The sequence below is a fragment of the Pocillopora damicornis genome, chromosome 6 (genome assembly GCF_964200805.1).
Source record: "Pocillopora damicornis chromosome 6, jaPocDami1.2, whole genome shotgun sequence".
Classification (NCBI taxonomy): Eukaryota; Metazoa; Cnidaria; class Anthozoa; order Scleractinia; family Pocilloporidae; genus Pocillopora; species Pocillopora damicornis.
In genome coordinates, this window is record NC_142675.1 from 14,057,501 (window position 1) to 14,120,000 (window position 62,500).

General features: G+C 39.3%; 4 protein-coding genes and 5 pseudogenes across 5 annotated transcripts in view; 8 read left to right on the forward strand and 1 right to left on the reverse strand.

The window, feature by feature from the left end:
* Positions 1 to 57, forward strand: part of LOC149044095 (uncharacterized) — a 1,030-nt pseudogene extending 973 nt beyond the window's left edge.
* A 5,917-nt stretch (positions 58 to 5,974) lies between these two features.
* Positions 5,975 to 7,754, forward strand: LOC149044096 (uncharacterized). The gene is made up of 3 exons (XM_089210832.1): positions 5,975 to 6,271; positions 6,406 to 7,058; positions 7,199 to 7,754. Exons 1-3 carry the CDS (start codon positions 5,975 to 5,977, stop codon positions 7,752 to 7,754), a joined length of 1,506 nt encoding a protein of 501 aa, XP_089066958.1.
* A 5,095-nt stretch (positions 7,755 to 12,849) lies between these two features.
* Positions 12,850 to 19,162, forward strand: LOC149044097 (uncharacterized; annotated as a pseudogene).
* Positions 19,163 to 27,977: 8,815 nt separating this feature from the next.
* On the forward strand, positions 27,978 to 28,895 carry LOC149044098 (uncharacterized). The gene has a single exon (XM_089210834.1). The coding sequence runs from the start codon at positions 27,978 to 27,980 to the stop codon at positions 28,893 to 28,895; it is 918 nt and encodes a 305-aa protein (XP_089066960.1).
* Positions 28,896 to 44,279: 15,384 nt separating this feature from the next.
* LOC149044099 (uncharacterized) lies at positions 44,280 to 46,327 on the forward strand (annotated as a pseudogene).
* LOC149044100 (uncharacterized) lies at positions 46,310 to 47,901 on the forward strand. Its single transcript, XM_089208641.1, has 3 exons — positions 46,310 to 46,470; positions 46,768 to 46,866; positions 47,380 to 47,901. The coding sequence occupies exons 1-3, from the start codon at positions 46,363 to 46,365 to the stop codon at positions 47,668 to 47,670; spliced, it is 498 nt and encodes a 165-aa protein (XP_089064767.1). The 5' UTR covers positions 46,310 to 46,362; the 3' UTR covers positions 47,671 to 47,901.
* Positions 47,902 to 50,574: 2,673 nt separating this feature from the next.
* LOC149044101 (uncharacterized) lies at positions 50,575 to 51,310 on the forward strand. The gene has a single exon (XM_089209998.1). It carries the CDS (start codon positions 50,575 to 50,577, stop codon positions 51,196 to 51,198), a length of 624 nt encoding a protein of 207 aa, XP_089066124.1. The 3' UTR covers positions 51,199 to 51,310.
* Positions 51,311 to 58,415: 7,105 nt separating this feature from the next.
* Positions 58,416 to 59,707, forward strand: LOC149044102 (uncharacterized; annotated as a pseudogene).
* Positions 59,708 to 59,780: 73 nt separating this feature from the next.
* The window catches only part of LOC149044103 (uncharacterized), a 3,368-nt pseudogene continuing 648 nt past the window's right edge, over positions 59,781 to 62,500 (reverse strand). The window contains exon 2 of the transcript XR_016188023.1: positions 59,781 to 62,500. This exon is cut by the window's right edge and continues 363 nt beyond it. The product of XR_016188023.1 is annotated as an uncharacterized LOC149044103 (transcript).

Sequence of the window (62,500 nt, forward strand, 5' to 3'; positions counted from 1 at the left end):
TTTATGTTGCGAATCGATCAAACGAAATTATGGAAACAAATAAATGTACTGCTTGAACTGATTTCTTGTTGTAAATGCAAAAATTATCTTTATCACACACTTCTCTTTAAAAATCTGAACAATAAATGTCTGTAAAATTGCAGGAAAATTCAATACGGTGATGGAAATCGTTTCTTATGATTCAACAATCGCATGTTGAGGACAAATTACATTGCAATATTTTTATAGTATTTTCTGGTTGATTTTCTTCTATTTTCTTTGTAAAATATCAAATACAGTATAAGTTTAAGTTCGAAGAATTAAATAATTAAAAAAAGGATTTGAAGAATCATAGACTGTTTTTTAGCAACTCTCTTATATCTTCCCCGTCCTGCATTAAGTCATTGTTCTGTTCGTTTCCGCGGTCATCATCGTCATCGTAAAAATCATCCTCCCATTCGTCCCCAATTTTAATGCAAAAGTTATGCAGCACTGCACAAGCAATGGCAATCTTCACAGAAAAAGTTATTCTGCTATCCAACCGCTTTTGTAGAATTCGCCAACGACTTTTGAGGCAGCCAAAAGCGCACTCGATGGTTACTCGTGCAGACGACAGTTCCTTGTTAAATGTTATCTCGCCAGGGTCACGCGTCACTTCAGGATAAGGCTTCATAAGCCAGGGGGAAATAGAGTATGCGCTGTCTCCTACCAGGTAAGGCTGAATATCTGTGATGCCGATTCTTTCAACGGGTTCCTTGAGTATATTTCCGTTGCTTGCTCTTACATAAAGCGAGCTGTTTCGATATACCCTAGCGTCGTGGATACTTCCCGGATAACCCGTTGCAAAGTCAAGAAATAATCCTTTACCGTCAGCAACGGCCTGAATAATGAAATCATGTTGCTGATTTCGACTAAAATAATCAACAGCACTGTCTCTAGGAGCAACTATTTTGATATGAGTGCCATCTATGGCCCCAACAATATTTGGAAGTCGTGATTTGTCCGTAAATGTCTCTATACACCTCATTGTCTCTGCCACTGTTGTTGGGAATTCGATGTACTCTTTCCTTAAGTCATAAAGAGCCTCAACCACGTCTTGACAAGCCTCTATTGCTGCAAGGCGAAGCAAACCACAAGCAAGGACCTTTTCAGGAGTGAGGCAATTTCGCAGAACTGTATTCTGTCTCGTCAGCCAGTTACGAATTACGTTGAGCAACAAATCAAAGCTTTCTCTGTTCATTCGTAAGAGCCATCAAAAGTAGTCCCCAGGTATTGTTCGATCAGTATAATGGATCTCGAACCACGATTCGACTGGACGAGGAAGAGTCCAATAGTATGGTGCTCGTCTTCGATAACGATTTCGTTGTCGGCGAATACATCGTGTCACTAGAATGTTTTGTGCACGTAAATTCTGCATTAATAACAGACAACATATCATTAAATTGATATTGATATTTGCTTGCTGATGAAGAACCAGAAAATAGAAGAAAGATATTATTGCTAGAATTCTTTGTGGAAACATTTTGAGATCCCTCGTGTCGCGGTTTGTGGATTGAAACAGTGGGTAAAGGCTGCTTCGCGGGAAATTGCGTGACGCTCACAGCATGGTGTGATGTTTTGTTCACAGATTTTGTTCTCAAGTGCCACTGTAGCTTTCTGGACAAATTTTTTGTCACTGGCCGATTTCAAGTAAGATTTGTCCTGGACAAATCTGAAATTGTCCTCTAGTGCGACTTGGCCCTTACTAAATTTGCTACCCTTCTACCCTTCTTGATGAACTCGAGTAACAAGTCGAGAGACTTCTCAAATTAAAACTTTTACCTTTAGAATATAGAAGGGAGATATTAGATCTTTGTTTTTTCTTTAAGTGATTGAAAGGTTATATTGATTTCAATGTTTTGTCATTTGCAAATTTTAAGACAACCAAATATAACATCGGAAATAGTGAAGCTACACTGGTGAAAGGCCTTTTTAAAACTGATGTCTGTAAGTTTTCTTTCTTCAATTGTATTGTAGACTTGTGGAATTGGCTACGACTAGATTTCAGAACATTTGAACATTTCTCATCATTTAAGCACACTATTGATAAATTTTATCTTGATAAATTTAACGTAAATAAGAATGGATCTTTAAAATTGATTAATAATATAGTGTCATATTTCACACTACTTGACCAAACGTATAATTTTTTATGTACATATAAAATATATCTGTCTGAACTCACATATGCAGAGCACTCTCTCCTTAAGAAAGGACCAGCATTTTGTCCTGTGCCCAAGGACGTTAACTGGCAAAAGGTGACTGATGACTTAGAAAAATTTGAAAGGAGAATCCATCTTGCCATTTACTTCCACAGAAGAAATGCTGAAGACAACCCGCATACAGTAGATTATCAATTTCCAGCCATTCCATCAGCTTCCCAATGGTTCCCTCCAAAATCCGTTTTTCCAGAAGTAGAAGTATTCCTGAACAATGTGAAGATTGACATCTTCAAGCCTGCCAATTTTAGAACTTCCAAAGACAAACCTACGAGAGAAGAAAGGTTAGCTTTAAGGTCTCTTAAATCTAGTAAAATATTATTAGAATTCAAGATAAAGGTTCTAGGTTCATTGTCCTCAGTCAACAAGAGTATCAAAATAAGAATACTAAGGCAGCTTAATAATGATTTGCATTATGATAGCTTAGACTCTGACCCAACACTCGACCATTTTGAAGTGGTCAAGGAATGGAGTTGTAAGTGGTTCTCTGAGGGGCAGATTAGCCAGGAGATTGCCAAGTGGGTTGTAAATCTAAACCGAGAGTCCCTTTTGGGAATGTCACAGGGATTGTCTGTCTATGACCACATTACAGAAACCTATGCGTTGGTGGAGATACAGGGAAGATATTTTTGACATTTGGACTCAAGGTTTACCTAAATTATTGGAATTTACGGTTTGTATCCTACTACCAAATTTGAATTGGTTTACTCTGACAGTCATTTGAATGTCCTTGATATCATGTTGCATTTTAACATGTCACCTATAGTTCTTTATCTGCCTTTCATTGTTTAACCCTTCTCAGTTTGTAATTTAGACCTTTGTTGTATTATGTAACTTGAATCTTAAAATTTCTGTTTTGTATATAAGTTGCAATTATTGTAAATAACTTTTGTTTTTAATTTTTAACCTAACGAAGGCCAAATGGCGGAAATGTCGTGCATTAAACTCGTCCAGAACAGTCAAGAGTTGGTCTCTTCATTGCGTCCTTATAATACACTTAACTAAAAATTTACGTCGAGACATTGCATCCTGTGGATCCTCTTACTTACTTTCCAGTCCTAAGCGAGGAAATACAGCCTTTGAGAGAGGCCTATCCTGAAGCTGTACCCGCGAATGTTAACACAGACGATGTAATCGGCATCAATGACGCCGTATCCACCTCGGAGTCGGGTTCGTTGACAGACAAAGAGATTCTGGCAGAATTCAGTAGTGATCAGGAGGCAATGGAAGAGGAAGAAGAAACAGATGAAGTTGAGGTCCTAGAAGAATGCCCCAAGAAACCTACGGCAAGCGAAGTCAGATCTGCAATTGATGTGCTGACTTCATACAGTCTGTTCGTGAACGGGGTTCTACTGCATATGTTTTTTTAATTGAGGCAGTTTCTTTTCATAAGGAATCATCGTATTCTGTATGTCACGTTACTGTACAAAGAATGCTTCAGAACATTATATGACCTTTTGTTTTCTTAAATTGTAGCTTTGTTTCGTTTTGTGTGATTATAAAATATCCTTTTCTGTGGCTAGCTGCACAAAGAGTTACTTCAGTTTAGTTTCCTTTCATTGAAGTATATTAGGCCCTTTTTCATGCTAACATTTTTTAGTTTTAAGGAGTTGTCCCTGAAGCAAAAAGGAGTTTTGTAGGAGTCTTTCAGAGTTTTTTTTTAACAACATTGGTAAGGATTTTTCTCATCTCCAGAGCCAAGATCAGACGTAAGTCACGATTGTTAGTTGTGTTTTCTGTCCTCAGATTTGTAGTTTAGCTCGTTTCCTTAGCTTAGACAGATCATGCATTCCTTTTTAGTTTTCACCACAAGTGCTGTAACAGGTCGGCTAGCCTGATTACGTGATTCAGTCGAATAAAAGTGTGTAAGAGTCTGCTGTCCATCCCGCACTTCACTGTGGTTGACCTGGCGGACCCAATTACGCTGCATCCTGGGTCTGCTGTGCTGGGCACGCAACACTGCATAAGCTGACCTTATTATTCAGATCTTGTGAGTTTTTAATTTTTTTTTTTTATCTATTTTGATTGTTAATTTATCTGCAATTTGTATATTAAGATCTATATAATTAAAGTTGATTAAAGTAAAGTAAAAATTTTTGAAGCTTTTTAACTCTCAAGCTCTTGTCTTTTATGGTAAGTAATACATGGTCATATCATACAGACACCTTGAAATTGAATTCTGCAAAATTGATGCAACCTTGTATTAGGCCAGCATTCTAAAGTAAAAATAATTAATTAAATCTATTCATATAATTTTCAATAAAAAAATGCAGCATGTTGTGTATTAGTATCTATCTGTAGCTCTTATAATAGAAAATTAATGAATTTTAAACTGTTTTCTTCCATGAAAGCAGTTTCAGATCTTCAATGCTCATCAGCACTTACACCTTCCAGAGGTTGTAAAAGACCTTGGCTCCTTGTGGTCAAACTCATGCTTTCCATTTGAGGACTACAGTGGGGATTAAAGAGAGTAATCAGATTATTATTATCATGGTCAACGAAGATCAGATGATGCTGAAATGTTTACATGTCCTGAAAATATGTAAAACTGTCAAAACGATATTTTGATGACATAAATTTCTTCCTTTTCACATAGCTATTGATACATTACTCAAGTGATGTTTGATACAATTTTGCAATGTTTCAGATTGTCACAGCAGTGTCAATAATCCAGAAGTTGCCTGAGATAGCCAGATCTACGACCCCAAGCATTTTATGAACAACTTACTAATACGTGCTACAATGCATGGTAATGACATTTGGTTAGTCATTGCTGTTTTATGTGTGTAGCAAATCTCTTTATTTTACACATTTGTTCTTGCTGTAGTTGTCCAATTTGTCTGTTAGAAATGAGTTCACAGACCCGCTTTTTAGGGCTTGCTCAGATTATGTTAGGATAAGAGAACACACTGCATTACTCAGCGATGTTCCTGATCCCCGTGGTCTTACATAATAGAGCGTTGTAGGTCATTTGAACGCAGAGATTGCAATGCCTGTTTTAGTATTTGAAGAGAAAACATTTGGTGGTCCGAAGGAAGAGGAAGAGAGACTTTTTACAACTCTAAGAACTTTTGATTCTCTCTATAACAATTGCCAGAATCATGTTACTTTGAATGGCCAAATTCTTTTATTTTCTTCTTTCCTTCTCATTTAAGCAGCATCATCAAGGTTATGGCATGACACACAATGCTATCTGCCAAGCAGGATACTACATTATCAATGGTCATTCTGCAGTTTCTCACTTCATCACCAAGTGCATAATGTGCTGTTGATTATGTGGTGTCACATCAGCTCCTCCATTCACCTACACTGGAATTGATTCTTTCATTGTGCTCAAGATTGATTACGAGCACCTGCCTGGCAGCACATGTTAATACTGATCTCCGGAAAATCTTGGATTTTACTCATTATTTCTACGCTAATGGCAACGCTTGACCTCCCTTGGTCTATCTAGAGTTAAGCCTACGCGTCGTGGCGTTCGTGGTGGTAACAGGAGGAGACAAGTCCTACCAAGACCCGGAACGGTGCTGGAATCTTCCACCTTACAGCGTGTTGGAATAAACAACGGTTCCATTCCGGTGATCAAGCCTCGAAATCGCCTGCAGGACTGGCCTTCTGGTCCGCAGTGCCACCCGGGCATGCACGGGTGAAACCTTTCACGTTTTGCCCCTACAATTCCATCGAATCAGGGGAAAGAAAACTCAGTGTTTGGCCTTAGTGCACTACTTGCTAACACCATGTCACTAGCACCCAAGATTGACGAGGTTCGTTCTCTTGTCCTGGACCTAAAACCTAATTTAGGGTTCTTTACCGAGACGTGGTTAAGAGAGACAATCTGTGACTCACTGCTGCAGATCCCAGGCTACTCATTTATCCATCGTGACCGCACCACAGACCATCACGGCAGTGTTGGCCTCTACATCGAGAATTCTATCAAATTCAAGCACCTAGAAAAACTGTCTGGTCCTGACATTGAGGCACTGTGGGCGTGGCTACGACCCAGCCGACTTCCACGCAGAGTTCCCTGTATCGTTGTGGGTGTCATATACCATCCACACTTCGCCTAAATACTCGCCGTTTGACCACCCAATTCAAGCTGAAGCAACTAGTAGATAAGCCCACAAGGGGTGACCAAATCTTGGACTTAGTGCTTACTAACCTTCCACAGCTCTACAACTCAAACGCTGTGCAAACCTTTCCCCCCTTTGGCACGTCTGACCACAATGTTGTCTTAGTGAGACCCAAAGCGAGACCCAAGGGCAACAGTTGCAGTATGAGAACCACGGCAAGGCGAGACACACGACCAAGTAGAAAGTTGGAACTCAGACGCTATCTCTCGTCGATTGACTGGTCTCCAGTTAATGGAGATCACTGCGAGGCTAGGTTAAGCATGTTCGTTGACATAATCCAGATTGGTATGGATCACATCATGCCGGTTAAGCACTTCAAGACACACGTTAATGATGCACCATGGATCACTGCAGAGTTTAAAAACCTTATCAAGCTGCGCCAGCAAGCGTTCAACAAGGGAGATAAGGACGCCTTCAGCCGCTACCGCAGCATTGCCAACCGCGAACGGAAATCTCTTTGCGGCAAGTACTTTGCTAGCAAAGTTGACCATCTCAAGTCCACCAAGCCCTCTCAGTGGTGGAATGCTGTCAAACGGGTCGCAGGAATGGTCCCCTGCTCCAGATCAGAGTCTTTTCTTTCCAGCTCACATTTGGATGGCGATTTGAGCGAACTTGAAATAGCCAACAAAATTAACTCAGCCTTTCTTGCTCCAATGGAAAACTTTCCTATGATGAACCCTATGTGTTGTCTGTATCCGAGTCTGGGGTCTTAGCTGCTTTGAAGCAATTACACCTGCGTAAAGCAGCCGGACCTGACTGTGTTCCTAATTGGCTCCTGCGAGAGTATGCAGAGGTTATTGTTGAACCTGTTACGGCTATACTCAACTCCAGCTATAAAGAGCAAAAGCTACCCTCGCCGTGGAAGCTAGCTGACGTTGTACTGCTACCCAAACAGAAGCCTGTTGAAGACCTAAGTAAGCATCTGCAGCCCATTTCCCTGACCCCCACCATCTCGAAACTCACGGAAGACTTCGTTGTAGCCACTCATGTTGATCCCACAGTACTCAAGAAGATCAATTATGATCAGTATGGCGGCATCCCCGAATCCTCCACCTCATTCACCCTGATCTCGATGTTTCACCACTGGTCACAGGCTACGGATGGGACAGGGGCAGCTGTCAGGGTTGTGCTATTTGACTATCGAAAGGCATTTGATCTTATTGATCATATGATCCTCGTTGCCAAGATCAATGGTCTTGACATGCCACGCAGCATCAAAGCTTGGGTGACCGACTTCCTGATAAACCGGCAACAACGGGTAAAACTGTCGGCAGACTGTTTCTCTCAGTGGGGCCCAGTCCCAGCTGGGGTCCCACAGGGAATCAAACTCGGACCATGGCTCTTTCTGCTCATGATAAACGATCTCAAAGTTGACGTCCCAATGTAGAAGTACGTAGATGATACTACCATCTCTCAAACCATACCCCGGGGCTCCCTAGGTGAAGTATAACGCGTTGTTACTGCGGTAGACTCCTGATCCCAATCCCAGCTGATGCAACTCAACGCTGACAAGTGCAAAGAGTTAATTATTGACTTTAAAGATAATCCTCATAACTTTTCTCCACTTGTAGTAGATAGCAAAGCCCTTCCCGTCATCGATTGTGCCAAAATCCTAGGTGTTACCATATCAAGTGATCTCAAATGGAACAATCACATCATAGATTGCATGAAGAAGGCAAACAAGCAGATATATTTCATTGTTCTCCTGAAAAGGGCTCGTGTACCTTGTAATGACATTGTTGATTTCTACTGTACAACAATCAGATCTGTTCTAGATTATTGCGCTCCCCTCTTCCATCACGCGCTTCCCTCTTACCTCAGTGAGGATATAGAGAGAATACAGAAAAGAGTTCTTTCCATAATTCTCCCAGATACGTCATATCAGGACTGCTTGGACAGACTAGGCCTGCCAACGCTAAAAGAGAGACGCAATGATCTATGTAAACGACTCTTTGATTCAATCGCCAACAACTCGGGGCATAAACTACATAACTTACTGCCTCCAAGAAATGAACAAAGTTACTGCCTGTGACATCAGAGAACATATAATCTACCACGCTCGCGCACAGACAGTCCTTTGTGTATGCAATGTCCAAAGATGCCTAGCAACAAACAATGCGTAGTACTTAGCTAGTAACTATATATATTTTAATCCCATTAGATACTTCTATTTTTATATCATGTACATATGTTTGTGATTAGTTTTAACATTTGCCTATTTATATATTTCTCTGTGAAATACGCAATTCAGTCTAATGACTGCGATGTATTTGTGAATAAACTGTCTATCTATCTATATATCTATCCATGTGTTTGGTCCATTCTACATCAAAGGACTAAAAGAGATGAAATGATGGGGCCAAATATTTACCTGCCTTTCTTCACGTGCGATACTCTTGGAAACTTTGAACTCCATGGCAACAGACTAGTTCTTGAATGCACTCAGACAATTTACCAGCTGTAGAGGAAAGTTTGTGAGCTTAGGTCCAGTCAAGGAACTAACTTTGTTGGTGCAAAGAATGAACTCTCCGCTGCACTAAAAGAACTGGACACTGTACCCCTAAAGGAATTCTTGTCTTCCCAAGACTGCTACTGGATTGACTTCAATCTTAACATGCCTCAAGCCTCACGTATGAGAGGTATTAGGGAACATCAAATATGCACTACACACTCACTCCTACCATCCCTGCTACTGGAACATGGTAGGCAGCTTGACAATGAAGCGCTACATACGCTCATGACTGAAGCTGAATGTATTGTCAACTCCTGTCCCCTAACAATAGAGAACCTGACAGATCCCTTAGCATCAAAACCACTGACCCCAAACCACCTGCTGATACTTAAGACCCAAGTTGTGTTGCCTTTGCCTGGCAAAGTTGATTCACCGGACCAGTATTCTTGCAAAAGGTGGCAAAGAGTCTAGTACCTTGTGAACCAGCTCTGGCTGTGTTGGCAGAAAGAATACTGCGCCCTCCTCCAAAAGCGTCAGAAATGGATCACACCCAAAAGCATGAAAGTGGGAGAGGTGGTACTAGTCTGCGACAATGAATCCCCAAGAAATCAATGGCCTTTATCCCTAGCCACCAATTGAAAGTATTACCCAGTGATGACCAACTTATCCAAAGGACAGAGCCAAGGACAGAGAACAAAAGTTCTTCAAGCGACCAGTGCACAAGCTTGTTCTACTCTTAGCAAAATAGGACAATGAGAACTGACTTATATCTAGTTATCTAGTTTTTATTAATACATATCATAATTCAATTTTATATCGCATTTGTTCACGTTATTAGTTTTATAGGTAAATGAAGAAACATTTAGGGAAGCAGTGTAACGACAACTGTGTCTTAATTAATGTATTTTTAGATGTTTTCCAGCTTTTACTGCATTTTACGTCACAATGACATTCCACTAATTTTTGCATGACCTTAGCTTGAATACTGCAAAACAATTGTGTAATTTTCCATAAGGCTCACAGAAATTTGACAGGTAACACTGGGTCCAACCAGAGAACCTCCAATGATTACTGCTTAACTCAGAACCTACTAGAGTGTTTGCCCAACACGTCCTAACAAACAGGATTGCTGTAACAGTTGACACAATAAATGTGAGCCTTTTAGTTCTTTAAGTTCACAAATCTCTCTACCATCAGAGCTGAGGCCACTACATAACAATCACTTTACATGTGCCATTGAAGTTTTGGCAAATGGACTTATTTTGATGACTTAGTGTTAATTTGCAAGAGTTTACAAGTCTCAAGTCACTACCACAGGTTTACCAAAATGGGTTTTTTTTTTTACAATTTATGAACTAAGAAAAAGAACAAGCCAGGAGGTTCAAACAAGGGATCACTTCATTAGTAATTCAACACCATCCCTCCATGAGACTTCGGATATTGACTCTGATTGGCAGGACACAAATGCAAGACAAGATGTTAGCCCCAACCATACAAAGGCAAGTATCAAACAGATCCAAATGTAAAAAGAAATTAGGTTTCAGAAATGAGGTTAAGACTTGCCAAGAAAGTAAACTTAGAAAAACATCTTTTACAGGCTCAAAGGTTCACAGACTACAGCCTAGGAGTGGCTCTCCTACAACCAAGCAAACACCACAAAAGCAGCACCCGTGACGAATCCTGTTTACAACCTGTGGCCTACAGCTCCAAAAGCTTAACCCCCACTGAACAGGGCTATGCGCAGATAGAAAAGGAATGCCTTGCAATTGTTGAGGCTTTCAACAAATTTGACCAATGGCTACTCGGGAAATCAGACATAACTGTCCATACTGACCATCAACCACTCCAATCCATCTTCCAGAAGGATCTCGCCTCAGCTCCTAAACGCTTGCAAAAGATGATGCTTTTCCTACAGCGGTACAACTTCACGGTAGCAAACAGAAAAGGATCCTCACTACACTTAGCAGATACCCTGTCTAGAGCTCCAAGCTGAGATGAAGCCACCATGCCATCCATACCTGACACCTTCCAAGTCTTCCGCATGCATCTCACACAATTGGATCCTACCTCACCATCCCTCACAGATGACACTTGCGAGCAACTCCGCTGAGCCACTGCCTTATGCCAAGAGATGCAGTCACTGGCGCACTATATATTCCATGACTGGCCTCCCACTAAAGACCATCTACCCCAGCAACTTCAAGCATTTTGGCACTTTCGAGAAGAGCTCAGTATCAGAGACGGCATACTTCTGAAAGCCACTCGGGCTATTGTCCCCCCTTTGCTATGCCCATCCATGCTGACCAAGATCCATCATTCACATCGGGGTCCTGAATACTGCCTTCGTTTTGCCAGAGATGCTGTATTCTGGCCCAACATGTCCAAGGACGTTGAAGAATTCTGCCACTCCTGCTCAACTTGCGCCCAATACGGAAAGCAGGCAGCTGCCAAGCCGATGTTATCACATCCCATTCCAACTCTTCCATGGCAATTTGTCTCCCAAGACATATTTGCATTCGGGCACAAACAGTACCTAATCACAGTGGACCACTACAGTGACTTCTACGAGTTGGACGAACTAGTCAACACCCTATCAACCACCATCATCAATCTTACTAAAGCCCACTTCGCACACCACGGGATTCCTCTTCACTGCCTTACAGACAACGGCCCACAGTTTGTGTCTTGCAAATACAAGAAGTTCGCCCAGACCTTCGGCTTCGAAGACATAACATCCTCATCCTACTGGTCTCACAGCAATGGCAAAGCTGAAGCAGCCGTCAATGATGCCAAGTCTATCCTAAAAAAATATCCAGACGTCTACTTGGCACTCCTTAACATTTGAAACACTCCACCACGTGGTCATTCTTTCTCCCCGGCTCAGCGACTAATGAGCAGATGCACCCGCTCCACAAGACCGCTCTCTGAAGAGCTGCTTCGACCTGAAATTCCAGATTCCCCTACAGTCTCTTCTGAAATTAATCACCGCAAGATATTCAATATTCAAAACAAAAGCAAAGTATCAAACAGGTCTAAAAGCAGCTGTAAAGAAAATTTACATTCATTTGTGGAATTAAAGATCAGAATATGAAAGAAAACTGGTTTGAAAACACTAAGTCTCTTTTTTAAATGAGATCATCATCGGACTCAAAATGTGATGATACTAATCTGAAAAAAAACAATGAATCAACTATATCATAAGATGAACTTGTATGTGGTAAGAAGAGAAAAATTCCTATGAATCATACAGTTAAACACTTGGCGAAGAAAGGCAAAGCAAATGGAAACATGCTTCAGATGAAACTGCTGCAACTTCAGATGTTCCTAATTCTGCCAAATATGTTGAATCTTCTGTAGATCCAAACAACAGTACCACTGCAAGAACTAGACAACACAATACTAAAGAATCATCTCATGAGGTTCCACAAAAAGGCAGTTATACACCTAGCATGAGAACAATGGTCCACATATTGTCAAAAAACATGTTAAAAAACTAGCCAGAGCATCTGCTGTTGAGAATGATTCTGTTTCTGATGGATTGACATGTAAAGAACAACTTCACCAACAAAAATCTTTCATTACAAATATGAAAACATTTCACAAAGCATTAAAATATAAGAAATATCAGTGCTATGTCCCTAGGAAGTCAGGACGATTTGAGAAGCATATTTGTGATCACTTGTATGACTTCCTTGAGGAAAATGCGTTACTCCATCACCTTTAGTCCCGATTCCACAAATTTCACTCCACCGAGACCGCCCTCATTTGACTAATAAACCAGCTGTTCCTTGACTTAGACAAAAACAGAGTATTGGGGCTTGTATTTGTTGACTACAAGAAAGCATTTGACCTCATAGACCATAATCTACCTCTAACAAAACTGAATGTCTCTGGGATATGTGGTCACGAACTAGACTTACTATGCAACTATCTGGGTGAATGCAAACAATACGTAGTCATTGACGGATGTCACTCCTCCCCAAGAAATGTGACGGCTGGAATACCACAAGGGAGCATACTGGGCCCCATTATGTTTCTCCTGTTCATCAACGACCTACCCTTGGCAGACCTACCCTTAGTTGACATCTACACAGATGACACCACTCTCAGTTTCTCATCTGACGTGACAGATGGACTTCTAGGCATCACATCAGCTCTTCAACAAGACCTAGATGACCTTTCGCAGAGGTTGGCCGCCAACAAGATGGTCACAAGTGCTGCCAAGAAGAAATGTCTCTTAGTGACCAGGAGACGCCTTACAAATAAGATTGTTGATAGTTCTTTAGATCCTCATCTTAGAAACTCAAATATAGAGCAGGTGGATAGTCAGAAACACTGGGTAAAATGCCAAATTTTAGTGTCATTTGAGTAAAATTAAACAACTATTAGATCCAAAGACAAATTTAAGCCATGTTTACTAAACTTAAACATGACTTTAAAATGTAGATTTGTTTCAGCAAGGTTTAAGCATTCTTAAATCACAGCATCAAATCTCAAATTTATGCATTCGTAAAGACACCATAAAGAAAGCCTAAAGATCTACTTTACGCTTCTTTATGAACTTTACAAATTCGTAAAGAACGAATTCTATACGCATTGTAAACGATCATGCGTAAAGAATCCGAAACGCTATCTTTACTTGCATTGTAAAAAGTCGTAAAGATGTCGTTTATGACATTTTACGACCAAATTGTAAAAAGTCGTAAAGAAGTTAAAGAGGTCGTTTGCGACATTTTACGACCACTGTAAAGCTAACCAAAAGGCAGTATGTACGTGCAAAGAATTGTTAACATTTCTTCGGCATTATTCATTGAATATTCCTTATTTGTGTAAATTTCCTTTCTGTTAACCGGGTATATGTGTAGAAAGATGAGTTTGTATAAAACTTCATCTTTACGTGCGTTTACGAAAATTTACGACTGCTGTAAAGTGAACAGAACGACGATCTTTATGCGTTATGAAACGTCATAAATTGGGCTAAAAAAACAATTTATATAACATGACCCTGGCCATGAATGACTGCCCCAAAGAAAACAATGTAACGCAATGTTATTTTCCAATTCACTTTGTGTTTTTCTCACATAAGATACATATATAAAATGAAGGGTTAGACGTTTCCTGATGCAGGATAAATACAGTAGCAATTTTGGGATAAGTTTTACTAATTTTTTAATATCCATCCCATGTAACATATTATTTTTACTGTTCACAGTTACCAGAAAGAGATGATGAAATGGATGAATCAAGTGATCAAGAAGAGCCTGAATTTTGGGAAGATGTCTTGATGGAAGATCTACTCTGTGATGTTGAAAGTAGAGCCCCATGTCCAGAGCCTTCTCGAAAGCAGACCAGAACCCAGAAGTTAACTGCATTAGTACAGTGGCTTGTTTATTTTATTCTGATGTAGCAGTCACTATGTAAACTCAGTGACAATGGGTTGGAATGGCTTCTACAGTTTCTTTTCCAGTTTTTTAAAGTGCTTTCTGATTTGTCTGGCTGTGAATACCTTGAAGGGCTGGTGACTATACTTCCCTCATCACTGTACCTTCTTCGCAAGTTTGCAAGTTTTGACCGTGACAACTTTGGCAAATATGCTGTTTGCTCCAAGTGCAGTAAACTTTATGACATGAAAGACTGTACAGAATTCGACCACTGAGGGAAAAGGGTTGGGAGGCATTGCAAACACAAGGCATACTCAAGAAGTGCCCCTTGCGAGGCACCTTCAGCCAGAAAGGTCTTTCTGAGCAATGGAGCTGAGGAATTTTATCCTCTGAAAGTTTACTGTTTCAACAATGTTAAAGAGAAGCTTCAAGAAATGGTAATGAGAGATAACTTCCCACAACTATGTGAGTCCTGGCGTGACAATCAAAGTCAAGAAGGTTACTTGGCTGAGATTGTTGATGGACAAGTTCGCCGAAAGAATTTCAATCTGTTGATGGCGAGCCATTCCTCAGTGCTCTCAGAAATTATATGTTCAATGATGCTGAACTTTGATTTTTTTCGGCCTGTTAAGCACAGGAATGATTATTCTGTTGGAGTGCTGTACCCAGCAAATCTTAACCTGCCAAGAAATATGCACTTTAAGTGGGAGAACATCATTGTAGTTGGCATAATCCCTGGATTGGATAAAGAACCGAGGAGCCTTAATGAGTTTCTAGCGCCACTTGTGAAGGAAATGAAAGTTCTTTGGAAAGGAGCCTTAAATACAGCATTAAATTTATCATAATATTTATGCTGTCTTTAAGGACCTTCAACACACACAAACCTTTTGGCTTACACTAAGTCTACTTTATCGACATAACCTTTCACCAGAACCAGGAACCATCAATGAATTAATCATAGATTAATATTATGCATTTAGTAAAGCCACAATATTTTACGCTATTGATTTTAGTGCTTTTTCAATTCTTTGGTTTATGAAATTGTGCTTGTTGATTTTTAACCTGAGACTTGATTTCTTGTGTTGGAAACCGTTTCACTTAAGAGAGGTGGTTGCACAGGAAAATTTGACTAACGTGAGCAAATAGGGTATGTTTATTCAAAACTATGTAATTTTGGTATATAACAAACCAGTGGATGGTGTTTTTCACATGCTCTGGTTGACTACTCAAACTCAGGATAGTAAATGCATGTGCTATCCACCTCCCAGCTCAAGCTGAATTGTGAAAAGCATTTTTTTGCAGTGTTCAGAGAGATGATAAGTTAATACTTCTTTTATCTAACTGGTTCTGTAGATACTTCACAGCTTATTAAATATCCACCACTAGCCACTGCTACTACAGGAAATAATATTTATTGTTAAATATATTAAAAACAACAACAACATGTGAATGTAGATTGATGTCATTACCTAAATAGTGACTGAATTGTTGCTTTTTGTTCCATTAGAAACTGGAAAGACGTCAGTCTTCCTATGAGATACTACAAGCTTCTATGACACCAAAAGAAAAACAGTGGTATAGTGAGATCTTTTACATTGATTACATGAGCAGTGAAGAATCAGATTACAAAGAGCAAGAAGATTTCATTACTGGTGAAAAAGAAAAGAAACTTGCAGGATATGTAACCAAGAGGCTATCGTGGGAAAGAATGAGCTTGACAAATGCAAAAGCTAGGCTTGGAGAATAGAATAATTTGACCTCCCATGCCAGGGCAATGCCTAAGCCAAGGAGTGTTGGTGGCATGTTGGAGAGGCCTGCACCTCTTTTTTACTTTTTACAGAACACATGTACAGGCCATTACTTTTTATCATATTTTAATTAACTTATTTATTTATTTATTTATTTATTATGTTTTTAATGGCAAACTGAAGTAATAGTTTCTTCCAATTATGGGTAAATTTATTGACTTATGATGAGGAAAATTTTTCCTGCTAAGCATAAATAAGCTAGGTATGTTTGATGTTTTAATTACAAGTAGGCAGTAACTTTAAGAATGTGTACCAATGAATTTAAAATAAAAGAAACTTAAAAAATATGTTGTTTAGCATGATACATGACCTGGTGGATGGCAGTTTAGTAAGGAAACAACAAAACAATAATATTTCACCAATTTCACAAATTTGATTCAAAACTAAAATAAAGCAAAAAATTTTGAGCACATTAATTTGCATTAAATGGTACTTTGACAACATTTAATGTTTACGTTCTGTTTACTTCAATTAAACGGTACTTAAACATACAGGAATGTTTTGGACACAGTTAATGTGAACTTAAACCTACATTATGTTTTAGCCTTAATATAGTATAAGCCAGGTTTAAGTCCAACTTACATCTAGGTATAATTGACTTAAACATCAACTCAAACTTATTAAACCTGAGTTTAAGAGAGGATTAATCCATGTTCAAGGACACTTAAGTATATCTTTTCTCCTTGTGAAACTCCTAGGACTCACCTTGCCCGACACCTAAGCTTTAATATTCATGTTGAAGAACTGTAAGAAACTATCCCAAAGAATAGCACTGCTTAGGAAGGTAACAAGATTTCTCCCTATTGCACAGCACCTATTTATACTATGATGCAATGCAATGATAAAACAAGTAATGTTATATGGATCAACTGTTTGGTCAAACTGTTCAAGTGATAACATAATGAGAGTCTTCAAGCTTCAAAACACGCTGCCCGAGTTAACTTGGAAGCTAAGACAAGGTCGAACAGCATGAACCTCTTTAAGAAATTAGAGTGGCTTCCTTTTTATGAGGAAGTCGAGTTAAATAAGAGCATTTTAGTTTTAAAGTGTTTACAGGGAAACTGTCGTGCAGGTATCCGGTTAGATTGCTCCATGGTTAGATCGCTCCAAGTCAGATTGCTCCATACCGAAGTCAGATCGCTCCCCTCGAAAGTTAGTTCGCTCCATCAAATAAGTTACTTCGCTCCATACATAAGTTACTTCGCTCCATGTAGAAACCTAATACACTAACTTACTTCTGATCTTTATAGTTTATAGTTGATGATGTGTATTGCGTCTTGCGATCGAGTTGCTGATCGACATATTTGCTAACTTGAGGCCACCAAAGCAAATTACCGGTGTTGGGACAAGTGTTTCAGTGTGTAATGAACGTAGAAAACTAATAAACTAACTTACTTAAAAACATAACCAAAGTTTTAATCATTTCGTCATCTGATAATTTTTCATTCTGTTTTATTGAAGGTGAACCCATGTAGAGCAGCTCTTATAGAGCGCGACGATGGCTCATTCCAGATCGGAGCACATGCACACAACCATCCCGCAGACGTCTGCGCAGCAGTCTCAGCCACTATCTCAGCCAAAGTCAAAGCGATCGCCGCCAAGAACATCTTCCAACCAGCGTCGAGTATCGTCGAGGAGATACTTCTACAAGAGCTGACTGATGCTCCCTGCCCAAGTCTACCCAAACCTGAATACATCGCCAGGACTGCCAACCAGTTCCGCCAACGCCTGAGGCCAAAACACCCAACAGACTTAGCCTTCGAGTTAGAGCACGACCACCCCCTGGCTGGCTTCTTCCGCGCCGATGTTCAAGTACATGGCCATCGCCACTTGATGTTTGCCACAGAACAGCAACTACAGTACCTCGCCCGAGCAAAGAACTGGTACGTGGACGGCACCTTCAAACTCTGCAGACCTCCCTTCACCCAGCTCCTCACGGTGAACGCCTTCGTAAAACAGGATGATCACACCAAGCAGGTGCCCCTCCTGTTTGTCGTAATGTCAGGGAAGAACAAGAAGGACTACCGAAAGGTCTTCAAACAGCTGCTCGAGATACTTCCAACAGCGCCTGCAGTGAAGCAGATAACCCTCGACTTCGAGAAAGCAGTTTGGGCCGTGCTGAGAAACCTGTTTCCTGATGTCAAGCTGCAAGGATGCGCATTCCACTAGACGCAAGCTCTCTGGAGAAAGGTAAGATGATAACTGACTTTAATTTAGTGATTTTTCATAAATTTTGGAAAACACATTTAAGCGACATGTTACTAGTTTAGCGATTTTGAAAATTCCATATTTAGCGATTTCCAATTCAAAACATTAAATTCGGATAAGAACATTAATTTGCTAAAATCATATATGCCCTTTAACTGATACAACTTTTACGGGATTAAAATAAGTTAACACTTAAAAAAAAAACTGTCATGATGTTTTAATAACACACAACACAACACACTGTAACACACACTTGCTTATATTCTGTTTAATTTTTCTTTGCTAGGTTCAGGCGCTTGGGTGGACAAACAGTTATCACAACGACAGAGGCACCTACACTTACATCAGTAAGATGATGGCACTTCTGTTCCTGCCTGAGGGAGAGATCCTGACCGAGTTTCAGCGTCTTCAACATCAGGCAGAGTCCCCGACCTTAGCAGAGTTCGCTGAGTATGTCAACAGTACCTGTATCAGCAACGCGACATGGAGCCCTGCTGACTGGACAGTCTTCAAACATGCAGTACGAACGAACAAGGACCTCGAAGGCTGGCACCACGGGATCAACCGTCGAGCGGCTGGCAAGTCACAACTCCCACTTTACGTCCTGATCAAGCTGCTACACTAGGAGGCCCAGCTGACAGCTATCCAGATCCGTTTGGTATCAGAGAAAAAACTACAAAGGATCCAGCGCCGCAAATAAATAGACCTGCAGGCAAAAATCTTCGATCTCTGGGAGCAATATGACAACAACAAGAGGTCCGCCAGACAGCTACTGAAAGCCTGTTCTTTCCTGAACGGTCCTGTTTAAAGAGCAGCAGACACCACAACCATCACAAACAAAAGGCTCCTTTAGGAGCCACCAAATAAAATAAAAGAAATGACCAACAATGAATATGATTTATAAATATTGCTTTCAAAGAATCGCCATTTTTAAACGTTGTCAAATCCAGCCGTGACTGAGACTGGGTTCGACTCCGGTTAAAAATGGCCAGTGTTTAGTCGCGTTACAACACTCTTTTCTTTTCCCTTATCCTTCTGTCTTTTATCAACCTTCCACGTTAGTTTTCTGCATGGAGCAAAGTAACTTATGTATGGAGCAAAGTAACTTATTTGATGGAGCGAACTAACTTTTGAGTGGAGCGATCTGACTTCGGTATGGAGCGATCTGACTTGGAGCGATCTAACCATGGAGCGATCTAACCATGGAGCGATCTAACCGTAATTCGTTGTGCATATATGTGCAATATACTTAAATTTAATGTAGACCTGCAAACACAAACTGTTCGTTATAGTAAATTAAATCTTGTTCTCTTGTTTCAATCAAGAAACCAAGGGAGGGAGGATCTTTAGCGTATCTGTGACAAGGCTGTGGAACTAGTGACCTACTAACCTAAAAAAGAGGCAACAACAGTTGCTTCTTTCAGAAAGGCCTTTCAAAGACATATTTTTTAACGAGCTACAATGAAGTAAAACATTTTAGTCCAAATGCCATAGTAAATTAAATCTTGCCTGCCCTCATTTCAATTGTGAAACCAAGGTGACCCAAGCAGCAAATTTTACTTTAACCCCACCCAAGTGGCATAGTTTATTTTATATAGTTTTTAGCTTGTATTCTTAAAGACCTGTTTTATAATCCTTGAATTCATTTTACATACATTTTATACATTTTAACACTAATCATGGTACTTAATTTTAGGATCGAGGGCCACTAGTTCATCAGTTAAATTACTGTTATGTGTTACCCTCCTTAAATAAAGTTGTTATTGTTATTATTATTAATATAAGCGTGGAAACACTCTATCGCATGGGATGTCAGATATAATTTGTGTTTTCCGTAGGAATGCCTAGTTCTGCAGGATTTGCATGAGTATTCAACTGTATCTGTGAAATGGTGGTAATGCTGTGATGAAGTTGTTTATCCCAACGGAAACTTCATTTAAACTCTGAAATATCTATCCTGAATAAGTTAGCTACCATTGTGTATATAAAAACATTGATTCAAGCAATAAAGTAGATTCAGTTGATTTTACAGTAATTGCATGTGCCTCTCTTCACGAGTGTGCCCCAATAAGCCAAAGGTTGGCCCAAGCTTCACAACTGTTTGACTCTAACCGACCCCTCAACTGTGGTTTTACTACACATACAACAGCATGCAAATGTACTCCCAGGTGTCCAAAACATTTTCCTGTCATAATTTTCACTGTTAATGGTAAGGATGATAGTTCTACAAATTTTGTAGTCAGGTGCAATAAGTGTCTGATGCACTTCACTGGCTTATAGGTGAAAAAGAAAATGGTGAGCAAAACAATTCATCACCTAAACATTTAAAGATTGACAACAAAAACCTTGCTGCATTGCCAGACAGAGGTGTTACAAGAGTAGAGTGTCAAGATCGTGCATGTGCAAATGGCAAACAAAACAAAGATGTAGACATAGAAACTGGGCCAGTTAATCTTGATGATGATGAAAGAGTTTTCAATTCAGGTGAAATGGGTGGTTTCATTCCAACAAACATTGATATGAAGAAGGAAGAAACAATTGTCAATGATAAATTCCTTTAACCTCCTCAGAGGTACAGTTGGAATACTCAAAATGAGCCATTAACTGAATTGAATCGTCAATACTTGGCATAGATGGCTTTTTTAACATTGTTCCCAGATTGAAAAGGAGACTCGACCACTAATACTGCTAGATGGGTTCCCTGTTTTTGTTTTCCCACCTTTTTTGGTCGTATGATCTCTGTCGCTCAAAAATGTTCTGTGTTCTGAAATCGTTTTGGTCAACTGCTTGGGAGTTGCGTTTGTCTTTAGCACATTTCCTTTGGTTTTGGGCATTCACTCGAGCAACGAGGTTAGAGAAGCACTTGAGAGAACCAATAAAGACAAATTTGGTCATTACAAATGCTATATTTTCTGATACTTCAAACAATAGAACACAATCATCTGCAGACAAACTTGGGCATCCAATTAAGTTTACTGAAAAAATGGACGGAATATGGGTTTACAGATTTGCATCACATCCTTGATTTGCTTACTGGGCTATAATATTTTGTACTGAAGAAGAATGTTAGTACAGGGGAACTTAACTTAAAACAGAACCCATCAGAAGCCAATCTTACACTTAGTGATTTGAGAGAAATGTTACCCTCTCACTCACATGACTCTCTTATATCAAAACTTATGTGTTATGCAAAAAGTGTTTCAGGAACAAATGCATACTGGAATCATGTTTAAGATGATTTAAAGTCAATCATAACTCAAGTTCAGGACCTCCAACAATTTTCTGGACTTTGTCGTTTGCTGACTTTCACTGGCCAGAATTTCAAGAACTCCTCAACAGTAACACTGAGACCTCAAATTCTGAACGAAGAGAAATTGTCATAAACAATCCACACATGCTTGATTGGCCGTTTACTGAATGCAAAGAACAGTTTGTTAAGTATTATTTCTCCCCCACGATCCAAATCTATTCATTGAAGCAAGCCTCCGTGGTTGAATGGCAAACTCAAGAACCTGATCAAACGACGCCAATGTGCCCTTGCAAAAGGAAATATGGATACCTTTCGAATGCTCAGAAATTGCGTGAATCGTGAGCATAAGATCTGCCGGGCAAAGTACTACCAAGCAAAGGTTAGCCATTTGAGGGAGTGTAAGCCATCCGTGTGGTGGAAAGAGGTGAAAAAGCTCAGCAGCATGTCACCTGCCTCAGAAATGCGGGCCAACACCAGCAAATTACTGCAACAACTAGGTTTCTCACCTGGTGTTCTGGCAAATTACATCAATTCAGCGTTCCTGACCCCAATGCAGATTTTTGAGCCTCTTACCCACAATCCTTTTGACCCACCACAAGCCAACAACGAAGGTCATGCCGTGAATATGATATCGCAGTTTTCAACTTTTAAGAAACTATCAGAGAGTAACACAGAGTCCTTTAACCTTGCAAAACGTAATGGTTTAAAAGATTCCAACTTTCTGACCTGGACTGGTGTTCGTTGCGCAGTACCAAGTCATCTAAGAATTCGATGCCACAAAATTAAGAAAGATCATGTCAGATCACTGCAATTTAAAATCGGTGATAAAATCTTTGATCCAGCACTTAGCAAGTCTAGGGATTTCTACAGTTTGCTTATATCCAGTAAGGCGACAGAGTCCAGAGGCTTCACAAAGTTGAAATCTAAATTTTCTATTGATGATGTGGAAACAAAAAAGGCCTTCTCATTAATAAGGTCCTGTATCTGCGAGACATATGTGCAATGCTTTCAATTTAAAATACTAAATGACATTTTATTCACAAATTCCCGCTTAGCTAAGATAGGTTTAATAGAAAGCGATCTTTGCACTTTTTGCAATACCAGTGCGGAAACAATTGATCACTTATTCTTTTACTGTGTTTACTCACATGCATTTTGGGAAGAATTTGAATCTTATTGGATCGCTATAGCCAAAGAACAAAGGAAACTTGAGTTAAAGACTATTTTAATTGGTGTCACAGATACTAATTGTTCTTTATTTAATTACTTAATCGTTTTAGGTAAGCTACATTTATGGAATTGCTGTAGGAATAATAGTCTTCCTTTTTTCCCTTCGTATAAGGAACTAGTTAAAAGAAAATATGAAACTGAATGTCACATTGCAGCTAAGTTTAATGATAGGAAGACGCTAGAGGCTAAATGGAAACCCATTTTGAATTATAATTTAATAGATATATAGGTGTGTAAGTGGAAAAAAAAACTGTAAAAAGTAGGGTAAGAATTGCAGTCTAAGGAAGTATTATATAGTAAGTAGAATAAGTAACGTCTTGTAGGTGGTATTGTAAGTAGTGTTCGTCTTGTTTTGTAAAGTAGTGTTCTTCATGTTGCAATTAAAAAAAAAAAAAAAAAAGAAACTATCTGCGCTCAACCCCTCGAAAGCACATGGACCAGACGGTATTCTAGCATGGTTATTAAAGGATAAGGCTGATCTCTTGGCGGGTCCAGTCTCTGCAATCCTCAACTCCTCGTTCCACGAATCCCGCCTTCCGCCTTCTTGGAAAGAGGTTGACGTTGTCCCGGTGCCAAAACAAAGGCCTATTAATGCCATTAACAAGCACCTCCGTCCGATTTCCCTCACGCCTATCCTGTCTAAGCTCGCTAAAGATCACATTGTTGAGAAATACGTTAAACCTGCTGTGTTACAAAGAATCGACCCTCGACAATTTGGAACTATTCCTAAATCGTCTACTACACATGCCTTGGTCAATATGACGCATAATTGGCTTGTTAACACCGACGGAAATGGTGCCACAGCAAGAGTAGTCCTACTTGATTTCCGTAGGCCTTTGACCGTATCGATCACAGTGTTCTTTTTCAAAAACTAACAACATATGATATTCCGAGTCAAGTCAAAGGTTGGATTGTTGACTTCTTGATGGACCGGAAACAAAGAGTTAAACTTGCTCAGGATTGTCACTCTGAATGGTGCTCTGTGCCATCTGGTGTCCCCCAGGGAACAAAACTGGGCCCCTGGTTATTTCTTGTCATGATTAATGACTTGGACACACCAGTTGACATGTGGAAATACATGGATGATACATCTTGTTCCGAAATAGTTACAAAGGGTAATAAGAGCAAACTCCAAGAAGCTGTGGATGACCTTTCGAGACAAGCGAGTCTCGATGGGTTCCAACTGAATGAGGCCAAGTGCAAAGAACCACGATTTCAAACCCCTAGTTCTAAATGGCAAACCCCTTGAATTAGTCACCAGTGCCAAATTGCTAGGTGTGACCATTAGCCATGATTTAAAGTGGAACATGCACACCTCTGAACTAATTAGAAAATGTTCCTCTCGTCTCTACTTTTTACGTCAACTCAAGAGATCTGGAGTGGCACCAAGTGAACTGGTGCAATTCTATGTGACATGTATTAGGCCCGTCCTGGAATGTGCAAGTCCTGTATTCCATTGTTCTCTACCAAACTACATCAGTGAAGATTTGGAACGGATCCAAAGAAGGGCATTCAGAATCATCTATCCTGACCTTTCATATAGTGTAGCACTAGAAACAGTTGGCCTACTGAAACTTCATGAGAGGAGAGAAAAGATTTCAATCGATCTGTTTGACGAGATCGTCTGTAACCCCACCCACAATCTCCATAGCCTCCTCCCCCAAAGGAAGAGTTGTAAATATGCACTGAGACGCAAAAGTGATTTCACTCTCCCCTTATGTAAAACCGAGCGTTTGAAGAACAGTTTTATTTTTAGCCATGTCTACAAGATGTAGAAAATTTTTCTTATTCTCTCTTTTGTTACTTATGAGATAATTAGAGGCCACTTTTTGTTGTGTTATGTTACAATTACACGTGATCACTAGAGGCTAGATACAGCATGAACAATTGACAATAAGACATTGATTGAGAGTCACGTGATTAGTTCTGTTGAGATCTTGTAGAGTCTTATGCTAGAATAAAGAAATCAAATCGAGTTATCTGGTGACTCCTTCTAGCAGTTTGCGGATAACTTAACATGGTGTCAGTGGCCTCAAGATAAATTAAAAGACACTAAAGACAGTCAAGACGACCAACGATGCCTGATACGCTCGCCCAAGCACCAGCGCCTCAACAAGCGCAAGTCATTATGCAATCGTCCTCCATTCAACCGCCTGCACCTTTAAGCTTCAGTGGCGGTTTAGCAGCAAATTGGAAACACTTCCACCAGGTATGGACCAATGATGCGATAATTACTGGTCTGGAAAAGCAGACAGAAGAGTAAAAAGTAGCTCTATTCTTGCATTGTATCGGTTCAGAGGCACTGAAAACGTTCAATGGGTTCTCATTTGATGACGAAAGCAGTAGAAAGAAGCTAGACAAAGTGATTGAGAAATTTGAAGAATACACAATCGGACGGATAAATGAGATGTTCGAACGATACAGGTTTAACAGTAGAAACCAAGAACCCTCAGAGGGAATCGATGCTTATGTTTCAGCTCTTAGAAATCTCGCCAAAACCTGTAATTTTGGATCCCTGCATGACTCACTAGTCAGAGATAGGATTGTGTTTGGCGTACAAAGTAAACACATGAGGCAAAAGTTGCTTCAGGAACGCAAGTTAACATTAGAGAAATGCATCGACATTTGCCGCAGTAATGAAGCCACAAGCTCACAAATGAAAGAAATTGCCTCTGGTAGTAATTTAGAAGTGGTAAATAAAGTTGAAGATCCAACACGTGGCCAAGGAAGGTCTTGGCGGCGTGATTGGAAACGGAGGAATGATCGGAATGAGCAATCTCAAGATAATACAAGACGGGTCACGAAAACGTGTCTCTTCTGTGGAAACAAACATGAGATGAATAAGAAGAAATGTCCTGCGTGGGGAAAGCAGTGCCAGAAATGCAATGGCAGGAATCTTTTCGCAAGTGTCTGTAAAAAGGATTGAAGAATAAACCACGTCATGGCAGACGAAACAGATACCGACAGCAATGTGGAATTCATCACTAGCATCTGCCTCGAAGAAGAATACATATCTCAAGTTTCAGACAACAAATACCCAAAGGAAATTTATGCAGAGATGATAATAAACGGCAGCTCACTATCATTTCAAGTCGACTGCGGAGCATCAGTGAACATTTTACCATTCAAATATGTCGGGGACTGTGCAATTAAACCGTCAAAGAAGTCACTGCGCATGTGGAATGGAACAAACGTCACTCCAGTTGGCTCGACATGTGTGATCGTGCGTAATCCAAAGAACCACAAGAGGTATTCAATTGAATTCGTCGTCGTTCGTGAAACATTCACCCCGCTTATCGGAGCACGTGCGGCCCAACAAATGAAGTTGATCAATATAAACAACTCGAATTTCATAACAGCTTCTCCGACCAGGCCATCTCAACCACAAGTCCACCAGTTAACTTCTACTGAGAATATTGTTCAGGAATACACAGATATCTTTGAGCGAGAAGTAGGGTCACTGCCGGGAACAGTACACCTCGAAACTGAAGACAATGCAAGCCCTGTGATAATTCCGCCACGAAGGGTTCCCACTGCTCTTAAAACACAGCTCAAGGAAGAATTAGACAAATATGTGAAGTTAGGAGTGTTGGCCCAAGTAGAGGAACCAACTCCGTGGGTTAGCAGCCTAGCCATCGCTACCAAGAAGTCTGGAGCCCTACGAATATGCATTGACCCAAAGCACCTCAATGCAGTGCTGAAAAGAGAGACCTACCAGCTACCAATCTTGGATGATATGCTACCCGAACTAGCACAAGCCAAATTATTTTCAACAGTAGATCTTAAAGCAGGCTACTGGCACTGTGTCCTCGACAAAGAGTCCAGTCTTCTCACAACATTCTCAACACCTTACGGAAGGTATTGGTGGCTACGACTCCCCTTTGGTCTGTCTGTAACCTCCGAAATATTTCAGAAATGAGTGAACCAAGCCTTGGAAGGACTCGAGGGAATACTTGACATTACTGATGACATCTTTATATATGGTGTAGGTAAAGACCCGAAGGAAGCGACTGAGGACCATGACAGACATCTAAAAGCACTACTGCAGAGATGCCGAGAGAGGATGATGGCACTAAACAAAGACAAGCTCAAATTGAGATGACAAGAAGTAGCGTTCATGGGTCACCTCTTCACAAACAATGGCCTCAAGATTGATCTCGACAAAGCACGCACAGTACAAGAAATGACACCCCCAACAGACACGGAGGGAGTCCAAAGACTGAATGGATTCGTTAATTATCTCTCCAAATTTCTGCCACAACTGGCTGACGTTATGGAGCCTCTCAGAAGGTTAACTAGGAAAGATACAAAGTGGACATGGGGCGAAGAGCAAGACAAGGCCTTCAACAAAGTTAAGAGATTAGTATCGCGAGCTCCGGTTCTAAGCTATTATCAGCCTGACCGACCCTTAAGTATTCAATGTGATGTGAGTCAGAAGGGCCTCGGTGCTGCTCTCCTACAAGATGGTAGGCCAATCGCTTACGCAAGTCGCTACCTCAGTGATACAGAACAGAGGTACGCTCAAATCGAGAAGGAGATGCTCGCGATCGTGTTCGCGTTAGAGAAGTTCAACCAGTACACATTTGGTCGCCACGTAAGGGTGTCCAGCGACCACAAGCCATTGGAGTTCATACTGTCAAAACCACTCGCAGTAGCCCCTAGACGACTTCAAGGAATGAAATACACCTTTGAAGTAACTTATGAGCGTGGAAAGAACATGCATCTTGCTGACACACTGTCCAGGGTGTATCTTCCTACAGAAGGTAACCCGCAAGACCGCGAGTTTGAATACATAAACATGGCGAGCTATCTTCCCATAGCCGAGGAGAGACTGAAAGAGATCAGGAGAGAAACAAGAAATGACCTGTCTCTCCAAAAGCTCAAGTGCGTCATCACACTTGGCTGGCCTGAAGACAAGAGCAAGGTAGCTCTGCAAGTGCATCCATTTTTCAGCATCCGGGATGAGCTCACCATTCAAGATGGTCTCATCTTCCGTGGCCAACGGGTGGTTGTACCTTAAAGCCTGCGTCCGATGATCAAGACAAAGCTACACTCCTCCCACATGGGGATCGATGCCTGTCTACGCAGAGCGAGAGAGTCTGTATTCTGGCCTGGATTCTCAGCCCAAATTAAGCAGATGGTAGAAACCTACGAAACATGCTGAAAGTTTGAGACTAGCCCACAGAAAGAGCCGCTAGTCTCGCACGATGTACCCTTACGGCCTTCGGAGAAGATCGGAGTTGATATCTTTGAGCTGAATGGCAAGGAATACCTAACAACCATGGATTATTACAGCAACTTCTGGGAGATCGATAAACTTCCCACAGACGCAAAGGCAACCACAGTAATCGCCAAGCTTAAAGACCACTTCGCACATTATGGCATCCTAGATCAGGTGGTCACGGATAATGGCCCCCAGTTCAAGTCACAAGAATTTGCCAATTTTGCAGCAGCGTATGAGTTTGAACACACACCCACAAGTCCTTACAACAGCAAAGGAAACGGGAAAGTGGAGTCTGCAGTAAAGACCGCGAAGCAACTCCTGCACAAAGCCACTGATGCAAGAACTGATCCATACTTGTCTATCCTGGACCACCGGAACACTCCAACACAGGGAATGGAGTCAAGCCCCGCTCAGCGGTTGATGAATAGGCGAACGAAGACTCTTCTGCCAACCACAAGAGAGCTGTTGAAACCACGTTCAGTGGTACCTGACACGGAAATAACTGCCCTCAGGAAGCACCAAGAAAAGCAAGTACAACACTACAATAAGTCTGCCAAAGAGCTAGAACCGCTAGCTACTGGGGACGTAGTGAGAATGAAGCCCTTTGTAGCTGGAAAGAAGACCTGGGAGAAAGCAATGGTCAAAGAGCGACTTGATGAAAGGTCGTACACCATGGAAACTGCCAATGGCGACACGTACCACAGAAACAGATTTCACGTGAGGAAAACCAAGGAATCAATGGACAACACCAGTGCTCCAGTGGAACAGCCTCAGGGACAGACCAGCCCACTGCCGGACACCCTACAGCTCAGGTCCAGGGAGATTCAACGAGCCACAGAGAATGCAGTCCAGCAAGCAGAAACACCTGGTGCAATTCCTGACGGTGTACAACACAAGGCCATCCCTGATCACACTTCGACCCGCCCACGACGTGTGACTAAACCACCAGCATGGTTGAAGGACTATGTCCGTTAAGAGCATACGGAACATTAACAAAAAAAAAAAGAATGATTTAAACTTTGATTTTATTTCTGATTTAAGTTCGAGATAGGGACAGAAGCTGTTCAATGATTGCTCGCTCAAAAAAGGAGGATGTTGTGTTATGTTACAATTACACGTGATCACTAGAAGCTAGATACAGCATGAACAATTGACAATAAGACATTGATTGAGAGTCACGTGATTAGTTCTGTTGAGATCCTGTAGAGTCTTATGCTAGAATAAAGAAATCAAATCGAGTTATCTGGTGACTCCTGCTAGCAGTTTGCGGATAACTTAACACTTTGAGAATGAAGCTAGCAATTAACTTTTTATGATGATCACTGGCTTGGGTATTTCAGGAGAGAGATTTGTAGTAGATGCAGTAAGAAATCTCCTAAATGAGCAGTGTAAAGTGTATTCTTATTTTGGAATTGCAGCATTTAACATAAAGGGTTATACTTTACATTCACTCCTCTAATTACCAATAAAAGGAAAAAAGAATATATTGAACTCTAGAAAATTAATACCCTATGTTGTGTAATTAACAAACAAAATTCTTATTAGCAACTCGAACAATTAACATGCAAACAATAACGTAAATAGATCAATTGTAATTCAATTTGACTAGTGTAACTGTATTGTAATATATGTATTGTAAGTAGTGCAAGTTAATGTAGTGTAAGCATCATGTAAGGAGTAAGTATAGTGTAAGTACATATGTAAGTATAATATGTAGGAAAAAAATTTTTAAAAAATTAAAAAAAAAATAAAAGGAAAAAGGAATGCCCCTTCAAAGTCTTCAGCTTTAGCTGAGTTGCAGAATGACTTATTTGGAGTGAAGAATTTAATCACTGCTCAATTTTCTGTTATTGGCCAGAAAATGTTTGCTTGGATTAGCAGGTGTTGCAATGAAGCAACAGGCTTTAATGCTACTCCATTCCATTGTATTTCCATTACATTAGTTGAAATGATTGGCCAACTACCTTCCATCACTGATCAGGTTCTGTATCACAATGTTCTAGCACTTCTTCTTTCACTTTATGAAAAAATGATCAAAATAAAAAACACCAAACTATTCGAGTTAGAAAGCTTTTTCTACTCTATAGCAACAGATCATGTTGGATATCTACAAGCAGTCAGTGAGCTATAAAAGAGCAAATCTTCAACAAACTATTACTTTGATGTGAACTTCCAAATCGCAGATGGAGAAGTTGTTCCATTGAGAGTAATGTCGAAAATAGGAGGCAGCAAAAGAGAACTGTTTATTGACAAAATGACATCTGAACAACCAGTCATGCTCTCAAAACTGCTCACCTCACCATCTGGTACTACATTCCTGAATTATAGCACTATAATCAGAGATGTTCCAGCACATTCAATCAAGTTCAAGTTCTCCCCACCATTGAAACCAAACATAGCCAAAATAGCCTCATTATTGAATGAAAAATCATCTGGATTTGTGAAACTGGAAGAAGAACTACATCTTGCAAGTAACTAAACAAAACTGGTGTGTAATGTTAAGTTACAGACAGCACAGGTACCATAAACTTGTCAATCTGGAAGCAGCACATTCCTCGGCTAATTGATGGCAACTTCTATACTATCTCTAATGTAAAGTTACAGTACTACCACCAGAAATGTATTGCACTGAAAACAACAACAATGATAACTCCTCAACAGGCACAAAAGTGGATTTGTTGCCCAAAGATTCCAAGCATTTTGCCAATGATATATTCAATGTGCAACACCAATCAATGTGGAAGAAAGGTTGTCATCAGCCAGGTTCTTGTTTGGTATGATGCCTCAAATGTAGGAGGTCAATGATAATTGATAATTGTACCATTCAAATGAACATTAACTTCAATATTGAAACAGATGGCAAAAATTATTCAGTAAATGCCTTTCTAAAGGTTATTAATGATTTCCTTAGTGAGAATATCTACTCCTATGGAGATAATACCACCATGTTGGAAGAGAAGCTGCTGCTACTTGAAAACATTGACATCCAACTGTCAAGAAACAAAACAAGGTGTTCACATGCATTATAAATCCTACTGACAGGTTGTTACTTTCGTAACTCGTTTTCTTCTCTGTGTTTTGTTTACATAACTATTATTCATTAACGATTTGTACATTTTCCAAGTTTTTGTTATTCATGCTGTGATTGCTGTGATCAATGCAAGTTTCACAATATAACCTTTGGAATCATGTAATTAGAGACACCGCATTTTTAATCAGTTCAGTTGCGCCATCTAGGTTCTCGCTATCTATACTGTCTCTGTTGTCGCTATCATTCTAAGCTATCATTTCGTCAATTGCTACCCTCACAGGAGCAAGATTAAAGTAAGTCTTCGCTACATATTTTTAGTTGTAATCGTGTTGTTATAGTTTAAGATCTATGTTCCATCAGTGTCCTTGATTTATGTTTTGTATCTTAGCTAGTATTAGTTTACGTAAGCCTTTTGTATCGTTTTGCTTTTAGTTCGAACCACACAATCATCATTGACTACGACTTGCCTTCACAACCACATCCTAATTCCGTAATCCTGATTCTTGTATTATTGATTCATCGTTCCCTTCGAATAAATGCTAAAGATTGATTTTAATGTGATCTGGTTACTTTGGATTATGTGTGTTCGAGTATTTCAAGCTCCTGGGGTTAAGTCATAACCTACATGTGGCTTCACTCCTGGAAAGTCACACAGGTAAATACAAGAGCTGCTCTTGGAAACCTCTGGGACAGATGTATAATTCACAAGTAATACTTAGTCTTTAAGAACTTGCTATTGCATCAGATATATAATGGAACATTTATCATGAACTAATTTTGTAAAGCAGTTGTTCTGTTCCTCTGCCTTGTGAATTATGTCAATCATTGTTTGTGCAATAAGAAAGAGTTTGCATTGTTCAGTTTACTTCTTAGTCAACCCACGGTTGACTTGGAAGTTGAATTAGTTACACATGTTTTGTTGTGTTATGCATTATGGTAATATTTCAAATTCATGGCTAAAAAATAATGATATATTTTATAAACATCCAAATAGTTGTTATGGATTAAAGATTATAACATCAAAACAAGTACAACCCACTAGAACATGGAGAACTGCAGCATCTGTAGCCTCCAGCTTTTCTCCAGACTTACAAAAAAGAAAATAGTATGTTATATTTCTCTTGTGTAATCCCAGGTCAATAACTGTGCTCCTTGTGGTTGTTGCAAAAAAGTTTGTTTCTTCACAAACATGTGAAACAACAATTGTTGCATTTCAACCTCATTGCTTATAAAATATCCCTTGACAAGAAAACATTAAAATATTTGAATAAGCACCAAACACAAAAACCTCAAGCCCGCAGTACCAGCAGTTACTGGTATGTAACATGTGCTTATGTGACAATATAGTTAGTGTGAAGTCCACCATCTTGTGTCTTCTTAATAATTTTCCTTCGCCTTCCCACAAGAACATAACACTAATGAATTAGATGTATGAACTGTTTATATTTTGTTCATATACTCAATCAAATGAGCACCCACTCACAAGGTCCAAAAATTAAATATAAGGACCCAGGGACTTAAAAAGTAATATGGTAGTCCAACCAGGATTAATAGAGGGACACCAACAGTGGCCTCTTGCTGTAAGTGCAAAAAAATTTTGTTTAATTATTTCAAGTATAAACTAAAAGAACTAGATTTGTGCATAGAAATACCATAGGAACAAAAATGTCCCACTTTGCATATTATAACTTGGAAGATAACATATACTTATACTGATGTATAAAGTTACAATTGGACTTACACCAGCGACTTTCAGAGATCTATTCCAATTAAACTGTGAATAAGAAAGAAAACATACTTTAAGAAACTCTGACTTCAGGCTGGTGTGTTATCACACTGTCACCTGTGGCAAGCATTTGATCAGCTATTTAGGGTCATCACTCCAGGCAAAGCTAACCAAAAAGAAAGGACAGTCAAATCCCTGTCAGAATTCAAAGTGATCACATGAAAGCAAGAGTTATCAGCTGAGATCAATGGATGTGGAACAAATTGTTATCTCTGCACAACTTAGTGTATGGATGTCTGAAAATAGTGTTAATGGTTTTGATTGCAAATAGTGTTGAAACAAACTTAAGAGATTTTTAAAGATAGAAATAGTAGTTATGAATGCATCTATTCTTAGGGATTATACTAAAATTAGTCATTATTAATTAATACTTTACTTAATATGTCAATTTGTATCAATTAATAATTATATTATCAATATTTTATTATTAAATTAATATTTTTTTTATCAAATTTGTAACATACTGTATGTGTTTGAGTATCTCCAATTAGTGCCTTGGTGCTAGAACGACTAGACACAGAAATAAAGGTTATGCATGTATGTATGTATGTAAGTTTCCTGCAAGTTTGGTTTCAGAGGACATTCTCAACTAAATAAAAGAGACCCTGATAGAAATGGGATTCGTTACAAAGAGAACACCAGCATTTCTCAGTAAATAGATGAAGGTATGGAACATCCAGTTTGTTGTTTCTCCAAGAAGTTCAACAAAAGTCGAATGAACTACTCCACTTTTGAAAAAGAATGTTTGACACTAGTGTTAGCATCACAACATTCAAAGTTTTTGTCAGTTCTTCAAGTTTGCCTGTTGTTGTTTATAGTGATCATAACCCCCTTGTCTTTATTCATAAGTTGAAGGCCAAAAATCAATGATTGCTGAGGTGGAGTTTAATGCTACAAGAGTATGTTTTGGACATCAGACACATAAAAGGAAAGAACAATGTTATTGCAGACTGCCTTTCAAGAGCACAAATTTGCAAGAAAGTTTGTCAAATTGCTTTTCTTGAGGGGGGAGGGTGTTGTGAATAACTGTTGTAAATATAAGCTTCTAAAAAATCTCAAGACTGCTGAGTCATGCTGACTTGCATACCATAGAACTTTCCAGAACATTTCATCTAAACTACTAAACAACTACTAAATGGATAAGGAACTGAACCAACTATTTGAAGAATCTAAGTCTGTGATTATCAGAAAAATTGAGGAAGGCATACAAAAAATTATTCTTGTTTTCTCATCACACTCAAAATGTCAGGCTATTAATCCTCATTAACGTGTTTGGTGATCACTCCCTTGAGCAGATTACTAATGCTAGGCTCTGCAACCTCATGGAGAAAACATTGAGATACAGAATAGTATGAATGATTTTGCTGTGTCACTTGTCAATCCAGGACAATACCCTCACTAGTGGTAATTTTTTGGAGCTGGGATATTGCATTTGTTGCCTTCTTGTTACTTCACTCAGCCTTGGTAAAGAGTTCATATACCACATGACTATATTTGAAAACTACCAAGCTCTCTTTTACCATTTTTTAATTTAAATATACATATATTCAACTATCTATTTATTCATCGATTTTTTAAATTCACTTATTCATTTATTTAATTATTTGCTTTCATGATATTTAAGCATTCAAGCTTAATCAAAATATTCTATCAAATTTGTAGTATATTAGAAAGGTTACAGCTTGCTAGGCACTATGTACCTTGCATGCAATTTACCATCAACGTGCACTCTTGGAACAATTGCTGAATGTAGAAAGAATTTAAAATTTGAACCCTGGATTCTGAGAAAAATGTATATACTGCTATTTAGAACACTTGATGCAAAACAATGGGAACAAACCAGTCACTGTAGCTGTGTTGAAGAAGACCTAGATCAGTGTGAATGTTGGAATAACACAAAATACAATAAGGAAACTGATCCTCATGGTGGAGAGAAGAAATAAAGAAAAAAAACTTGAGACTAACATTTGCCCAATTACATGTACACCATTACACCATTAACTGACCACCATATGATGAGTTCTATAGCTCAAGTTTTCAATTTGACTCTTTCATGGAAATCATGATCAAGATATTAAATGTACTTCCAAGCCCATAATTTGTCCTACATATCAGTCAGTAGACTTACTTGTCCAACTTTATATTTTGTCCAAAATCTGTTGTACTTCAGAGTTCAAGACCTTGATATGAGGAGAGGGCTAGCTATACTCCAGATCTAAGTGTACTAAAACCAATGTCCCTTTTTATAATTGAGATTGTAAGAGAAAGCAGACTCCTATATTTGCAGCCACACCAAAAGCCTTTGCAAATGAGGAGACATTTTTGAAACCTGCAATAGAATTTGATATGCACACTAAAGAAAATGTTGGACTTGATTGCAAAGTCGAACCTGCATCCATCAAAGGGCATCCTGGTCCTTCTACTGAAAACCTTTGTTACATTCTTACAGAGGCGATCATTTCTTCTTTAACATCCTTTGACAACAAATCAGCAAACCATGTGCCATAGATTATGACATTCAGTAAGGAGAAACCAGACAGGCAATGAAGAAGCATGCCAAAGAGACACACCAGGAAATCAGAATATTTTTCAATTAGAGCACATTACATGTGAGAGCTTCTACACCGTTTGCTATCAGACAGAAGATGTTTATGGAGATACCAAAAGGAAGGAAGGAAGTTCTAAATCTGTTAATTCCAAGACTGAAAACTGAACCCTTAAAAAAGTTGTTGGCAGAGGGGTGACATCTTACTTCCCAGTGAGCCCAGATTAAAATATGCAGCAGCTCTGTTTCATAATTTCTTGGATTCGAAGATTGTTAGGCAAAATGGCTTAAGTTTTATAGGAGCTGCAGCTACTTTTGCAACCTCACTCTTGATCTCAGAAATATGAGGACCCCAATATGATGTTTTTAATCTACCGGCACTCCGAGACGTTTCTAAGTGTCAACTTTCCCTATGGAATGACTAGTACGACAAATATCAGGATCACAAAGGAAATAAGAAATTTTATGTTGAATCAAGACGTGGACACTACAACCAAGGCAAGAGTTACAAATGAATATGATTCCAGAAAAAGAATACTGCATGATAAGATTAGCATCTTCAATAGCAGAGCTCCACTTTTTTATGCTTTCCAAAATATTTTTCAAAATCATTTCATGCATTTTGTGGTTTCACAACAACACGACAAACTTTACAAAAAACAACCATGTGATTATTAATTAGCTCACAAGTGTTGGTTTCAGAAGAAAGACTAGGTAAAGTAGAAGCCATGTGGTGTTTTCTGGATGTATGTAAGTGTTGCTGATCTTGCTACAGACCTCTGGCCATCTAGGCAAGTGTACCTCCTTTATCGAATGTTATTTTATTGTTCGATGGCTGAAAAAAGTATATTTAGGGTCTCTTGAGATCTGTTTTAGATTAGAAACAAACATTTGAATTGACAGATGTTATTGACTCAAACCGTGGTAGATCCTTGCTGTTGTTCCAGAACAACAACTTGCAGCTGGGGGTCAAATTTCCTTTGCATGATGATATCCTGTTTGTCATGTTTCTGTACTGTAAAACTATTGTTTTAAGAAGGAAAACCTGTTTGATCATACAGAGAAAAAACATACCTTGTTATGTGAGAGCCTGTACTTGTTAAATTGTATTTTCATGGTTCATTATGTTAACTTATTCCAGAAACTTTTTTCTCCAACTCCATTATTTATAACCTATTCTTCTCACCTCTTCCCTTTTATCCAGTTTAACATGTGAGCTACTGGAATTTGATTCTTTAGATGTATTCTAAGCCTATATTGTACTTCATTTTTCACTATTATATTTACTCTTCAGGTATGTACAGCAATGGCTACCTATGGCCCTTCAGGTATAACAACAACGTCCTTTTATGGAGCAAGGGCTTGGGCCCAACATGAAAAAAATCATTTCACAGCGATGAGCCCAATTTTGTCAAGAGTGATGGGGAAAGTGATTCAGACAAACTGGCCCACATAGCTGAAGATGAAAGCAATTATTTCTCACAGTCTAGCACTAAGGAAAGTGGTGACAAAAGTGATATGGATATAGATAGTGATGACAGTGAAAATGCTGCTGAAGAAAGCAATGCTGCCAGAAGTTCTGTTAGCAGTGGAAATAGCCAAAGTATGCAATGGCACAAGCAACAACCTCTTTTTTATGATGTCATATTCAAAGGAGAGCCTTTAATATGTGCAGATCCTGATGAAATGGACATGTACTTTGGGGTGCTGGTAATGATGTCAATCATCAAATTTCCACAAATAAGGATGTATTGGCTCAGAGAAACCAGAGTCCCTTTGTGGCAAATGTCATGTTGATCAACTGCTTTGAAAAAATAAAACAGTTTTTTCATAACAATGACAACACCAAACATCTTCCAGAAATTCAGAGGGATCAAGACAACATACTATAGAAGGTAAGACCAGTTGTCAACTCTTTGGTGGAAAAATGCATGCAGGTACCTCACGAGGAATACCAGTCTGTGGATGAGCAAATAACTCCTCCCAAGAGCCATACAAGTTTAAGACAGTACCTGCACAATAAACTAAACAGGTTTATCAGGGAAATCATTCATGATAGAAGCCCTGCCAGATTTGCTCATGGGTGGTTATATTGTGTATCATTAGACTTGACCACTGCCAAGAAAGATTAACCACAAAGTATTCTTTGACAATTTCTTTTCTTCAATAACCCTGATGAATTCCTTTAAAAAGGATGACTTTTGGGCTGTTGCCACAATCTGAAAGGATTGCCCTAGGGAGCAGCTGGGCATTTGCTCAATGAAGATTTGAAAAAGAAAGCTAAGGTCATGGTTCCTTTGATTATGTTGTTGAGGCTAACTCTGGTATAACTGTTCTTTGGTCATTTGATAATGACTTAGTCCAAATGGTTTCCAACTATATTGGAAATGATCTCTCTTCCAAAGCAGGGCATTGGTCCAAACAAGAGGGGAGTTTCATTAACATTGAAAGGCCAACTATAGTTATAAAGTACAACAGCCACATGGATGGTGTCCACCTGTACAACATGCTGATTTCCTTGTTTCAGATCTGGCACCAGTCAACAAAGTATTTCATGTATATTATATTTTATTGCATTGGAGTGGCTGTTGTCAATTGTTTGACAACAACATGTCATTTTCTTCCCATGGCAACATGATATTGTCATTTGCTTTATTGAAGTGTCTTTTTCATACCCAAAGTGATTTAGTTTTCAAGAAATATTTTTTCACCACACCTCTAAATTCATGCATGAAAAGGATGTATAAGACACAATATCAATACAGAAATAATTTGTGCACCTACATATGGAGAAAAGGAAAAGCTAAAATTGAATTTGATTAATTGTGTAAATAAGGGCCCACATTTATAACATTGTTCATATTCTTATATCCAAATTTTTTAAATTTGATTCTGTAGTTGGAGAAACAAAATGGGGGCACTGTAATGTAGCTGTGGACCACCAGCTTTATTGGGGTGATCTTGATCTGTTACACTCATAATTATTCTTGCAACCTACTTGATCAGTTACCTAAGCTGGTTTAATTGCATCAAGAGTTGCAATGACAACCACTTGCTGCTTGGGGCCACACACAACAACTTACAAAATAAATGGAAGAAATGAAAAACAAACTGTGACCATAAAAAAGGGATATCATCAGACATAAAGTGGGCCTCCTCCTTCACAGAAGAGGTGAAAAATGATGCAATTTATCTCTCTCCATTTGCAGATGTCTTCCAAAGCAACAAGGGCACAATGTTGGCTCCATAGGAGATTCAGATTTAACCACAGAGTTTAGAAAAGAGATTAGAAATGGCAAGAAAAGTTGAGATTCTAAGAAGAACCACAAAGATCCTCACAAAAAGCAGAGCAGAGTTACCAAATTCATAGCACAAAACAAATTCAAGTACATTTAAGAGTTTTTTTTGTTAATGTAAAAGTAGCTGCATTAATTTTTCCCTTATCTAAAATTGTTCAAGCTAGTTGGATTTGATTTTTTAATTAGTTTAGTCCCAATCTTACATTCACAAAGTTAACCTACCTTACCTTTCCCTTCCAGGCAAGAGTTTGTACCACCCTCTTGAGCCAGATCCACTGTGCAGTGTCTACCAATTGCTTGACTGTAGCCATGAAGTACTCAAAAGCTAATCAAATGAAGGCTGCTGAGGCTGGTTTGCTAACTTCCTTTCCTTTAGTTACCTTCTTTGATGTTTTTTAGGCAAAGACATAAAGTGCAGATGCCTGTTAAAAAAAATTTGTTGTTGGTTCTCCGAGAAAAGAAAGAAACGTTTTCTTACAGGTGTTAGTATTGCCACTTGGCATCCATAATCTAGCGATCTTTAACTATCATAAAATATTTCTGTGTGGTTCCTGAAAGTATTAATGCTGCCCCCGTTGAAACACAGGAAATCCTGATTAAGGTGTCTACTTTCCTTTGGCTTTTGATTTCAAGAAACCAACAACCCCATAAATTTAAATTAATACTCATGGAGGGAACCATCAAATTTATGGGAACTATATATCAAAAGGTAATTTTTATGACCTTAATACTGTGGGATGCCATATTGGTTCAAGTAAAGGTGAAGGTCAAATATTACAAATATTCTACAGTGTCAGTCAGGTCAGGCATTGGTTTGCTTGCTAGTGGATAACCATGGAAACCGGTACTACTTTCTCATATGTTGGGAAGTTGGTGACTCAATCAACAACCCCACTGTTAGAGGGCATGGAGGGTGAAACTTACACAAAGCGAGACCAGACATCCTGGTAGATGATCAACATATCTGTCAAAGGGTCCATGGTGGACTTTTTGCCAGTCAGTGCATTGTCACATACACCACACAAAGAGCCAAGATAAACAAACCAATCACCTGGTCAGTCACTGCAACAGATATTAGAGTCAGTTTGTCTTGGCCTGTTCTTGCCACTGATAACACCTCTATCAGCCAAGAATGTGCTGCTAGTTCAGCAAAAGCTCTATTAGCAATAAATTTTTCTTTGAATCAACAAAAAAATTAAAAAGAGAGAAAAAGGCTGTCGGCCACGAAAGAGTCACACAGAGGACAACAGTTTAAGTCTGCAAAAATGGAAAATTCTGCATTCACATGTCAAAAAAGAGTTCACAGAACTCATAGAAGAACAGAAAAAAACTGGTGGAGGCTTAAATGACACCAACAGTAGCAACAGCCAAAATTACAGACCTCTCAAAAGACATACCTTCATTCAACATCCTTCAGGGTTTTGAGTTGAAAGGGGAGAATGAAAATCATTTAAATAATCGCTCATGTATAAAACTTAAATTATTACCTAAAGATTGTGTAAGTTATTTGTTTACAGGTAAGACAAATTTTTGGTTCATAATTTCCCCTAAACAAAGATAGCTTTATTAATCACTTTAATTGTCTGCTTTGATTGTTATGATAAACATAATTGTTACATGTTATGTCAAGCATTCCATGTGCACCTTAAAACCCATTTCAGTAAAAAATATTCCTAAAGACAGTAGAAGCTATTAAACTCTCAATTTCCTCGAGACTCCCCCAAAGCTTCCCAGAAAGAGACCAGTCCTGAACTTTACAGCTAGCTCATACAGTAACTTTAAATCAGTCATTTCAGCCATGATTCACTTTGAGCCTTTGGATGACCAGTTATTTGAGACAAGAGGTCACTTCTTCTCATTGTAATATGTGGGGATTTTTTTTTAAAAGGCCCTGAGGAAGGCCTGCCCACAGAGGCAGACACAGAAACTGAAGGGGCATAATTATCCACCAAAACCTCTCATGGCAACCTCACATTAAGGCAATTTCAACCAAGATTACCAAATCTAATGACATCATTATCAAATCTCAAAAGTTCTTCTTAACCAAACAAATGAATACTTTATTAATTGTGGGTGAAAATACATTATTACTTGTAGCCCGGTAGTTTATATGATGGCTCTCAACAAAAACAAAACCCAAAAACAAAAACCATCCTACTAATTATTACACTTCCAACTAAATTATTAAATTATTATAAAAATCAAAAAGTCCTACTAATCTTAAAATGTTTTAGGGAAGAGTTTTCTTTGATGAAATTATTCTGTAGCATTTTTCTGAAATTTGAGAGGGAAATTATGTTTCTACATGTGTTACCTTGATTATTCTATAGATGACATGCACTTGAGTGGAAAGTCCTGAGCCCTGAGTTTCTTTTACATGATGGTGTCAAAAACACCATTACAGATAACAGATCTAGCTAATTCGATAACCATGTGTAGACCTAACATGTTTAAAATATGAGGTGCGATATTCAGGACAATGACCCTGGCTAACTTTATGTAGCATAAAGAGTTTTCTAATGTGTATGATGTCATCTATAGGTAGCCAGCCTTATTTATCAAAACGTTCTACAGAGCTGTCATTAATGGTGGCATCCAATATTAATCTCGCACATCGTTTTTGAACTTGTAGCAGCCTTAGAACATTTCAAAAGAACAGTTACCCCAAACAGTACAACGATACTCAAGAATTGGCTCAATGAGAGCATTAAATAACAATTTTCTGCATTCAATAGTTAAATAGACTGTAGCTCTCTTAGGAAGACATATTTTAGAGTTCAGCTTTCTTATTAGATGAGAATCAATTACAACACCAAGACGTTTTTCTCCAACTGATTCCTCAAGTCTTGCGTTGTCAATTGAAAGCTCCAGTGTCGTTACTTCAGTGTGATAGAGTTTCTAAGCAGTATCAATAAGTAGGTGCTTGGTCTTTTTGATGTTATGTTGCATTTCATCAAGTTTAAACCAACTGTTTACTTTGCTTAGTTCCATATTTAGAGTTTGTTATAGTTTGGTGTAGTTGGTCCCGCTAAACCAAATAGTTGTATTGTCAACATAGATGTCCACTTCTGTTTCTTTCAGCAGAAGAGGCAGGTCATTCATATAGACAAAAAAGAGGATAGGGCTTAAAATTGAGCCCTGTGGGACCCCTCTGTAAAGGTGTACAGGACTGGAAAGCACACCACAGATTGAGGATAACAGGATAACAGACAACTTGCACCCCTACATGCACAAGTAACCTTTTCCCCTTTAAGCGCAGGGTCCACTCATTTGCAACACCATTCCTCCTTCATTGCTCAACTCAACCATCTTATCTCACCAGATACAAAGATCAAAGAAATTTTTTCAAATTTTTAAAATTGCTTTTGTAATTTAATACCACTTCTGCTGTTAATTGTATAAGTATAATAACTATTTGCAGTAAAACCATTACTCATATCACATGTATAAATTCATGCATAGGTATATATGTGTATGTATTTTTATGCATAATTCTTTACTTCTTAGTATTATTTTTGTCGTTATAGTTATTGTTTTCTTTTTCTTTTGCTATACTTTATCTTAATACTATAATGCATTATACACCATCAATTCTTGATCTATGCTAAATTCAATGTTAATCCAACAGCACATTCTGGTTTTGCTGACCGGTGCCATAAAAGCCTGCAGCTTTGGCAATCTAACCATTCTTTTCTTTTCCCTCATAGTCTGATTTTTTTTATTTCTAAAGATCTTGTAATCCAGTTTTAATTGTGAATGAAAGTATTTATGTCTTTTAATGTGGAACAAAAAATTTGTTGCTTTAACCTGTCAAGCTTGTGCCTCAAGATGTTGGCACCAATACCAAGGTAAGAGTTACATGTGAATATGATTTCAGAAACAGAACATGACACTGCATGATTAGAGTAGCACCTCCAACAGCAGAGCTCCACCTTTTTCTATGCTTTCCAAAATACTTTTGAAAATTATTTCATAAATTTTTTGGTTTCAAAACAACATAATAACAAACATTTCGAAAAACAACCACATGATAATTAATTAGCTCTTGTGTTTTTTTCTGGATGCATGTGAGTGTTGTTGATCTTGCTGTGGACATTTAGTGATCTAGGTAAGGAGACCTCCTTATCATTCAACAGCTGTAAAAAATATTTTTGGGGTCTCTTAAGATCTATGTTTTAGATTAGAAACAAAGATTTGAAGTGACGAATGTTATCTACTCAAGGTGAGGTAGATCCTTGCTTTTGTTCTGGAACAACAACATGCAGGAGGGGGCCAAATTTCCTTTGCATGATGACATTCTGTTTGTCATGATTCTGTACTGTAAAACTATTGTTTTAAGAAGGAGAACTTGTGTGATCATACAAAGAACAAACATACCATGTTATGTTATGTTGTGTTTTCATGATTTATTATTTTGACTTAATTGAGAAATTTTTTTTCCCAGCTTTATTTTTTGTCACTAATTCTTCTCACCTCTTCCCTTTTATCCAGTTTAAAATGTGAATTTATTAAATTGGATGCTTTAGATGTATTCTGTGCCTGGACTGTACTTCATTTTTCACAATATTATATTTACTCGTCAGGTATGGGAAGCAATGGCTACATCTGGCCTGTCGAGAATGTGATTATGCAATATTAAATAAGGGTGTGACGCACTTAATATTTTACTGGAACTGATCAGAGACAAGAAGAGATTTTTGTACACGAGAGTGAGTTAGTCAATCTATTTAATGAGCGAGCAGTGGAAAAATTCTTAGCGAGTGAATATTGTAATCGAGAGTGGTTAGCATCGAGCAGAGAATTAAAGCAATTTACAAAACAAGTGGCACCTCCGACGGGACAAGACAAAAGTGAGAGTGCTCAAACAAGAGAAAGAATCTGACCCGAGCAAATATGACGGAGAAACAAATAGCAGAGTTGGACACCAATGTTAAAATGCTTTACTTCAAGCCCCACCAAACCGACGAGATCATGGAAAAATGAGAACGACAATCTTTGGAGCACCACCAATCATCGATTGCAAGTATTGTTAGTGCAGTGGATACGCTTAAGTCTGCAGTAGAGGAAAAGAAGTACATGAAAGGAGAGAGCGAGGACACGATAAAAACATGGAGCGGAGGAATCAAACAACACCTTGAGAAAGCCGACCAAGCAACAAAAAGAGTTCAATCCGCAATCCAAGCGATAGATATGGAAGAGCAAGAGAAAAGAGCGTTTGAGAGTCATAAACAGCAGATGGAGTTTGAGAGAGAGATTTTAGAGCAGAAAGCAAAGTTTGAGAAAGACCGTGAACAGCAAAAATTAACCACCCAAACGACCGAAGAATGCAAATTGTCTTCAGCCGCCAAGCTCCCCAAATTATCCATATCAAAGTTCAATGGAAAGACAGAAGAATGGCTCCCATTCTGGGGAAAATTTACCTCCGAAATAGATTCTTCTAATCTGGCACCCCTCACTAAATTTGGATATCTGAAAGAGCTGTTGGAGAAGCACGCAAGGAAGGATATTGACGGGCTACCATTTACAGATGAAGGATATGCAAACGCACAGGCTATTCTCGAAGCGGAATATGGACAGCCAACAGAGATTGTTAATGTGTATATTAAGAACATTATGGAGCTGCCAATTATTACCAGCGCAAATCCGAGAAAAGTCAAAGAGTTCTAAAAACAACTGCACTTCAATGTACAAAGTTTAGATACACTCAGACGACTCACAGATGTCAAGGGAAATGCCAGATGTACTTTAGACAAGCTCAAAGGAATCAAAGCTGATTTGGTGCGTGGGAATGAAGGCTGGAAATACTGGGGGTTCAAAGATCTTTTGAGGGAGCTACAGAAGTGGACCCAAATTAATCCAGTGGAAGAGATTGCCGTAGAAAAATTAAAGAAAGACCAAACAGGGAAAAGAAATCCACAATTTAAACCGCCCCTACCTATCTTCAATACACATCAATCAAAGCCGCGTTCCAGAAACCAGTGTGTCTACTGCAAAGATGACAATCACAGAGCAATTAATTGTACAAAGGTCACAAGTGTTCATGAGAGACAGAAAATCCTATCAGAGAAAAAACTGTGCTTTAATTGCACCAGTACAAGACATCACGCTGATGAGTGTAAGAGCAAATTGAGGTGTCAGATCTGTGATCGCAAACATCACATGTCCATTTGTCACAAGCAAGAAAACCAAGCCAATCCACTCCTTGTCACCACAGGAATTCCAACCGGAAATGTGACATATCCAGTTGTTGCTGTCGAAGTGGAAGGAATTAAATGTTGCACTTTGTCAGACATGGGTGCTGGGAGCTCGTACGCATCTGCAGCCCTTTTAGACCGCATTTCAAGCATTGGGCACAAGAAAGAAGTCCGGAAAATAGAGATGTTGCTAGGAGCGTCAACAAGAGAAGTGGAGCTGGCCACTATCACCATTTCTGATGTAAACAGAAAATTTTCAATGCCTGTGGAAGTCACTAAAGTAGACAAAGGAGAACTGCTTATCCTGGAAAACCCAAAGTATCAAGAAGTGATCGAGAGAAACCCACACTTGTCGGGAGTTGTTATGAATGATGTGGACACAAAGAGTCACTTACCAGTGCACATAATACTAGGAGCCGGTGACTTTGCTAAATTAAAAACCGAGAGTGTACCGAAGATCGGTGAGCCTGGGCAGCCTGTGGCTGAGTTGACGAAATTCAGTTGGATTATCATGTCTCCAGGAAAAGAACCTCTAGACTAAACAAACTTATTGTTAACTCAAACATCACATGTGGACTACGAGGAACTTTGTCATCTCGATGTACTTGGCTTGTCTGACACACTCCCTAATGACCAGAGCAGCGTGTATGCTGAATTCAAAGAGCAGCTTGTGCGACACGAGGAGGGCTGGTACAAGACTGGTTTGCCTTGGCGAGGAAGTCATCCTGTGCTACCAAACAATAAGGACGGAAGTCTACGAAGACTTGCAAGTCTAAACAAGAAGCTTGAGAATTATACATACCACACAAACCTGTCATGAGAGCCACAGCAGAGTCAACGAAACTGCGAATTGTATATGATGCTTCGGCAAGGGCCTTCAACAGCGCCCCTTCACTCAACGACTGTTTGAATACTAGCCCACCTCTTCAGAACAAACTCTGGAGCGTTCTAGTAAGAACTTTAACCCTGTGGCCATTACTGGTGATTTACAGAAAGCATTTCTACAAGTGAGAGTAAAGGAGATTGACCAAGACGCAATACACTTTCACTGGCACCAAGACGAACAATCGCCATTGGAGACCCTGAGATTTACCAGAGCCCTATTTGGACTTGCGCCATCTCCCTTTTTGCTGGGGGGAGTGATCGAGATGCACTTTAACAACTGGGAGGAGAGAGAGCCAGAACTAGTAGCCAAGATTCGCAAGGAACTGTACGTTGACGACTTAATCTCGGGGTCAACAACAGTGTGCGAGACTCGAGAACTAACAGATAAGACTAAAGAAATCTTCCAAGATGCTTGTTTCAACCTGCACAAGTGGCACTCAAACGTCCCTGAGCTGGAATCAGAGCAGTCTCCTAAAGGGTATCCAGTCAACTCGCCGACGGACCAACTCGCCGACGCAAATTTCCCTTTCGTAAACGGTCCTCGCCATTTGAAACGGTCGATGCCATTTCTCAGAACCATCGTTGCCATTTCAAACGGTCAATGCCATTTCTAAAACTAGCCGAGCAGACGACAGCCCTCGTGAATAGCTCGTACACTTTTGGCACGCTCGGACGTCACTTCCAGGCAGTGTTGTTTATAAGATGGCGGAGCAATCCACGTGTGCGAGAGTTCAGCCAGCTGAAACAGAACGAACCCATTCTTCTTGTGCAGAAACAACGGGGTGGAACTCCTTTATGCAGTCAGTTGCGGTGAGTTTGTTTTGTATTTCCCAAAATATTCAATCATTTTCAGCCTGGATAAAGTGCTTGTTCAAATAGTCTAAAACATGTTGTTTCCCTTACATCCTTTACATCCGATTACAAGTGATTAAGATTAAGTGATCAGAAATATCAGTGAAAAATAAACCGCATCTAAAATTTTCGTTTATGTCATTAACAAATATCTTATCTATAAGTGTTGCACTTGTATTCGTTATTCTTGTAGGCCTTGAAATTACATTCGATATAAGCTGATATAGTTTCCTCGTACTTTGTATCATTCCACAGCCAGATGTCAAGGAACAACTTGGAAAGGGGGCAGGAATCGGGCAGGTTTCCAAAGTGGTTGGCAATATGTGGAAGAAATTGCCAACAGACAGAAGAAAGGTTAGTTATAAACTTCTAACATTGCGAATGTTTGTGTATTAACCCTGCCCCATTTCAGTGGACTGCTATGTGGTTTACGTGGCTAACTTTGTAAGGACCGAGAGTGTAAATGTTCTCGTCAAACTTTCCAATTAAAAGTATTTTAGGTTCTGAATGTTGATCTTGAATCAAGCTGGGACCTCAAGCTGAATGTCAATTTTGTAATATAATGTTCAGACTTGTTATTTTTCCAGACAGAACTCTTAAATATACCTAGGGGATAGCAAGGCCCATTATAATGTACCGATTAATTTAACCTAAATTTTAATTAGAAATAACCTACATGTGGCGGATCCAGGTTTTGAGGAAAGGGGGGGGGGACAAGAGGGTATTATCCTCAAAAAATTATGATAGAGGGTGAAAAAAACTGTCTTTGCAATCTAGTTTATATAAAAAATAGGGAGGATCAAAAATACACGATTGTTCCCTAATATATTTCCCCCTTTTTAAAATATCATGCTATGATCTTCATAGGAATGGAAAGATAAAGCACAGAGCTTGAGGGAAGACCTTGATATGGGAATAGCAGAGATAAAAAAATGTCCAACCTGCAGCACCCAGTTCACAAGGGAGAAGGACTTCAAATACCACCAGAAAGGTTGTCATGAGTGCATTTGCGAGGAATGCAATGAATCGTTTGACCATGAGCAAAAGCTAAAGAGGCATAAAGACAAGAAACATAAAGACAGCTACAAGTGTGATCATTGTCAAAAGACTTTTGCAGAGAAACGAAATCTTATAAGACACCAAAAGTCACATGTTTAATTAACCTATCCTGCATTTAGTGATTTTAACTGGAGATGATTTGAAAGGACTACTGGATCAATCTATAATACATAATTGTTTTTGTTTTTAAATTATTATTATCGATTTTTGAAATTAATTGTGGTCATTGCAGCACATGTACATCATGTTACTGTTCAAACCAAATTTTAAATCATTACAATGTTGTGTTAGACTTTAACAGGAAAGGATGAATTAAAACTTATTTACAATTTCAAACCTTCAATCTTTTCAAAGTTTTACGTTTGTACAGCTTAATCTTCAGAAGATAGACCACCCCCCCACTTTTTAGGTGAAATAACTGGAGGCCCAGGCCTTAATTTACCTGAGTATTAGTTAGCGCCCCATGTGAATCAATGGCTGAACTTTGCTTATAATTTTCCTCAATCAGGATATCAGCAAACTAACCTTCATACCCACAAGGTTTCACTTGAACAAAAATATAATCAAATTATAAGTGTTTGAAATTGGCTAGAGTACTATACGGTTGTATGGCATCGTACCAATTATCTGAACCCATTGAAGAATCCATAAGTTCTGGCACATGTACATCATCACTTCACTGAGATGCTGTTTATCGCTTCATATTCGGATATCCATTGCTCCAGGTTTTCTTTCGTTATATCTTCGGTCAAAAAGTGCTCTTTGAACTTTTCTACATTTCCTGAAATTGCCTTCAGGTAGTAAAATGAATCATCTGGAAGCGAAGCCAGAAAACTCTCCTTTGTAATTTGGGTCGATTCAAAAGATTTTCTTTTCGATTCGACTTCTTTATAGCTGAAGATATTAGATCTTTGAGAAAATTGTCGGGTTTGTCCGTCACTTTGATTTGATAAAAATCGCGATGGTTTGTGGGAAAGCTAGTCACGCATTGCTCTGATTGTCACGCATGTCGTCGGAGAGAGTCGGAAATATCGGTTCCTTCTTGGCATCGACCTTTAAGATGGCATCGACCGTCATGAGAAATGGCATCAACCGTTTTCAATGGCAACGACCGTTCCGAGAAATGGCATCGACCGTTTCAAATGGCAACGACCGTTCTGAGAAATGACATCGACCGTTTCAAATGGCAACGACCGTTTACGAAAGGGAAATTTGCCTCGCCGACGCCAACTCGCCATCGTATAAAATCGAGTAGAGACGTCGGCGAGTTGGTCCTCAATCCAATACAACTTATTAGAAGTTAAACATACAGAAAAGTAAATGATATTTAGTTAAAAAAAAACACTGGTGAACATTGGTGAACATCAAACAGAAGCTTGAACATTGGTGAACATCACCGATGACTATAACAACTTAAGACGCAAACGAGTTATTGTGCGACAACAACACCGTAAAGACTCATCATGTCAATCGCTCAGATTTTTTAAAGAAAACTTGGCTTTCTAGATCTTAAGTAAAAAGCAATTCTTTCTATTTGCAACAAAGTTTATAAAGATATCAAGGTGAATAAAGCGAAGTAAACATCGCCAATGACTATATCCGCTTCAGACGCAAACGAGATAATTATTGTGTGACAACAACACCGTTTGTGCGTTGACTTTTTACCAAGCGACTTGACTTAAATAAATAAGACCGATTGACATGAGATCCTTATAACTTTGTTGCAAATAAAAAGAACTGCTTTTTACTAAAGATCTTGTCTAGAAAGCCAAGTTGTCTTTAAAAAATCTGAGCGATTGACATGATGAGTCTTTACGGTGTTGTTGTCACACAATAACTTGTTCGCATCTAAAGCGGGTAAAGTCATTGGCGATGTTTACTTTACTTTATTCGCCTTGAGATCCCTTTAAACTTTGTTGCAAATAAAAAGAATTGATTTTTACTAAAGATCTTGTCTAGAAAGCCAAGTTTTCTTAAAAAATCTGACCGATTATCATGATGAGTATTTACAGTGTTGTTGTCACACAATAACTCGTTCGCGTCTGAAGCAGTTAGAGTCATTGGTGATGTTTACTTCGCTTTATTCGCCTTGAGATCCTTATGAACTTTGTTGCAAACAGAAAGAATTGCTTTTTACTAAAGATCTTGTCTAGAGAGCCAAGTTTTCTTTAAAAAATCTGAGCGATTGACATGATGAGTCTTTACGGCGTTGTTGTCGCACAATTTATCTCGTTGGCGTCTTAAGCTGTTATAGTCATTGGTGATGTTCACCAATGTTTACCAATGTTTAAGCTTCTGTCTGATGTTCACCAATGTTCACCAGTGTTTTTTACTAAATATCGTTTACTTTTCTGTATGTTTAACTTCTTATAAGTTGTATTGGATTGAGGACCAACTCGCCGACGTCTCTACTCGATTTTATACGTCGGCTAGTTGGTCCGTCGGCGAGTTGACCATAATTCTCCTAAAGAAGAAGGAGAACCAACCTACGCAACGCAGCAGTTAGGAGTTAGACAAGGAACATTTTCTAGTATGCTTGGACTCCCGTGGAACAAAGAACAAGACTCGCTTAGCATCACAGTCCCACCAGAGAAAGCAACGCTGACTAAGAGAGGTATCTTAGCTAAGCTAGCTAAGATATATGGCCCCCTGGGACTTGTCTTGCCTGAGACACTTAGTGGCAAACTCATCTACCGTGCAGTTTATGATACGAAAGGAGCCTGGGATGCACACCTATCATGTGACCTTGCCAAGCTGTGGGTCAAGTGGGAAAGCAGACTACCAGAAAGGTTTGCTGTACTGAGATCTCTGGTTGTTCATTGAGAGGAAATCGAGCAAATCGATCTGCATTCGTTTGGAGACGTGTGTGCCAATGGAGTCGCAGCCTGCGTTTATGCAGTCATCTGACAGGCATCCGGAACTAACCAGGGCCTAATTGCAGCCAGATCGAGACTGTCCAAACAAGGGCTGACCATCCCGCGGTTGGAACTGGTCTCTGGTCACATGGCTGTGAACCTTGTTGACAACGTGAGAGACGCTCTGGACGGGCTTCCTGTAAGAAGTACACACTGCTGGCTGGACAGTTCAGTGGCCTTGTACTGGATTCGAGGGCAAGGAGAGTACAAACAGTTCATGGCCAATCGCGTGCAAAAAATAAACAGTCACAAAGAGGTGACATGGCGCTATGTTCCCACAGCAGAGAATCCCACTGATCTTGCAAGTCGTGGAGGGCATGTAGAGAAAGCTGATCTGTGGTGGCATGGACCAAAGTGGCTTGGATTTCCAGAACATTGGCCAGCGGATGTACTAAATGAGCCGTCAGAAGAAAGCCAAACTGAAGTCAAACTTGTGCAGAAAGTGCTCGGAGTCGCAGTAAACGAGAAGAACGAGATTGCAGAAGTACTACACAGGTTTCAGTTACAGAAAGCTGTACGTATCTGTGTGTGGATGCGGAGATTCGCACACAACTCTCTCTGTAGCCAAGGAACACCATGCATCAAAGGACCATTGACAACTGAAGAGACAAACCACCAGAGGCTCTTCTGGGAGAAACAGGCTCAGAGGAGTTGTGACATTGAACGAGATCGCGACATTGTTGTGACATTGAACGAGATCGTGTGGCGTTGAACCTACAGCCAAACCAGGAGGGACTATTAGAGTGCCAAGGCCGAATACAAGGAGAGTATCCAGTTTACATACCAGAAACCAGCATACTTGGCCTCCGACTGGTAGAGGAAGCACACAAAGAAACACTGCATGGGGGAGTGCGGCTAACAATGGCCAGGGTTTGTGCCCGTTACTGGATTCCAAAATTGAGACAGCTGACGAAGAAAGTGCGCAAGAGCTGTCATGGGTGCAAGAAGTTTCAAGCATCAGCATATGCAGCCTCGCCGCCTCGAAATCTGCCGACTACCCGTACTCAAGGGACCAACCCGTACCGAGTGATTGGAGTGGACTACGCTGGTCCAATCCGATATCGAGTGTCTAAACAGTGAGAGGGAAAGGCCTATGTCCTGTTATATGCCTGCAGTCTTACACGAGGAATTTATCTTGACCTCCTACCAAACCTGGAAACAGAAGAGTGCCTAAAGAGTTTGAAGTAGTTTATTGCACGCAGAGGACAGCTGGAAGGAATCTATTCAGACAACAGCCGAACCTTCAGTGGCGCAGCAAACTGGATTAGAGCTGTCATGAAAGACGAATGACTGCAGACATACCTCTCCATCAATCAGATCAAATGGCAATTCAATCTGATCACCTCCCCACCGCACCCTGTGGTGGGGAGGGTAGTTTGAAAGATTGATTGGCCTTGTGAAATCAGCCCTAAACAAGACAATAGGGAATGGCCTACTATGGTGGAAAGAGTTACAAGAAGTCCTACTGGACGTGGAGATCGTGCAGATGCCCCTTCTGACACTGAATGCTATGTTGTTTTTGAACAGCAATTTGCTCCCAGAATTGCAGCCGCACCACATTGAGACCGCTGACCTGCGAAAGCAAGCAAAACACTTGCTGAAGTGCAAGGAAGCAGTATGGAGCCGATGGACCAACGAGTACTTGCGCAGTCTTCGCAAGAGACACCGTGCACAGTAAGGGGCTGGAGGAGACACACAGGCTGTTGGGGATGTAGTGATCATCAAAACAGAAGACAAGAACAGAGGGAAGTGGCCGCTGGGAATCATCGAGAATTTGATCATTGGAAATGATGGAGTCGTTAGAGGAGCAAAATTGCGTGCAAGAAAGTCCTACGTGGAACGTGCGATCCAACAACTTTACCCATTGGAACGATTGTGTGACAGGCAGATGACAGCATCCCAGGCAGGGATGAACCCAGAGGTTGCCCCACTTCGCCCAAGACAGGATGCTGCAGTTGCTATCAGCTTGCATGTAGCTGACGAGCTGACACTATAGAGACAGTCGTTTTGTTTACCTTTAAGAAATGATTATCAATATGATGAGTGTGAGCATTTTATTCGAGGCAGTCAAACTTGAGTGAAAAACATATCTCTTCTGGAGATATATGGGAGGAGTGTGTCGAGAATGTGATTATGCAATATTAAATAAGGGTGTGACGTGGTTAATATTTTACTGGAACTGATCAGAGACAAGAAGAGATTTTTGTACACGAGAGTGATTTAGTCGATCTATTTAATGAGCGAGCAGTGGAAAATTCTTTGAGTGAATATTGTAATCGAGAGTGGTTAGCGTTGAGCAGAGAATTAAAGCAATTAACAAAAGGCCCACCAGGTATATCAACAAGGTCCCTTAATGGAGCACTTGCTCGGGCCCAACATGGAAGATATCACTTCACAGTGATAGAGCCCAATTTTGACAAGAGTGATGGGGAAAGTGATTCTAACGAAGACAAACTCACCCACATAGATGAAGATGAAAGTAGTTATTCCTCACGGTCTGGAACAGAGGAAAGTGGTGATGCAGATATAGATTGTGGAAATAGATATAGATGATGACAGTGAAAGTGCTACTAAGGAAAGCTGCAGGGAGTTCCAGTAGCAGTAGAAATACCCAAAGTATGCAATGGCACAAACAACAACCTCCTTGCATGATATCACATTCAAAGGAAATCCTTTTCTTCTAACTCCAACAGAGGAGCACACCCCATAACAGTACTCCAAGAACTTATTTGATGACACCTTGATTGATCACATCGTAGAATAGAAAACTTATACTCTGTGTGCAGTCAACAGGATCTTTGATATGTGTAGATCATAATGAAACTTGGGGGTGCTGGCAATGGTGTCAATCCTCAAATTTCCACAAATAAGGATGTATTGACCCAGTCAAACCAGAGTCCCTTCTGTGGCAAATGTCATGTCAATCAACCGCTTTGAAAAAATATAACAGTTTTTCCATGGCAATGACAGTGTTAAACATCTTCCAGTTATTCACAGGGATCACGACAAACTATACAATGTAAGACCAGTTATTTACTCTTTGGTGTATTTGGTACTCTCTCTCTCTTAGTTATTCTTGCAACCTACTTGATCAGTTACCTAAACTAGTTAAATTGCATCAAGAGTTGCAATGAAAACCACTTGCTGCTTGGGGCCACACATAACAACTTACTAGATAAATGGAAGGAATGGAAAACAAACTGTTGACCATAGAAACGGAATATCATTGGACATAAAGTGGGTCTCCTCCTTCTCAGGGGAGGTGAACAATGATGTAATTTATTTCTCTCCATTTTTAGATGTTTTCAAAAGCAACAAGGGCACAATGTTTAGCTCCATAGGAGATTCAGATTTAACCATGGAGTTAAGAAAAGATATCAGAAATGGCAAGAAAAGATGAGATTTTAAGAGGCACCATAAAGATCCTGACATAAAGCAGGAGTAAAGTTATTAAATTCATAACAAAAAAAATTCCGGCACATTTAAGAGCATTTTTTTATTGTAAAAGTAGCTGCATTCATTTGTCCCTTATCTAAAATTGTTAAGCTAGTTCAATTTGATTTTTTAATTGGTTTAGTCCCAATCTTACATCCACAAAGTTAACATACCTTACCTTTCCTTTGCAGGCAAGAGTTTGTACCACTCCTCTTGAGCCAGATCCACTGTACAGCATCTATCAATTGCTTGACTGTAGCCATGCAGTATTCAAGAGCTAATCAAATGAAGGCTGCTGAGGCTGATTCAATAACTTTCTTTCCCTTAGATTCCTTCTTCAATTTTGTAAGCAAACACATAAAGTGCAGATGTCTGTTTGAAAATTTGTTGTTGGTTCTGAGAAAAGAAAGAAAGACCTTCCACAGGAGTTAGTATTGCCACTATTGGCATCCATAATGCAAGGGATCTTTAACTATCATAAAATATTTCTGCGTGGTTCCTGAATGTATTAATGCTACCCCCACTAGAACCTCAGGAAATCTTGATTAAGGTTCCTACTTTCCTTTGGTTATTGTTTTCAAGAAACCAACTCCCCCCAATATTCAAATCATTACTTGTGAAAGGAGCATTGAAATTTTTAAGAACTATACATTAAAGGTTATTTTTATGACCTTGATACTGTGGTATACCATATTGGTTCCAGTAAAGGTGAAGTCTGTATTCAAGCCTTTTGGTTCACCCATGTAGCATGAAGTGACTAGGGGTATTAAAACTCTTCCCTGGAAGGAATACAAGTCCATTGCAAGGTTACCCCCCAACATTTTGATAGGCTCCCTGACAATTTGCTGGAACTCATTTATATTCCTGGCGGGAGAGAGGCACTGTGAGAGTACAGTGTCTCACCCGAGACAACAGCACCTTGAGTTGGCCAGATATTGAACCTGGACCTTTGAGGCAGAGTCCAGTGTGTTGACCAATAGGCCTCTGGGTCTTCCAGTGCTCATAACAAAAATGAACAGATAAGTGATAACCCATGGTTTAATTCTAAGACTGGTTTCTTTAATCCTTTGTTCAAAAGCCTTTTTTAGACAATTTTCTTTATCTTCCTCAAATTGTAGACGAAATGAATTATACTGATTTTTCTTTTAAAACTTTCAGATCTGAAATGAATTTTTTTACAAACCTTAGATTATCTTAACCCCTACCTTTGAACAACCCAGACATAACGTTCCTGACGACCTTTTCAGAAGGTTGACATGGAAGGTTGAGTGACATTAGTGAGAGAAGCTCTAACAAAAGTAGCAGTCTTCACTTGTCTTCATGCAAACAAAGTAGATTTGAGCCTTCAAGTGCTTTCCAGACAATGTTGTTAGTATTCAAAATGTTTATGTGGCAGGTAACTAAATTCAAATAGAGAAACATTGTGTTCTAGTTCTAAATACATTGGGCCAGTTATTTACACAAACTCTAACCCAGACCATGGTTCTACACAATCAGTAGGCCTCTGGCCTTCTTCATAAGAGGATTAATTAAAATAAATGTCCATCCACTGTTATCTTTTGGCCCTCTTAACACTGTTCACAAAATGAAATGTTCAAATAAAAGATTGAGCTAAATTGAGAAAGATTTAGGACACGCTTTTGGAGTACAATGGTTAAACTTTGTTTAAATAATCAGACCATCAATTTTGTTATGCAACACAAGCACAGTGACAAGCAAGGTATCTATTATCTAGACAAAATTCTGCAATTACAGATAAAGCTGCTGCTTGGTTTGTTTCTTTGATTCAAGTAATCTCAACAAGTAGCCTAAATTTTACAAGCTTGAACCAAAGCTGTAAACTGTCATTATTTTGTAAAAAAAGGTACTTGAACCAAGGCCAATAGGCCCATACATGCTCACTGGAAATATCTAAGATTTCTGGTACAAAGCTAACCCTTGGTTGATTCTAAAAAAATCACTAAGTAGTAACATGCCTGGACCAATATTTTTAACAGTGAAGTATTGTCAACCTAACTGAGAAAATTTACGTCAATAATTAATGCTCAGTGATTCAATAGAGTCATTCAGTCAAGTTTCACCAGTGGCTTAAGATTTCAAGTACAGAGTTCAGGGCCTCTAAATGGTATTCCAGGGTTGAACCCTTAGAGCAGGGTACAATCCCAGGTTGGGAACCCTATCAAAGGGTGGAATTCTAGGAAAGCAGGCTCCTGACAAGGTGTAAATAGGACATTGGACTGCCCAGTCTCCAAATTACTCTCCCTCTGGGTCAAGCAAACCTTTTTCTGTAAGAAATACATCTAGCATGTATACTCTTGGTAAACTACCATTTCTGAGCAATCATAACAGTAGAGCTGCTTAGTAAAGAGTGTGGCTCTTGATACCATCAACCACATAGTGTCCATGGAAATAACTTGGGAATCATTGGCTCTGCCCATGAATTGTTGCTTCTTGTCTATGTTCTTATCTGGAAGCCAGTGTTTCTGATCTACGTGCTTGGTTGATTCCAAACAGTTTTTTAGTCAGTGATACAAAAAATGAGTTATTGATTGTCAGTTCCCACCATCAATTACAAAAACTCTCAATTGAATCCATTACTGTTGGTGACTCCACTATCCAACCTGTAGGTAGTGTCCAGAATCTGGGCTCCTGGTTTGATGCCAAGATGTCTGTGTCTGTCCATATTGGCAAGTTCTGCAGAAAAGTGTTCCATGGGTTACATAAAATTCAGCAAATAAAGAAATTCCTCCACCCTGAGACCACCATGACTCTTTTCCATGCATCTGTGACTTCTCACTCGGACTACTGCAATCCTCTTCTTGATGGCATCCCAAGTACCATTTAGATAATCTTAAAAAAGTACTTAATGCTGCTGCTACGTTCATTTTTGGGCTACCAAAATGCGATCATATCTCTTATACCTTGTACCATCTACACTGGTCACCTGTAATTTATCAAATCCAGTTTAAACTGTTACTACTGGTCTTCAAACCTCTCAACCATCAAGCACCAGAATATAGGAAGGGCTTTTATCAGTTACCTAGTTTATTACCTTTTTAAATTAACATACAATTTGTCCTAATCTTATACCAAGTATAGGATTGTATTATGTATTTGAATTGTCCTATTTTTTTAAACCAACATTTATTCTTTATTTTCATTTTAATTTCAATCTTTCAATGTAAAGCACTTTAGAATATTTTTCACTTTTTAGCGTTATGTATAAATCTAATTTATTATTATATATATTTTTAGTAAAATGGATAGTTTTGGTTATTTGGCATATAATACTGTACATGCATTTGCATGAACTGGTTTGCAGCTCACCACTAAGTAAATGATATCAGAAGGAAAGAATTCTTAATTACATTGTGACAACTTCTGAAATGGTAAAACAATGCTTTTGGTGATAAGATTTGTTGTTTGGATTGTTAACCACTCAACCACTGATAACATCAAAAATCAACAACTACTTACCAAATTCCACTCATGCACGAACTCTTCTGGTTCCTCTCTGGATGTAACAGTAGGACCAGTACCATTCAGGAGCCAGGTTGGTCAAGAAATGCCAGTGGGTGTCTGTTTATTCTGCCTCAGCAGCAAACACCTTGCTTTGTCTCCCAAAAAACATTTAAAGTTGTTTGCTCCCAAAATAGAACCTATGGAACAGGATCCTGTACTAGGTGGGCCAAAGGCAAATTAACCACCCACCAGCATCAGAGAGAGGACTGTAATATTACTTATTGGAATCCAATGGGGATATCATTTTCAGTTTGCTGAAACTACTAGAAGCAGGTTATGAATTGTTGCTTTACCAGTGAGGCCAGAATGCAGAGTTTTATAACATTCCTTCACCTCATAAAGCACAAGGCATAAGGGATGCTGCTGATGCCAAAATATATAGGGCCAGTACAAGAAGACCTTCACAAGAGCATCACAGTTGTCTAAGAGCCTGCTCTTTTGATATTTACCAGATATTATTAAAAGTATTATTCTTGGTTTGTACCCACGTGACCCAGACCTTGACGACGGTTGCTATCCACCATATTGGTGTACAGTGTCCTGCGTTAGTGTTTCACCATTGAAAAGCTGTTTTGGTCGCTTATTTGGGATGCTTTAGCATGGTTCTCTGTCTAATTGTGGGCTGCCATACAAGGAGTGGAAATATCTTTCTATTGTATGCCATCTGTGATAAAAAACCAAGGGGAAGAAGTCAAAGAACTCTCGATCGAGCAACCTATGAAGTGGCTTTCCGCCATTAGCAGAGTAGGAGAGAAGAAGTTTGCAGCTGTCATTTTGTCTCTGGACATCCTGCAGCCAATTGGGACAAGTATGATGTCAACTGGGTCCCTTCTCTACACCTAGGACACGATAAGAAAGGAAAAACAGATCTTGAACTGTAGGCTGCTCGGTCTGATCGAGTGAAGACGCGAAGAAAGTGAAGACATGAACAGGCTTTCACTGAGACAGCTGCCAAAGTACAGCTACTTGATGTTGATGGTAAGATGGTAAAGGAACTCATTTTTGATGATTCTTCATCAGATATTCTTGATGAGACAAGTGTTGGTAACAAACAAGACATTGATTTTGGGGATTTGGATGAAGTTTCATCACAGTTCAATAAACTGACATTAAAAGATGCAACCTCTCAGACAGAGAGCGAGACTAAGGACTCAACAACCCAGACTGAGGAATATGATTATATGTTTGAGAATGTTAAAAAAGCTACTTTCGACCTTGAAGACATGTGGGATGATGACAAAGTACATTTTTATACCGGCCTGCCTTCGTTTCATGTTCTCAATTGCCTATATTATGAACATGTGCATTTATATAACCAGAAAGTCACTCACCCTCACAAAATTTCAAATTCTTATGATAGTTTTGTTAAAGTTAAGGCTTGATGTGCCTTTTCAAGACCTGGCATACTGATTCGGAATATCAGCAGCAACGATCTCCAGAATATTTTCATCATGTATCAGTGTAATGGACACTAGACTATCTCCATTGATTCACTGGCCTGAACGTGCAGAACTCTGGAGTACCATGCCAGAGTGTTTTCAGTACTCCTTTGGGAAGAGAATTACAGTCATAATTGACTGTTTTGAGATTTTCATTGAAAAACCTTCTAATCTGTTGGCTCAAGGACAAACCTTTTCATCTTACAAGCACCATAACACCACTAAAGTCCTCATTGGTATCACCCCTCAAGGCACCATCTCCTTTGTGTCCAATGCTTGGGGTGGTAGAACATCTGACAAGTTTCTTACTGAAAATTGTGGTATCCTGGACAAGCTGGTACCTGGTGACATAGTCATGGCAGACCGAAGATTTGCAATTCATGAGAGTGTCGCCTTCAAAAGATCAGAGCTGGTGATTCCTGCTTTTCATGACCAAAGGAAAAAAACAACTTGATCCCCTAGATGCAGAGAAGACCAGAGGTATTGCTAATGTTAGAATCCATGTTGAAAGGGTTATTGGTCTCTTACTAAGGAAATACACAATTTTACAAGGAACACTTTTTACAGAATTCTTGATGAATAACCCTACTAGTCCCACACCAGTTATTGACCATATTCTCAGGGTATTCTTCTTGTAATTCTTCTCTTGTAAATATTTGCCCCTCAGTAGTGCCTTTTGATTAGAGACAACTTTTCTTACATTTTCATTTCCAGGAAAATACTTGTAAATAGTCGTTTGTGTGACAGATACACTTGAAGTTACTTGAGCATGATATCAGAACATCATGATATCTTTAGAGATAGAGATAAATTGTTAATTGCTAAAGATTATAGTTCAATAACTTTGAGAAATGTAGAATTGGTTATGATTGGCCTCGAGTTCAATAATTAATTTTTTTTTTTTTTCGGTTCCACACGTTGATGTTTGAATATAGTTCATTGATTTTATGTCATGCTATTTCATGAAAAGGACCATCAGAAAAGTTATCTTAACCATGTATTTACATGCATCTTTTGATGCAAAACAACCTATTCTAATTCCCAAAAAGACTCTGGAACTTTCATCATTCCTGCAACTGACCTGTAATTCAGCTACATTATTGAAGTTGAAAGTGGTTAGAATAAACATAACTATCTATTGATCATAATTACAAGCTATTAATAAATAAACATTTTAACTTTGCTGTTTGAAATTTAAAAATTAATGTAATCATTAGATTTATTTAAATTAAAAAACAGGTGGTGTTCATATTTTTTTTATAAAGTTCACAGCAAAACTTTGTTTTCATTTCACTTAATATGTAGGAAAAGGGGTAATTGTGCCATCTTTCAAACACTGAGATAAGTGCGGACACATCCTAGGGATATCAAATGTCATGTCTCTGGGGTCCAAACCATAAACAATGCATGTTGAAAAAGCAATTGCAAAAATCCCACAGTCACTGCCATTTTGCTGCTGTTGTACTGGCATACTAATGATTTCAACATTGCTGTCTGCCATCAAACTTTCAACCTGTTCTTTGACCTCTCTTTCCATGATATCATGGGAGAGACTATCAAAGAGATTAACCACATTAGGTTGACATCCAACTGAACTGATACATACCCAGTGAGAATGTCCAGTGTGTGATATCTGTACAAATTCTCCAGTCATGATATCAAAATTTCAAACAGGGCCAAGAGTTGGTCTTTGGAAGCCTTCAATGAATAGGTTAACTTTCTGTCAACATGCATGAGCTTGCTGAATTATAGTGCAGTGCAGTCCAATCAACCAGTAGGAGAAAGAATGGTATCAAAATGGTTATCAGAAAGATTACCAAGGGATGCATGTTTGTTGGTTTCCCCTTCAGCTAGTTTTGTTATCTTGATGTCATCATCACTTGCACAGTTTACTATATTGTCATTGCTACCTGTAGGTGAATGTGGCATAGAACAACCAGCATTTGCATTGGCCCTACTAGAATCAGTGCCTTTCATTGTACCAGTGGGGTGCATCAAGTCATTGTTAATGTTACCATCCAAACTATGGCACTTCAGTAGCTTATCATTGACAGAGGGTTTTGTACCACAAACACATATGCTGTCCAATTTCATGACTTCACTGTTCTGTTGTGATGTATTCTCAGTTTTCGATGCCCTTCTGGGTTTCTGGAATTTCTTTTGCAAGCGGCAGTTAGGACAATACCAGATCTTGAGAATAGGGTCTGACACTTGTAAACATGAGTAGTGAAATTCATTTACAGGACACTCTGGATTAGAGCAGTGGATGGTTCTTTCTTGGGTCTTGGTTCTACAATAGCAAGGTCCACTTGATGTGCTTGCAGAGTAAGACTTGGAGCATGCTGTTTCCTTGTGTACCACCTTACTAAAAGCTCAGGTAGCACACATGTCCTCCATACTTTTGTCAGCTTAGGGACAACAGTCTCCCAGTGATTGGGGTCAGGTAGGATTCTTTCCATGAAAAAGATTGGTTTGTTGTTGTTAAAAGCACACACAACAAAATCACAGTATTTTGATCCAGTAATGGAAAGTTGCTGCTGCACCTGATAGAAATAATCATGGTTTCTCTTCAGTTTAAACATACTGTCAACTTTCTCTAGGAAGTCCCAGTTTTGAATACTGTAGGGGCATTTTACTTCCCCACAGCCATCCCCACAACAAGAGCAAGTACAGAGGAAGTCAGCATGTAACCATGGTTTTGTCTGGTCAATAAAACCTCCACATTTGGTAACCTTGAAATCTTTGTGATTTCCTGACATTACACTGGTGTATGCTGCTACTGCTTTCTCTTTGTAGATATGACCATGATTAACTGCACTGTTGTTAAATTTAAACAACTGGGGGTAACAAATGGACTTGATGAGGGTCTGTGCTGGTTGGGCAGGATTTGTTTGAGCAACTGAGAAGCTCTGAGAAGCTCCAATACGTCCAGCTCTATGTCGGAAAAATGCAGCTCAGCTTAATTGATCTCTTGTACCTTTTTCGATAGCTTTTAGCTTCTCACCGGAAATTGATATCTCAGTTTCTAAGCACTTTTTCATTAAATCTGGATATGTCAGTTTGATGTTCTCAGAATCAAAAAGGTCTAGCAAGATAGGTATCTGATGACTTTTTCAAATGAAAGACTTTGAATATGGAGAAATTAAACTGAGGATAGCAGCCTTCTGTTTATCTTTGTTCAGTTTTGAGAAAAGACTGTTCATCTCCTTAACAGACAGATAGCCAAGCATTTCTGCCTTTGCGACCTTCTTGTGGTTGGAGTTACTGCAACTTTCACTACTTGGAGATGCAGAACAGGAATTCTTACCATTAACTTCTTTATCCAATTCATTTCTTATTCTCCTTGCCGATTTAAAGTTTATGTCTTTAACTTCGGAGTATGGAACCTCATTTACATATGCAGGAAGTAGCTACATGCACTTTACTTGGGTACAAGCAAGTTTGCCATTAATCCTTGTCCATGCCTCGACATAGAATAGAACACTTGCCACCAGAGAGCATGATTCTGCTAGTCTGGCTTTGCAGCCTAGACAGTGAGCAGATATGATCGTTCCCTCTTTACTGGCAATGATCCATACAGGTAATGGAGCTTCAGTCATTCCCTGTGAATGTCGCACT

Bases quoted from the DNA above. Each gene is read 5' to 3' on its own strand.
- LOC149044101 (XM_089209998.1), top strand. From the start codon at position 50,575: ATGGCTGTGAACCTTGTTGACAACGTGAGAGACGCTCTGGACGGGCTT.
- LOC149044096 (XM_089210832.1), top strand. From the start codon at position 5,975: ATGTCACTAGCACCCAAGATTGACGAGGTTCGTTCTCTTGTCCTGGAC. The intron at 6,272-6,405 runs GTGGGTGTCATA...AACCTTCCACAG, and splicing joins GCAGAGTTCCCTGTATCGTT to CTCTACAACTCAAACGCTGT. The intron at 7,059-7,198 runs GTATCCGAGTCT...ACTCAACTCCAG, and splicing joins ATGAACCCTATGTGTTGTCT to CTATAAAGAGCAAAAGCTAC.
- LOC149044100 (XM_089208641.1), top strand. From the start codon at position 46,363: ATGGCGGAGCAATCCACGTGTGCGAGAGTTCAGCCAGCTGAAACAGAA. The intron at 46,471-46,767 runs GTGAGTTTGTTT...ATCATTCCACAG, and splicing joins CCTTTATGCAGTCAGTTGCG to CCAGATGTCAAGGAACAACT. The intron at 46,867-47,379 runs GTTAGTTATAAA...TGATCTTCATAG, and splicing joins TGCCAACAGACAGAAGAAAG to GAATGGAAAGATAAAGCACA.
- LOC149044098 (XM_089210834.1), top strand. From the start codon at position 27,978: ATGGATTATTACAGCAACTTCTGGGAGATCGATAAACTTCCCACAGAC.